This window comes from Megascapheus bottae, chromosome X (genome assembly GCF_031878675.1).
Source record: "Megascapheus bottae isolate mThoBot1 chromosome X, mThoBot2.hap1, whole genome shotgun sequence".
Taxonomy (NCBI): domain Eukaryota; kingdom Metazoa; phylum Chordata; class Mammalia; order Rodentia; family Geomyidae; genus Megascapheus; species Megascapheus bottae.
The window spans coordinates 79,781,803-79,837,649 of NC_143547.1; the positions used below are offsets into that span (position 1 = coordinate 79,781,803).

The following is a 55,847-nucleotide window of genomic DNA, read 5'->3' on the forward strand; positions in this document are numbered from 1 at the left end:
ATGCCTGTAATCCTAGCTACTCAGGAGGATGAGATCTGAGGATCGATGTTCAAAGCCAGCCCGGGCACTAACGTCCATGAGACTCTTCAATTAACCTCTAGAAAACCGGAAGTGGCTCTGTGGCTCAAGGGTAGGGTGGTAGCCTTGAGCTGAAGATAGCGCCCAAGCTGAGTTCAAGCCCCATGACTCACCAAAAAAAAATAAAAAGAGTCTCACAGACTTTCTTGCCTGGGCTGGCTTCAAACCATAGTCCTCATATCTCAGCCTCCTGAGTAGCTAGGATTACAGGCATGAACCACCAACACCTGGCCTAATTTATAATCTTAAATTGAAACAAAATGCATTCTAATCTGTTCAGGTTCTGAGGCAACTTAATAGTAGAAATGTTAAGAGCAAAGGAAGGGGTAAAACTGTCCAAGAAGAAATATACTCATCTGACCTTAGTAACTATAGCCCCTCTGTACATCACCTTTACAATAACCACAAAAATGATAGAAAGGTTAGTTATCCCAGGTTAGGCAAATTCATTTTTTCGTATGTGCCAGTTTTGAGGCTTAAACTCAGGGCCTGAGCACTGGCCTTGAACTTTTTTGCTCAAGGCTAACGCTCTACCACTTGAGCCACAGCTCTACTTCTGGCCTTTTGTGGTTAATTGGAAATAGAATTCTCATAGTTTTCCTGCCATGGCTGGCTTTGAACTGTGATCCTCAGCTCTTACCCTCATTAGTAACTAGGATTACAGGTATGAGCCACCAGTACCCAGCAAGATTTGTTTGTTTGTTTTGTGGTATTAGAAATTAAACCCCAAGCTTGTACCTTTGAGTCAAGCACTTTACTGCTTAAAGCCATACTCCAGCCCTTTTGAATTTTATTTCATTTTCGACACAAGGTCTCACTACCTTTGTCCAGGCTGCCCCTGAACTTGTGATCCTTCTGCCTTTGCCTCCCAAGTAGCTGGTATTACAGGAATGCAATAGATACCTAGCTTCAAAGTAAATGTCTTTTACTGGAAAATCCCTGAAAGGTTCAGATTAATCCTCTACTTTTGACTAGCAAATGGTTATTGATCCCCTATGTGTAATGCCTTTTTTGAGGGGTGGGATCATTACTGGGGAGAGAGAACCATGTTCTCTCTGTTACCATCTGTTGTGGGGGGAACACTAGTCAATGAATCTTGTATTGAGTCCTAGAACTCAGGCATGTTTACTGTGATTTCATGACTCACTGGGCAGGTCAGCCAAGGGAGTTAGGACAGATCGTACTGTGAGGGATTTTTACCAGGAAAGTCTTGCTACAAGAGGCAGCACTGGGGTTTTAGAAGGTAGGCACCATCCCCTAACTGGGCAGGCAGTAAAGGCAGGACACCATCTCCTGTGTTAATGGGAATTCAAATCCTCAGAGGGTCCTTGGCTGTAGGGGAAGGAGAAGGGTGTCTTGCCTGGGAGAGAGTGAGTGGCAATTCGGTACCTTCTTCACCTGCTATAAAATCACATCTTCCTAGGTTTACAGTTTCTATAGAACAAGTGTTCTTCCCAGGTCATGAAAAGCCACACTTATCTACTTGAAAGTGCAGGATTAAACAATTCAGATGGGATCAAGAATGTGGCCTAGTTGTAGAGTGCTTGCCTAGCATGCATGAAGCCCTGGGCTCCATTCTGTGGTAATGCATACACAGAAAAAAGCCAGAAGTGTTGCTGTGGCTCAGGTGACAGAATGCTAATTTTTGGCAAAAGAAGTTGAAGGACAGTTCAAAGGCCCTGCGTTCAAGCCCCAGAACTGGCAAAAAAAATTCAGACAAATAATTTGGTGAGTATGTATTCAACACTTACTATATTCTTGGAGTTGTGCTAGGTACCTAAGACCATCAGCTTGTGATAGTTTTCAATCACTGAAAAGACACGCCCTTGGATGAGAAGAAAGATTTCAGCACTTTTTCCCATCTTTCTCCCTTTGTGAGACACTGGAGTTGTCATTTTCTTTCACAGACTCATTAGAGCCAGACTGGGACAGAGGAGGGACCCAAGGTCACACAAGCTGAAGGAGTTTCCATTGGATATCAGATGACACAAAACACTCTATCTCTTCCTTTGCACATCATTCTTTTATACCCTGGTTCAAAACTCACCATTCTGGTCAATACTGATGGCTCACGCCTGCAATCCTACCTACTTAGGAGGCTGAGATCTGAGGATAGCAATTCAAAGCCAGCCTAGGCAGGAAAGACTGTGAGAGTCTTAGCGCCAACAAACTACCCAGAAAAATCCATAAGTGATGCTGTGGCTCAAGTGGTAGAACACTAAACAAAAAAATCTTTGGGACAATGCTCAGGCCCTGGGTTCAAGTCCTTGGACCAGCACACACACACACACACACACACACACACACACACACACACACTCACACACACACAACTCTCACCATTCTGTGCAGCCTTCTGCATAACTTCATTCTGAGTGATGCTGAGTCAATGAAACTTGTGACCTCTAAAAGAACTCAGTTCCTTTACAGGGATTATCCAGGCTGTCCTCAGGTTTGTAAATCCCCCCCTCCCTGCACACACCTGTCACAGAATTCTAGTGTTTAAAAAATGGTTTTTGAATGAATGTGGAACTTTGGAACTCATGTCCACCTTAAGTGATAAACACGTTATGGTTTCTCACTGGAGAGAGCCACACAGCCGTGCCAGCTCCCTGCAGGCAGAGAAGCCCAGTATCCTGAGTTCAAACCTTCCTGCTGCTAATATGACTCAACGGAGGGGCAATGGACTATCATTAGAAATTCTACAATGTTTCTCCCAAGGTGGTTCACTCAAGACTCATATTCCCAAGGTGGTTTTCTCAACAGATTCTGTGACTATAACCCAGTCCCTGAGAATTGAGTACTGGATCAAGGCTGACAAAGATCTGTAGCCCCAGGTACCCCTGACTTGGATAAGTTTGAATTACCCAAGAGCCCTTCTCAACCTCTGTACATACAAGGGCTTGATTTTCACAATGACAATTCACTTTGATTTCATTGGTACCTCTGGATAGGTACATCTGGTGAGTATTTTATGAACTGTACCCTTATCTCCTTGTTCATTTTTCTCTTCTCTGCTGCTTTTATGACTCAGTAAATTTTCCCTCTTTGGCAAAAATATTTTATTAATATGTGTCGCAGATAAAAATGTACCCATGTATCTTGGTTGACAGCTTGACTTTAATAGCATCATGCCCAGTAGACTTTTGGGTAGAATCACTTTCAACTACAAGAGTCTTAAGATCACAAATGTCATTAACTTAATTATTTGGTTAATTGGAAATAGAGTCTCCTGAACTTGGCTGCCTGCAGTGGCTTTTAACCACCATCCTCCAGATTTTAGCCTCCGGAGTAGCTAAAATTACAGGCATGAGCCACCAGCAACTCACTTAAAGTCGTAAGTTAATGAATTTGAGTATGTATTTGTTCCATTTACTCTTCTGAGTTTTCAGATAGGAATATGTATTTTAAAAAAGATATTAATTGTATCCTACAGCTAAGTCATAGCCAAGCCTAGGACTTAGGCAAGCATGTGTGTGTGTGTGTGTGTGATCCTGGGGCACTGAACTCAGGGCTTGGGTACTATTGTCTCTGAACCTGTTGGTTAGTTTTTGCTCAAGGATCGAGCTCTACCACAGCTCCACTTCTGGCTTTTTTTGATAGTTAATTGGAGATAAAAGTCTCAAGGACTTGAGCACAAGGGCTGATTTTGAACAGCAACTCTTAGATCTCAGCCTCCTGAACAGCTAGGATCACAGGTGTGAGCCACTGGTACCTGGCTTGGGCCCATTTTTTTCTTTTTTTAGTTTTATTCTGCTTCTTTGAACCTCCTTGGTATGGAAGGGTTTGCTTACATCATACTCATTAAGCATTTGAGTCAAATGTGTGCAGACTGACTTGAAGCTCAGGGTTTGAAGCTATAGTACACTAGTGACCAATTAAAAACGCAGCATTTGTGAAATTATCTGCTTCATAGCAGCCACTCAGGAAACAGGATGTAAGTTATTAAAAGATCTACAAATACAGATGTAGAAACTTGTCTAATATTTTCTCAGGAAGGTATCAGCATCTTTTGGCACACCCTTTCCTTCCCTTAAACGTGGAATCCTGTACAATTCTTTCCTTATGATCTGCTTGTGGAGGGCATAGGCGATGTAAAGCAGAAAGCCTGTCTTTTGATCAGATCCTTTCCAGCTAGGATCTTCGTGTAGAACCCTTGCTTTCTACAAGCCCTATACTCAGCTTGAGTGAAATAACAATAATATCCAGGTCACTTACTCCTAAGATTAAACTGAGGTCATTCACTCTATCCCCACATTTACTCTTTTTTTTTTGGCCAATTCTGGAGCTTAAACTCAGGGCCTGGGAACTGTCCTTAAGGTTTTTTTTACTCTACCACTTGAGCCATAGCACCACTTGCAGCTTTTTGTTTTTAAGTGTATGTGGCACTGAGGAATTGAACCCAGGGCTTCGTCCATGCTAAGAAAGCACTCCATCACTAGGCCACACTCACAGCCCTACTCTATTTTCTTCTAAATATCTCTTGAACTCGGTGCTTCTTTCCTTCCTCTATTTCCTGAATTGTATCTTATTCATTGCTTCCACATTATAGCCAAAGACATGTTCCTAAGAGACAAAATGAACCGCATTGCTCATCCGCCCCAAACCCTTCAATAGGAACCTATTATTCCCACAATAAAGATTCTAAATCCTTAACCTGATCTACAAAGCCCTTCAAGGCCTCATACCTGCAGGCCTTTTATCACTTGTCCCGTCCCACATGAGTGTTTCTTAAAATTTAGCCTCCAGACATAATTATCTAATAGCTGTTCACCAAGACAGCCTCTCCTGCAGCCTCTTCATCAGTTTCTTGTATTGCCTACAACATTTAGCCCTTTTCAGCTCATTCTTTCCTTCCTGAAAGCAAGGAATCCTGAAGAATTCCATGTCCCACAGGAGCCTCTCTCCAACTCTGAGCGGGTCTCTCTTTTTTTTTTTTTTTTTTTTTGTCAATCCTGGGGCTTGAACTCAGGGCCTGGGCACTGTCCTTGGGCGTTTTTTTCCTCAAGGCTAGCACTCTACCATTTGAGCCACAGCACCACTTCCGGCTTTTTCTGTGTATGTGGAATCAAGGCATTAAACTAGGGCTTCGTGTATGTTAGGCAAGCACTCTACCACTAGGTCATGCTCCTGGCCCTCTGAGCTACTCTTGCATGCTCTTGCTCGCCCCCTGGAGCAGCATTCTGTGCTTCTGTCTTCATAGCACTCATCAGCCTGATGATTTCTCTCACTTAGCGTAACAATAGTGTATGGTACTCCAGATCATGTTTCCCATAGAGCTTGTTGAATAGTAGGAGATGATATGCTTTGTAAATTACAAGTTTGTATGAAAGTATTAAGTGTGATTCTTGTGTTCAGATGGGTTAATTAGTATAAAAATAGCTAAAACAGGTACTGGGAGTTTGGCCTAGTGGTAGAGTGCTGCCTAGCATGCACAAAGAGTGGGGTTCGAATCCTCGGTACCACATACATAGAAAAAGCTAGAAAGGGTGCTCCTGTGGCTCAAGTGGTAGAGTTCTAACCTTGAGAAAGCCCAAGGACAATGCTCAGGCCCCGAGTTCAAGCTTCAGGATTGGCAAAAAATGGCTACAATAATCCATGAAAATATTGTAACATCACTCATCCTTGGTCAAATATAAATCAAAATCACAATGTGCTATTAAGTCATATACATGAGGATTGTTATTATTTAAGGAAAAGAGAGAAAATAACAAGTTTGGCAAGGATGTGGAGAATTTGAAACTCTTGTGCATTGCTAGTGGGAATGTTAAATGATGCAACTGTTGTGGAAAACAGAATGGAGGTTCCTTAAAAAACATACAAATAACAAATGATGCAGTAAACCCATTTCTGAATATATATATATATATATATATATATATATATTCCAAAGCATTGAAATCACGACATCAGGGAGATATTTATACATGTATTTTTATAAGTGCAACCTACTTATCAAACAGAGGATGGATAGATAAACAAACATGTGGTCATACAATGGAATATCATTCAACTTTAAAAAGGAAGAAAAGGGCCTGGAGTTTGGCCTAGTGGTAGAGTGCTTGCCTAGCATGCATGAGGACCTGGGTTCAATTCCTTAGTATCATATACATAGAAAAAAACCCAGAAGTGGTGCTGAAGCTCAAGTGGTAGAGCTCTAGCCCTGAGAAAGTCCAAGGACAGTGCTCAGGCCCTGAGCTCAAGCACAGGACTGGCAAAAAAAGAGTGGTGGTTGCAGCAGATTTCAGGGAGCTTGTGGTAATGTATCTGTAGTATTCTGATTTTCCAAGGTGAGAAAAGTTCTGAAGATGAAAGAATGACATTGTTCAAAAAGAAATGGGCTCATTACCTAACTTATGTAACTGTAACACCTCTGTACCTCACCTTTATAATATTTATAAAAGTTCTGGAGATGGGTGATGGTGATGGGTATATGTATTTAATGACCCTGAGCCATACATTTAAAAATGGTTCAAAGGGAAAGGAAATTATATGTCTATTTTAACACAATTGAAAAAAAATCCATGTCTTAATGCTCAGTCTTGCCCCAGTCTATATAGAAAATTGACTCCTAATTCATGTTTGAACCTGGATTTTCTTTCTCAACCTAAGACCAAAAATCTCTCTACCCGAGTCTCTAGAATTTCCTCATTGGTCTATATGTCTCTGCAGAGAGCAGGGCGCAGCTTCAGGCCTGTAGCTTATTCTTCTGGGAACAAACTGCTTATTCTGAGGGCAGTGGGCACATGTTTTACTCGTAACCATTAGCAGATGGTTGTGGATCCCTTCTGTTCCCATCATCACATCGGGACTGGCTGCACTGAGCATTCTGCATCACTGGTAGCTAATCTGAACAATGACGTTAGGCATCATTATTAATAGGCAAAGAACAGACATAAAGGGGAAATGGCTTGGGCTGAGTCATACAGTAAAGATAAAACTCCAAGCTTACAGCAGCTAACCTCATCCTGGGCTCCTGTCTCACATATCTGGCAGCTCCACAGACTTGCTTCTGCGTGTGTGTGTGTGTGTGTGTGTGTGTGTGTGTGTGTGTGTGTGTGTGTGTGTGTGCTGGTCCTAGAGCTTGAACTCAAAGCCTGGATGCTGTTTTGATGCTTTTGTTCAAGGATAGCATTCTATCTACTTGAGCCACAGATCTACTTTTGGCTTTTTGTGTTTCATTGGAGATAAGAGCCTCTGGGACTTTTTCCACCTGGACTGGTTTTGAACTGCAATCTACAGATCTCAGCCTCTTGAATAGTTATGACTACAGGTATGAACCTCCACATCTGGCTAGACTTGATCCTTTTTTGTACTTTGGGCAAGACTCCCTGGCTAACCAAGCAGGTCTGACTTGTCTTGCAGAGAAATAAAGTAAACCTTCCTTAGGATAATATTTTGTTATCTTTCTGTTTTTACTGGCCAGCTGCAAGCTAGAGCTCATCTTATTTGTTGGATGACTTTGAATGCATTAGTGAAAGTCTCTGGACCCTCAGTTTATCCCCCAGTCCAATGTAGTGAAGAAGTATTGGTGCCTTATCTCCAGGAAAACAGGATGATGCAGTGGGAAGAACAGGATTGGGATGCGGTACTCCAGTCTGTTCTTCCTCAGTCTTTAAACAGATGAACATTGAGCCTAACTGAGCCTCACTGTAACCTGGATAGCTAACCTCCCTGGTCCCCTCCCCACCATATGTTAAAGCTTTATTCATTCAATGGGGCTGGGCAAAGGCACGTCCCTGGCACCTCTCACTTTCATGTGCTATTGTTCTGGGCTTCAGGGAGCTCTCAATCTTCTTCAGCTCATTCTTCCTGGTGCTTCTCCCCCTCCTCTTTGCCACCTTCCTCATCCTCTTTGCTGGAGGTTTTAGGTAACTGTAGTGGTTGGCTCTGTAGGCCATACTGAGAACCAAGGCTTGATGAGCAGAGAGATTTGCATGAGTGGCACCATGATCTTGGCATGTATCTATCTACCATCTCGCTATCTATCTATCCACTATTACATGGGTGTTGGGGCTTGAACTCGGGGTGTGGGCACTAAGCTTTTGTACTCAAGGTTGGTGTTCTACTACTTAAACCACACCTCCACTTGGTGGGTAGTTGTACATAAGAGTATCACAGAGTTCCTGCTCAAACTGGCTTTGAACCATGATCCTCAAATCGCAGCCTCTTGAGTAGCTGGGGTTATAGGCATAAACCACTGGTGCCTGGCTTATTTATTGACAAGGTTTTGATATGTAGCCTAGGCTGGCCTAGAACTCACAATTTTGCCTTTCAAGTTCTGGGAATACAGAAGTCAATATTACAGTCATATATGACAAAAGCAAGTGAAGACTTGCTTTTCTTTTCCTTTGTTTCTTTTTCTTTCTTTTTTTTGTGCCAGTGCTGGGGTTTGAACTCAGGGTCTGGTCAATGTCCCTGAGGGTAGAGCTCTACCACTTGAGCCACAACTCCACTTCTAGCTTTTAGGGGTTAAGTAGAGATAAGAATTTCATGTACTTCCCTGTCCAGGTTGACTTTGAACCCTGATCCTCAGATCTCAGCCTTCAGAGTAGTTAGGATTACAGGCGTGAGTTATCAGTTCCTGGCTTTTCCCTGTTTTCAACTACAAACTCCAGGGCTTGAAAATATAGCTCAGTGGTACAGCAGTTACTTGGCATGTGCAAGGCCCTCCCTAGTCTGACCTCCCCCCACATCTTTCTCAGGTCTGTATAGTGAGAATTCTCCTTACCCCAGGCCACCTATGCAATACAAAGGGACCTTCCTTGAGTTGAGCAGCAGCCATTTAAGTGTCCAAGCACCTGGCTTAAAGGCTCCTTCTCTGAGATGGAAGCACTGTAGTGTGGCTTATTTGTATATTCCTTAGAACACACTGTTCCAAGTGTTGGCACTTCTGACATACTGCCTGGTGGTTTTTTTTTTTCAGTGTTTTTTTTTGCCAGTCCTGGGCTTGAGCTCAGGGCCTGAGCACTGTCCTTGGACTTTCTCAAGGTTAGAGCTCTACCACTTGAGCCTCAGCACCACTTCCGGCTTTTTTCTATGTATGTGGTACCAAGGAATCAAACTCGGGTCTTCGTGCATGCTAGACAAGCGCTTGAACCACTAGGGCAAACTCCTGGCCCTGCCTGGTGTTTTTTATTTAACTGTTTCAGACTTTGTTTCTCATTTCCTCGGTGATTGAATTCAGGATGATAACTTTGTCATAGCCTTCTATCTATGATTCCTCCATAAATGCCAGCTCCATTAGCACACAGTATATGTTCAATTAACATTTGCTGAATGGATGGAAATCTGACAGATAAAAAACGTGAAATAATTTCTTACTCATTTGAGAGATGTTATGTGTCCTCTCAACAAAGTACAGGAGTTATAGCTGGGCGCCAGTGGCTCATAACTGTAATCCTAGCTATGAAAGAGGCTGAGATCTGAGGATCACAGTTCAAAGCTCACCCTGCCATGAAAGACTATGATACTCTTATCTCCAGTTAACTACCAGAAATGGCGTTGTGGCTCAAGTAGTAGAAGCACTAGCCTTGAGTTGAAGAGCTCAGGGACACTGCGTAGGCCCAGAGTTCAAGCCACATGACCAACAACAATAACCAAAAAATAGGAGTTCTAGCTTCCAAGCCTGGGTGTGACTCAACCTCCCATTATAACCTGCAGCAAGTCGCTAGTCTTGTCTGGTACAGTCTCTTTTAGTGCTGCGTTTGAGTTTCTCTCAATACAAGGGGGAGTCATTTTATTCTTGCTATGAAGGCCTTTAGAGTCGATGCTGTTTTGTTTTGCCTGTAAGGATAATAAATTGATCCTGGGTTATGAAATGAGAAACTCAAGTAGAGAGCAAGCTTCCATGTATTATGTGTCTGTGTCTGTTTACTCCTTGACTCGTGTTCCTGGCTTTGTCTGGACCCTCTCATCCCACTGCTGCTTAATGTCCTGTTTTAAGAACAGGATTGTCAGCCATTCTTGATGCATTCTATGAATTAGTCCTAAGTTTTTTTCTTGTCCCTCTGCACACTTGCAAACAGGGTCAGAATGTCTATTGCCATGTTCAGTAAGATCTATTCACTGTCCTGTCAGGAAAACAAAAAAAGGTATAAAAACATTCCTTGCATTCAGAGAGCATTTAGCAGTCTACAACTTGGGCCACAGCTCCACTTGCAGCTTTATCTTTTTTTATTTTATTTTTGCCAGTCCTAGAGCTTGAACTCAAGGTCTGGGCACTGTCCTTGAGATTTCTCAAGGTTAGCACTCTACTCCTTGAGCTACAGCACCACTTCCGGCCTTTCCTGTTTATGTGGCACTGGAGAATGAAATCCAGGGCTGTGTGCATGTTAGGCAAGCACTCTACCATTAGGCCACACTCCTGGCCCCCTGAGCTTCTTTTGCTAGAGGCTAGCCTTCTACCACTTGAGCCACAGCACTACGTGTAGCTTTTTCTATTTATGTGGTACTAAGGAATTGAACCCAGAGATTCATGCATGCTAGGCAAACACTCTACCACTAAGCCACATTCCCAGCCCTACTTGGGACTTAGTAGTTTATTAGAGGTAAGAGTAACACACTTTGCTGCCAAGGCTGGTTTCGAAAGGTGATCCTCAGATTTCAACCTCTTAAGTTAGGATTACAGGTAAGAGCCACCAGTATCCAACTTCTTTTTAGCTTTAATAGATTTTGTTATGGTGTTTCATATGAGCATCCAAAATATCTTGATCATTTTCACCCTCTCATTTTCCCTCCCTTTCTTTTGTCTTTGCCCATTTCTCCCTGTTCTTGCTAGTGCTAGAAGCTCTAAGGGTCACTGCACAGAAGTTGTTCTATAGGACCTTAGTGTTGGTGGGAGTAACAAGCAAAAGAGGTTCAGAGCCCATCTTACCTCCTCGGCTCTGAAATACTATTTAATTCCAATGAAATTATCTCCGTCATTCGTTCAGAGTTAAAATGACAACTTTCAAGAGTTTTGGTGCTATAGCTTGATCATCTAGCTAAGAAGTGGCCACAACTGGAGCTAACTCTATGTTTTCAGGTCCCTGGGACAGCGTTGTGAGCTAACTTTTGCTCCTAGCATGACCCCTGACCTTTAGGCTTCAGAGGGGCCACAGACTGCCTCCTCCAAATTATGCCTCTTAGTTTTAATTATCATGACTGGCCTTCATGAAGTGCATTATTCCTTTGCATTTGCAGTCTATCTGCTTATTTGTACTCCTGGCTCTCTTCGGGAAGGAGAGGTAGAGCAGCATGTGAGTGGGTGGCCGCAGTGGTTTGTTTGAGGTTTGTGGTGCACTTTCTACGAGACTCCCAAGAGTGGCATGGTGCTGTTCAAACAGCCACGTACATGACGACCGGGATCCTAGAAGTTTGGTCATTGGGCTGTATTTGGATGCATGAACTTGGTTGGTCTAGAGTAGGAAGCTCTCGGCTTTCACCTGTCATTCTTGTCCTCGCTCTTAGAATAACTGCGGAACTCCAGGCCACGCCCCTACAGTAGCGCCCACCGGTCCTAGCAAACCGCAGCGCTCCAGGCCACGCCCCCAAGTGCCCACCGAACCTAGCAAACCGCACCACTCCAGGCCACGCCCCTAAGTGCCCACCGAACCCATCAAACGCTGCGCTCGAGGCCACGCCCATTGTCTCCCGCCCGTTCCCATTCGGTCGTGGGTCTCTAGCGACCTCCCTTAAAGCCCACCCCAGAGCGGGTTCCCGCGTTGGGGAGGAGCAGGGAAGGCGCGCTAGGAGGATAGGCGGGCGTCCCCTAACTCCACACCCGCAAGCTCTTCACTGCGCGTCTCCGCTCGAGCGCCGCTCAACTTCTGCGCTCGCTGGACGCGCCGCTTCCAGGCGCACACGGAGCCGCAGCGCCTAAGAGCCTTCGGGGACATAGCGCTCATCGTCTTTAGAGAGTCTGCAAGCCAAGTGTGGAGGTATGGCGGAGTTTCTAGGCTTCTGGGGCAGGGATTAGAGGAGAGGGCTTCTCTCCTGCACCCCTTCCCAAACAAGTCTTGTCTGAGGAACCGTGCAGGGATTGCCCCCTGGAGGGAAAGCATTTGAAGGACAGCGCTTCCAGGTACCAGCTTCTTCAGGGCCGGGCGGGACAGCAGGGCAGCGAGCAGCGGGCCTAGGGGACTCGTTTGGCGGCCAGTTTGGAAGTGGGATGAGGTGGCGTGTAGGGAAAAGCGTGAGAGAAGAGTTTTGAGTTCCCCTCCCCCTTTGAAGAGATACTCCAGTTTTGAGCGGGAAAGAGGCAGCGTGTAGACACAAACAAACTCCCCAAGGAGCCAAGAAAAGGAGCCAAAAAGAAGCAAGCACAACACTGTTACAAAACTGTCTGGTTTTGTAACAATTTCCCCGTCGCTGGCCAATGAGCAGCGCGGTGGCACGTCACGTGGTGACGTTTTATATAACACTTTGCTGAGACAAGACAGTTATTAGGCGGCTCGGGCCAGTCGGCATGGAGCTCGCGGGGGCGCGGCAGAGCCGGGTGTGTGGCAGTGCAGTGGCCGAAACTGTCCCGATTCCTTCCAGCCGCCACTCCTCGCTCTTGGTCCGTGGCCCCTAGACGTCTCTTTCCCTGTGCGGGTCCCTGTGTCTTATCGATCCACTTCAGACTGAACAGATGTTTTCCTTGTCCGCACAGCTTGGCAGCAACAACTTAGAACTGGCGGAGCCGATGGAGAAGGCGGCCTTAGCGGCTGAGGTAGACTCGAACTCAGAGCCTCTCCAGAGACAAGAGCTAGAGCAGTCCCCGTCGCCAGAATGTAAAGTCCTACTTACACAAGCCCATGCCTTGGCATCTCAGGGCTGCCTTCAGGAAGCCCTCGAGGTGTATACCCAACTGTCCGAGAGGCAGCAGCTGGTAGCCGAGCAGTTGAAGCATTTGGTGCTTTGCCTGGCAGAAAAGATCCGGCAGGAAGAGGCACCCTCGGACCAGATCAGCGCTTCAAACTTCATGGGGGCGACCGCCGAGGTATGGGAAGGCTTTAAGTGCAGAAAGTGTTATGGATTTTTATCTGACCCAGTGTCCTTGTGGTGCGGCCACACCTTTTGTAAATTGTGCCTGGAACAGGAGCGCGCAGCTGATCGGAGTTGTGCGCTGTGTGGGGTCAAGCTGTCCGCCTTGATGGTGACTCCTGGGAGGGTGTGGGGACGCCGGCGAGCTCTGAAGGTGACGCCCCCGCCACTGCGGGTTAACGTGGTGCTTCGAGGTCTTCTGGTGAAGTTGTTCCCGGGACCAGTGAGGGCGTCCCAACTCCGACAGGAGGGCAATCAGCTTTACCAGGAACAGCAATTGGAAGCAGCGCTACTCAAGTACAACGAAGCCGTGAGACTGGGTGAGTTCACTGCGCGCGGGCTTGGTCACCCAGAGTCAGTCAGTGGGATCTGGTCACGACGTGAGGGTGAGGGGCGGGAAAATGAACCCCCACTGGGAGATCAAGCCTAAACCACAGGAACAAGAAAGTGCAGGAGCGCAGGTGCAAACCATAGGGGGCGGGAACCGAACCTTGCAAGCGGGAACGGACACTAGCAGGCGGGAAAGGGTGTGGAGGAGGGAGTGCGGGGGAGGGGGAAGGCATATTTCTACGAGTCCGGCTGCTACACTTTAGCTTTTCTCTAGTTGTGCTATAGTCTCTCTACTTCTGTTGCTTTGGGTCTTTTTCTTCATCTCTTGTTAAAAATGTACTTTTTGGTGTCACTGTCGCTGTTGCTGTCCCTCTCTCATTGTTTATCAGCCCCCTTTCCAATTTTTTTTTGGTATCCTTATAACTGCCTTGTGCGGTGTCACCAGCTAAAATTTGCCGCCACAGCCTCCTCCCCCCTCTCTTCCCCCTCCCCCCTCTCTTCTTCGCCCTCCTCCTCGCTCCGGGCTCCCTCATACACCTGCTGACAGCTTTCCTGCAGGGACAACAACTTCTAGCACTTGCATGCTGGGTGCTCCCAGGCTCCTGCCAGCTGGAGATGTCCGAGGGGTGCCCTTCGTCTGTTGCTCCCGCCTCTGGGAGTTGTCCCTTCCGGGCCTTGGCTCCCATAGGGGTGGGTCCGGCTCGGAATTAGGTCAGGAGAGCACTGGTTGCATAAGGACCTAGAGTGGCCCGGGCCGGGCGGCCCCTCCTCCGCGCAGGCGGGCGGGCGGGCGGGCGGCAGGATTGTGTAACTGCTGAGGTAACCGAAGTGGGCCAAGCTCGTCCCGAGAGCCAGTGCAGGGTGTGTGTGGGGGGAGAGAGAGCCCTCGCACCCGCTGCCCTGTGACTCATTGTCACCGCTTCCTATCACACGATCCTTGGTTGAAATAGATGCCACCCCGCCGCCTATGCGGCCGCTGCTGCCAGCCAGCAACCAATGCCCTGCTCTCGAACCCTTGAACTCCACTAGTCTAGCAGATGACCCGACCAAGGATTCCCAAAGAAGCATGAAGTGGCCGCAAAAGGAGCACAACTCTGTCTCCCACTTCCTGGTACCATTTGCAGCTTTAAAAGCCAGTGTGGACAGACCTACATCTAACTAGACCCACATCTAACAAAACTGGGATCTGCCCCCCCCCTACTTTTCTGGGGGATCTGTTTGCTCTGCTTCTGCCGCCACATCTGCACATCTGGTCTCAGGAAGTGGCTGCAAGCAGCAGGTATCCCAGGCTTTGGAAGATTATCAGTAGTTCTGCAGGCTGGCATGCAAAGTATCCAGGAAAACGTGCCAGGAATGAGACTGACTGACGGGACTTGAGGATGTGAAAGTGCCCTGGGCATAGGTCTGCCTGGTGGAGAAAGGGGGTGCATTGCAGGTTCTATTTGTCCAATCTCCACTTCAACCTTCAACCGGTCTTTTAGGACTGAGCACACTGACCAGACAAGACTGGCATACCCTTGTCTGTGCCCAGGCAAAGAAGACTGTGGAAGTTGCCACAGGACTTGCCTGTGTTACAGGAGAAAAAGGATACAAAACACTGTCAACTCATTAGAAAACTCTTAGAAGCAAGTAGTAGGCAATCCTTGAAGCCGTCAGCACACTCCTGTGGGGTGAGGGTTAAGGAGTTGAGGGGGTGTCATAAAAGTCTATTTCAGGCAACAGGAACTGGAGTCCAATGCTGAGGGAAAAGAATGAGGTAGTGAAATAAGTTCAGGCCACTTAATTACAGATCTCTAAAAGGAGACACCATTTCTTTCAGCCATTCCTTTCAGCTGTGAATGTCCTTTCCGGTTCCCTTCTACTGTTGCAGTTCTCACTTGCCCTTGGGGGGGGAGCCTTTCTGTACTTTCATTAGCCTCAGAGCATTCAAGGTAAAATGTCAAGACCAGTGTTCCCCTTCATGGAGGAAAAGGAGCCTCCTCAGTATAGGTTTTTTTATCCTGGAAGATGAGCAGTGTCTTCTTAATTCTAAATACCTAACCACTCTCAGAAAAAGAACTTTGTTCCCCACTTAAGCTTTAACGTGTAACCAGTTGGCAATGACTGATCAGATGTGTGTGACCTTAAACAGATGTTTTCCCTGCTCTGGTTTTGACTTTTCCCAGTTGGAGATTGGGTCAGTTGAACTGGTTCGCCTCTAAAGGGCTATCCAGCCATAACATCCAGTGATTCAGATAGTTGATGAGAGTTGGCCTCATGTTGTTCCCACAGGCTTTGTCCAGTGTATTCAATGCCTTGAAAGAATGGGAACGTGGTATCCTGTGTGTGTGTGTGTGTGTGAGTGTGACAGAGAGAGAGAGAGTGAGAGAGAGAGAGAGAGAGAGAGAGAGAGAGAGAGAGAGAGAGAGAGAGAGAGAGAATGAGAATGAAAGAGCCACCAAGCACAGGCATACTGGTCCTCGGGCTTGAACTCAAGGCTTGGGTGTTATCCTTGAGCTTCTTTTTGCTCACTTGACCACTTGAGTTACAGTTCTACTTCCTGCCTTTTTTTTCTAGTGTAGTGGAGATAAAAGTCTCCAGACTTTCCTGTATAGTCTGGCTTTGAACCTCAGTCCCCAGATCTCAGCCTCCGGAGTAGCTAGGATTACAGTTGTGGACCACCAGTGCCTGGCTGGAACATGGTATCTTATAAATCTTATACTGCCATTTCCTTCAAGGCAGCTTTGGGTGTACTGGGCTTTGTCAGGCAAGATATTTCTAGGTCCAGGAGCGTAGCCTACTGGTAGAATGCTACCTAGCATGCACAAAGCAATAGGTTCAATTCCTCGGTACCATAGACTCAGAAAAAGCCAAAAGTGGTGCTGTGGCTCAATTGGCAGAGTGCTAGCCTTGAGCCAAAAGTGTCCAAGGACAGTGCCCAGGCCCTGACTTCAAGCCCCAAGACTGGCAAAAAGAAAGATGTCTAACATGACTAACATGAACTTGTCTTGCTCCACACCAAGATAGGGCTCACATCTCTCCACCTCTTCTCTTTCTTGGTTGGCCTGTTGTTGCTGAGCTACCGGGATTTCCTTTAGATCAAAATCTCTGATACAACTTGGATAGCACAAAGCCTCTAAGGGACTAATTGCCAGGGGCAGGCAAACGTACTTCTCTGCATTGGGGGAAGCTCCAAGTTCGAGCAGCTGGGCTGTGGAAGAAAGGATGCTGTTAGGACTAGGAATGGAGCTGAGTCCCTTAGATCCCCACTTTAAAAACTTGTAGGTGACTGGTTGTTGCTCAAGATCCATTGGAATAGGATTGATCACATGCTTATGCTTGGGTGCCATTAATGAGGACTTTCCTGTGGTTTTTTTTTTCACAGCTCCCAATGATCACTTGCTCTACAGCAACCGCTCTCAGATCAACTTTACATTGAAATCACACGAAGACGCTCTTCACGATGCCGAAATAGCTTGTAAACTCCGTCCAAGGGGTTTTAAGGTAAGTGTGGGACAGGAAGGGTGGGAAGGGGGTTGTACTATAGGCAATGCTTGGTAGGAAGAACTCAATCCCTGTGTTTAGGGATACTAGAGCTCAAATTGAGCAAGGAGATCACTTTCAAACGGAGCCAAGGGATAGAAGGTCTGTGCCTATGTCAAGAAGTGATTCAAGTGTACAAGGGAACTGGATTCTTCTCTAGTTCTGTATTTCATTGGGGACAAGCAGAACAACTTGGACTTTGTTCAGAATCCAGGTTTGGGAGAGCCATAGATAAGGCCTGAGTTTATGTTCCATCTGTGCTACTTTTACCAGTTGTGTGGCCTTGGGTAAAATAATTTAACTTCTCATCTTCTTCACTCCTAATCTGTAAACTACAGATGTTCAAAGCACCTACTAAATGGGGGCTGTTGTGGGGATTATCTGAGTTTGAATAGAGAATAGGCTTAGCACAGTACCTGGAATGTACTCCTTTGTTCCTGCCTGCATTTCTTTCTCTTTTCTCCCTTTCTCTTTCTCCCTTTCTCCCTTCCTTCCTTCCTTCCTTCCTTTCTTTCTTTCTTTCTTTCTTTCTTTCTTCCTTCCTTCCTTCCTTCCTTCCTTCCTTTCTTTCTTTCTTTCTTTCTTTCTTTCTTTCTTTCTTTCTTTCTTTCTTTCTCTCTCTCTTTCTCTCTCTCTCTCTCTCTTTCTTTCTTTCTTTCCTTCTTTCTTTCTTTTTGTGTCAGTCATGGGACTTAAACTCTGAGCCTGGGTGCTGTCCCTGAGCTCTTGAGCTCGAGGCTACCGCCCTAACACTGGGCCCAGGTGCTGTCTCTGAGCTCTTCAATTCAAAGCTACTCCCTTGAGCCACAGCACCACTTCCAGTTTTCTAGTGGTTAATTGGGAATAAGTGTCTCACAGTCTTTAGTGCCCAGGCTGGCTTTGGACCTCTGTCATCAGATCTCAGCCTCCTGAGTAGTTAGGATTACAGGCATGAGCCACTGCGCCCAGCCTCTCCTTTTCTTTCCTTCCTTTCTTCTTTCCTTCCTGCCTTCCTACCTTCCTGCTTTCCTGCCTCCCTGCCTTTCTGCCTTTCCTTCCTTCCTTCCTTCCTTCCTTCCTTCCTTCCTTCCTTCCTTCTCTTTCTCTATTTCCCCCTTTCTATTTCTCTCCCACCCTCTCTCTTTCTTCCTTCCATCCTTTCTGTCTCCTCTGTCTTCCTTCCCTTCTTTCTCTCCCTCCCTCCCTTCTCTCTTTTTCTTCTTTTCTTTTCTATCCTTTTCTTTCTTTCTTCATGCCAGTCCTAGGGCTTGAAATCAGGGCCTGGATGATGCCCTGATATATTGTGCTTAGGATTAATACTCTAGCACATAAGCCACAGCTCCACTTACAGGTTTTAGTTTCAATAGTTAATTGGAGATAAGATTCTCATGGACTTCCATGCCTGGACTAGCTTTGAACCTCAGATTTCAGCCTGCTGAGTAGTTGAAATTATAGATGTGAGCCACTAGCACCCAGTCATATCCAGCTTTTCTTGAAAACATCTTCACTCTTACACAATGGTGGTGCCATTTTGCTTCCTTAATATAAATACCTAACTTGCCTATATCTTCCAAAATTTAGTCACACAGTAGAACTGGGGAGAAACCCAAGCAGGGAGGTTGATGGAGCTGCTCAAGTGGTAAAGCATCTGCTTTAGTTCAAACTGAAGTACTACCACCAAAGAAAAAAACCCTATTATTTTAAAGTATACATTTAACAAGGTGCCTATGGCTCACACCAGAAATTCTAACTACTCAGGAAGCAAAAATCCTAAGGATCAGGGTCAATGCCAGCCTAAGCAGAAAAGTCCCCATGACTCCATTTCTAAAAATAATCGGCAAAAGTCAGGCTAGAGGGTTGACTCAAGTGGCAGAGCACTAAACAAACAAGCAAAGGAAGAAGTTTGAGGCCCTGAAAAGGCAAGCATCAGGACACTTGGATAGCAAGTATTATTTTCTGCATCTTTGTACCTAGCTCAACTATGTATAAATATTTTATTTAGAAGATTAGATTTAAGCCTAGGATCTGCTGCTTGCAAGCAAAGTGCCCTGGAGAAGTGGCTTCTCTCTGTGATTCCTAAGTGTTCTCATTTGTAAAATGAAGCTATTACCATCCATATAGATTGCTTTATGGGAATGTGTAAGGGTCAAAAGCGAACATGGCCAAGAGAACATTTTGCAAGCTAGAAAGCTTCCTGGGTCAACTTATCTAAGGCTAGGGTCATGATGCCTTGTCTGAGTTTCGTGGGATAAACATGTTCAGAATCCAGTGTTTCTAATTGAAGGCAGACCATACTGTCTAGTCAGAAATACCCTTAGCGAACATTGGTATTACCCTAAGGGAGCTCGGGGCAGTAGCTCAATCACAGTTGTTATACACATTACCTGTGCAGAGAAGCACACAAAAACTCAGTCCATTTGACAAATACTTTCCAATACTTTACATCCATTTAGGTCAGGTGTTGCTACCTAATGAATTATAATGTCAAGCTGATTCCTTTTGGATCTAGGAACTTCAGATAAAGCATTGTGGACCTGCCTACTCTGCCATTCAGGTTAGGATGAAATTCATAGGCTCTTTCAGTACACAATATTCATAGATGATGAGGAGTCAGCATATTCAGTTGCCTAAAGAACACATTTACAGCCTAATACAAACCACCATTGTCTTAACTAAAAGGAACTTTAGTGGGGGCAGTTCCAGCATCCTTGTGGCCCAAGTCAGGAAGTTGCCTGGAAGGTAAGTGGACCTCTCTTGTACCTTTAAAATATTTCCTATCATAAAACTAGGACCTGGGGCCAAGGGCCTGTGATACCATACAGGGCACCAAACTGAGGTAAAGTGGAAAAAGTGGCTTCCTCCATGAAGGAAAAGTTGCTCCCAGTATGAAACAAGAATTACCCTTCCCGATGGTTGGGAGGAGAGAGGAGGACAATGCTGATAGAACACTTTTGGGATGTAGAAAGAAAAGCTGATAAATCCAATTGCAAACCACTTCACATTCCCATTTGTGCATTTCCCACCATTTCAATGGGAATTGCACTAGGGAAGATGTTTCTCTGGCAGCCCTCTTCTGACCCTCAGGCAGTTCACAGTGATCATCATGACTGGTAGATTTTATAGTTGTCAGTGGGGAGGGGAAGGGGACAACCGTGAGCAGATGCAATATATGAATTGATCGTTGGGACTCCAGAAGCCTCTCTAGTCTCTAACATGTGTCTCCTCTAGCTTCCCAGCAATGTCACACAAGTCTTGCTCTAGAAAGCCCATAGTTAACACTGTTGGGAGAAGTAACTAGGAAGACACCAAATGAGATTGGGTTCCAAAGGAGATGGCGACATGGACAGAAATCCATCAGAGGTTTGCATCAGGCCTAAGGCTCAGCTCAAGAGGGCAGGCTCCTGGCCAGCCTCCGTAGGCGGGCAGAAGCATATGAGAATCTAGATCATTCCATTCACTATCTAAAAACACAAAGGGAAGGTTTCCCTCTCCCATATTCTTCCTTTCTCTTCCTTGGTGTGTTCTGCATTCTCTAGAGTCTCACCTAGCACACCCGGACTTGAACCCCAAGGAACCCTAAAACCCTAAAACCTCTCTCTCTCTCTCCATATATATATATATATATATATATATATATATATATACATACATACACACACACACTAACACACACATACACACATATATTGGATATGGTGAGAGAGTAGAAATGAGCTGGGTCACCAGAAGCAAAATTCTTGAAGTGTGTCAGCCTTCAGAATGATAGACTACTGGGGCCAGGAGTTTGGCCTAGTGGTTAAAGTGCTTGCCTAGCATGCATGAAGACCCGGGTTCAATTCCTCGGTACCACATACATAGAAAAAAGCCTGAAGTGGTGCTGAGGCTCAAGTGGTAGAGCTCTGGCCTTGAAAAAGTCCAAGGACAGTGCTCAGGCCCTGAGCTCAAGCCCAGGACTGGCAAAAAAAAACAAAAAACAGAACGATAGACTACTTTGTGGGGAAGCATGTTCCAGGAGTCTATATGCCACAGCTGCAGTTTCAAGGTTGTCATTAGTGATGATTGGGGTCTGGGAAGGAGTCAAGCTCTGTCTTTTGGGCCTTCTTTGGAAAATAATAAGCAAATCTACATGCTTACTCAAGCCACTACTGTTGACCAGGTGTCTGCTTACATACCAGTTCAAAGGAAGGTATATCAGAATAGGCTCTGAAAGCTGGCATATTGTGTGGTCCAATGTGGCTTTTTGGCTATGTGTACCATACCTCATTTAATGGTTGTCAGAGCAATGATAGTGCAGTATACTAGTGAAGAATATGGGTTTTGGGATAGTTCCAGATTCCAATCCTGGTTCCATATTTTATCAGCTGTGTTATTGTAGCCAAGTTATATTTTGAGTCTCAATTTTGCCTTCTTTCTGATGGGATTCAAAATGTGTTAGGGATGAAGATAAAAAAGTTCTTTGAAGATGCTTCATGGAATAGTTACTTCTCAGGAAATATGGTTAATAAGAATGACAGCATTAAGGAGGTGAATAAGATAACACTGACAGCTAATGTTTTGTTCTTGTTGGTTGTGGGGCTTAAACTCAGGGTCTGGATGCTATCCTTGAGCTTTATTGCTCAAAACTAGTGCTCTTGCCACTTTGAGCCACAGCACCACTTCCAGTTTTCTGGTGGTTAATTGGAGATAAGAGACTCACAGACTTTCTTTCCTAGGCTGGCTTCAAACCTTGATCCTCCTGAGTAACTAAGATTGCAGGTGTGAGCCACTGGTGCCTAGCTAAGGCTAATGTTTTCTTGCAGGCACATTTTAGAAAGGCACAAGCCTTAGTCAACCTAGGGAAGGTGGAGGAGGCACTACGGGAGTTCCTCTACTGTGTGGCCCTTGATGGAAGGAACACAAACGCAGTGGATGAAGCTCAAAAGGTAAGTTAGGATAATACCAGGTCCATTTGGCTACTGGATCCCACGTATCTCTCTTCCCTAGGGAGGGGAATGAAGCTAATAGCCTTGCTGGCATTTGGGATCCTGAGTGGGTGGTCCTGTGGATTTAGGGGACATTAAAGAGACAAGAGTGCCAGCTGCTCACCCAGTACATCTTCCTAGCGTGTATAATCCAGTTGATCAGTTTTTCTGAATTTTGTTAAGACTCTGAGGAATGCTTTGACTCAGGGTCTGAATTAATAATAGGATATAAAACCAAACACTGGAAATGGCAATGTGGCTGGAAATGGCACTATGGTTCAAAGTAGTAGAATACTAGCCCTGAACATAAAAGCTCAGGAACAAAGCCCAGGATCTGAGTTCAAACTCCAGGATCCACATAAAAAACAAACCCCAAACACTCACCAAGTAAGCTAACCTGAGGGTAGAGACTTGCTGAGTACATTCTGATTGGTAATGACAGATCTGGAATATAGGGGTATGGGCACTTGTATACGTTTTCTTTGGCTGAATTACACTTTCGCCAGCCAGCTGGAATGGCCAGCTCTTGGGAACGGATGGTGATGGTCCCCATCTCACTTGCCATACATGGGACTCCAAGTCCAATTTTATTTCCTTTGCTCACAATTAAACATGCTGTGTCACAAACCATTAGAACCATTAGAACATCATCCATGTAGTTCTTCCAACATTTGGGTCCCAGAAGAATGTGGATGTTAACAAAAAATTGTATGAAATACTAACAACATGATGGATGTTTATTGTTTTACAGTTTACTCTCCTGGTATCTGGATAATTAACCCAAAAGTTGGATGCTAATAATTATCTTTGCTCTCCTATGTCCCAACTTCTACTCATGGCCAGGCCACAAGGCCTTCTGCCCCTAATATGGTTTGGTAGGATAGTTGAAGAAGAATATGAATAAAAGACAAGACTGGATTTTAACCGTTTCAGAAAGGAGTATTTAGAAAAATTGCTAAACTTGGTGAAAGCTGGTCTGGATTTTCTTCCTCCAACAGAGAATTTCCTGTTGGGAAGTTGCTTTGACCTGCTTTGGGTGTTTGGATGGAGTTTTGCGGTATTGTTTTTTTTTTTTACAGGAGAACATGTATGGATTCAGGGAAAATTGTTCCAACTGGGGACCTTTCCTCACATGTTAAATGTAGTAACCTTTCCTGAGCATTTCCTATATACCAGGCACTGTGCTAGGTGCTTTATGTGGAAGATAGAACTTAATCTCCACAGCTTCCCCATGAGACAAATAAGAAGGCTGATGCTTAGTGACTTTCTACAACTTAATCATACATGTATGGGTAGGTAAGAAGACATTCAAACTCAACTTGATCTGCTCCCAGTATCTACCCTCTCTTCACTCCAACGTCCTGCTGGCTCAGAGGGATGTGTCCTGAACCTGAGCACTTACTGAGAGGAATGGTACAGGACTAGTAATGGAATTTTCCAATTCTGGAGGGACAGCTAGGAGAACCTTGACTTTGGGGACTGGGTATACAAATGGTGTAAAAGACAGGTCTTGAGCACAAAAGGAATGTGTTTTTCTTCTTTTTTCAAAACCTCTTTCCATTCTCTAGCCTCAGAGATCCTGGTTATCATTGACTTAATGAACTTTTTTTTTGCAAGTCCTAGAGCTTGAACTCAGGGCTTGAGCACTGTCCTTGGGCTTTTTCCTCAAGGCTAGCACTCTGCTACTTGAGCCACAGCACCACCTTCGGCTTTTTGTATGTATGTGGTACCGAGGAATCAAACCTGGGTCTTAGGTGCGTGTTAGGCAAGCAGTCTACCACTAGGACACATTCCTGGTACCATCTCCAGTTTGTTTTTATACATGGGCTGTTATTTTCACCCTTGTCTGTTGGTATGAAAGGCAAGGCATATTAAGTTTGACCCAAAGATGTATAAAGTCCTCAAGGAACTTATAAGCCCCAGTCCTGGGGCTTGAACTCAGGGCCTGAGTACTGTTCCTGAGCTTCCTTTTGCTCAAGGTTGACACTCTACCACTTGATGCACAGCACCATTTCTGGCTTTTTCTATGTGGTGGTAAGGTCGAACCCAGGGCTTTGTGCATGCTAGGCAAGCACTGTACCACTAAGTCACATTCCCAGGCCCAAGGGACTTGTAAGCTTATGTTCGTTAATGGTCATGCCACACAATACAAGTGAATTTACACCAGTGATGAGTGTGAGAGTTCTAAAGCTAGTGTGAGGTTTTAGAGGCAAATTTCTGAGTGCAGTGAGAGCAGAGCAGCCATTTAAGATCACAGAGAGGACTCAGCTTTACTTACTCACTAGATTGCTTCAATTGTAGGGCTAAAGAGTTGACAAAAATGGTGTGGATTCACTTAGCATTAATAAGCCACCTTGGAACTCACAGCCCTGTGTTTGTTTCTGGTATTTTTTAACCTCATATTCTTTTTTTCTTCCCTTCTTGACCCATTTGTGCCTCTCTAAGGCTAAAGCTGCCTTGGAATTGACTTTCATTCATGTGGAATGATTTTGCTTATTGAGAGCTGACCCAAACTCTTGTTTTCCAAATCCATAGAGAAGGCCTAGAGTGAAAGAGATCTTAGGTAGTAAAAAGGAGGGTACCGAAGCTATTATTTCTACCTTGTTTCCCTTGATTTTTTCCCTTCTCACTGTCCTTTTCCCTCCTGCCATCCTCTGCCCTTTCATCCTGGTACCCTGAAAGGCTGTGTAGCTACCACTGAAAACCATCATACTCTTTTGTGGAGAATTTCATGGAGACTGCTTTAGAAGTGGGCTGCTTGAGTTGCGCTCCATTGTAGGACTTCTGAGGGCCAACTTTGGCACTTGGAGAGGAAGGACTTGGACATCATGTCTCCCCCAGTTCATTCTTCTACCAACTTATACCTGGGGAATGAGAGTTTTTCAGAACTAGAATGAAACAGTGAGAACCACTGAGGTCTTTGAGCAAACTGTTGGCCTTTCTTTGGGCCCTGGAATGGATAAATGTCTTCATTCAATTCCATCCAATGTGCTGAGAATTTCAGACATCTGTGCTGTCCAGAGCTGGCCATCTGGCTGAAAGAACTTATTGCTGTGACACAATTCCAAGATCACTGAGGATGGTTTTGTTGGAGACACCGTGTCATCATCTGTAGAAAACATGAAAGGGCAGGTGAGATCAGAAAGATGGGAATAGTAAAGGAAGGCAGCACTTGAGCTGAGCTTTGGAAGCAGAACAGGGTGTGATTGGATGGTAAGTGCACTTATGAAGGAACAGTGTAAAGACACTGGTAGGAGCTTGGTGTTCTGTCAAATTGCCTTAACCAGTTAATACCCTGATGGTATAGCCTGCATAACATATGGAAGATCCTCTGATATGTCTTCCAAGTCTGCTAAGTGCAGACACTTGATATTTCAGAAGCACCGTGACATGCTCTTCTAGAATTACGTACTAAAGTCACACACACACACACACACACACACACTTATAATCCCTGGTGCCTGGCAGAGGGGGGAATTGGAGCAAGAATATGGACAGCTAATAGTATGGCCTACATTTGAATGAACATCTTTTGATTACAAATGTGTTCTGCTTTTTTTTTTCACTTTATTCTTCCAGCCTAACCAGTTGCAAACAGACCAGCAATAGACAAGAATCTGCCTGCCTTGAGTACTTGAACCTAACCTAACATTTTTTTTAGAAAGAGAAGGCCCAAATAAGAGAGAGGCTGGAAGAAGAGGGAGGAAGTTTAAGTTGAGATTTCCTAACACTTCATGGCTCATGTCCCTGGATCTGAAGGAATTCGAGATATAGGGGTGATGGTGATGAGAGGAGAAAGCAAAATGTGTAAGCCCACAAAAGAAAGAGTGAGAAACGTGAGAGAGATTTCTAGATTTTTGTCCTCTCTGGTCTTGTAAACATGACTCTAGGTTCTTCAACTGGGATTTTGCTCCTGATTCACCATTTTCTTTCCCTCCAGATGTGTAGATGTTTCTGTGGAATAGTGGAACCAAAGTGGTGATGTTTAATGTTTCCTAGCTAACAGGCATCTGTAGTGCCTTCTCAAAACCCAGCTTCAGACCTAGAGTGGGAATGAGAAACTTGGCTTTTTTTTTCATATGCTCTGATATTTGCTGAAGCAAGGGCACCTACCTTGGTGTGTCCTGGGACACTAGTCCAAGGATTGCTCCTTGGAGTTTTGCCCTTCAAGGTCTGTCCCCATCCCTGATCCCTCCCCCCACCCTACCTGAGTACCTGTAGAAACTTAAGTAGTGAAGTCTTCTGTTTTATGTCACAGCTTCTCCTTAGTTTCTTTTCACCATCAGTCCCGGGGAATTCTCCCGATATCCTGAAGCAGTTGGCACCTCACCCTAGATTAAAGGAACACGTAGGAACAATGTCTACTGAAGGCACCAGTCATAATCTACCAAAGTTATCACAGGTAAAACTCAACTCACGAGGCTCACTCGTGACGCTTCGTTTGGCTGTTTTGTGGGTAAACACAGGGAGTAAACACTAATTTTCCTACTATGGCTCCTAACAGAGTCACTAAAATGACTGGGTTATTTGTTAAGAAGGTTACTTCTTTTTTTTTGGTGGGGGGGCCTTGAACTCGGCTGGGCACTGTCCCTGAGCTCTTCAACTCAAGGCTACCACCCAACCCTTGAGCCAAGCCCCACTTCCTGTTTTGAAGAGATTAATTGGAGATAAGAGTCTCAGGTCCTTTTGTGCCAGGGCTGGCTTTGAACCCTGATCCTCAGATCTCAACCTCCTGAGTAGCTAGGATTACAGGTGTGAGCCACCACACCTGGCAAGAAGGTTCCTTCTTAAAGATACAGCAGTGAATTGCAGGCCTGACCCCAAAGTTTGTTTATTTATTACATTTATTTTTTAATTTTTGTCAGATCCAGCCAAGAGAAAGAGTTGGTATAATGACAAGGAATTGATCCACTTCCCTTGGAGTCATATAATTGGGATGGAGTTTTTTGTTTCAGACTTGGGGCAGAGTCTGGGAAGAAAATTTGACTACCCTTATGTTCCTGAGTTTTGTTTGTTTATACTTCTGGTCTTGGAGCACCAGCTGAGATCTTGTTGAAAGGCATCTCCATTGGATCTCCAAATGAACATATCCCTGCACTATACCTTACAAATAAGTAGGCTTCTCATATATATATGTGTGCATGTATATATATGTCTATGCACGATATTTCTGGCAGAGAAAAAGAAAGTTTGGAGCGAGGGTTAGGTTGAAGTTCTTGGAAGACTAGTATTTGTGTCTCTCTTTAAGAAGAAGACAACAGAATATAGAGCCTGGATTACAGTTGCTGGCTTTCCTAATATAGAGGCTAAGGGGAAGAAGCTGGGCAAGCATCCTCTCCTTCCTTTGTGCTAGTATTCTTTGCCTTTATATAAGACCTTGGCACTCATATTTCTTTATTTTGTGTCCCTGCTCTGGAGAAGGAATGAAATGAAAACATGCCTGCTTTTTTTTTAGGGAATAATGTGGAATATTTCTGAAATCAGAGAGCCCCCAGTGGTCATTATTCTAAGTGAGAATGCTAATACCAAATCCACGTGCCTGGACTTTTACTTGCAGCTCCATCTGAAGTGAATAAAAATAGTGCTGTTGGCTTTCTAAATGTGAGCCAGATGGGGAAAAGGGCATAAGTTTTCACCCAAACTGCTCTGCAAGGCAATGTATACTTGTATCTGGACAATGCTTTGTACCCATGGAAGGTAAAGGCTGTCATGTTGCTATAATACTGGAAGAAACCCACTGAGGAAACCCACGTGGCTTTCTCTTCATTTCATCATTTTTCTCCTAACTCCCTTTCATGTTAAACAACATGATAAACCTTTTAACTTATAAACTATGAAGTTTAGTTTCTATAAAAGATTATACAGATTAATCTACATAAACATGTCATTGGATTTATGCCCAGATATGTTTTCAAATACCTTTCTTCTGGACAAAAAGCTAGAGAGCATCCTGATAGTTTTCCCCATTGATTTTGTGTCTTTTTTATTTTGCCAGTCCTGGGGCTTGAACTCAGGGCCTTAGCACTGTCCTTGGGCTTTCTCAAGGCTAGCACTCTGCCACTTGAGCCACAGCACCACTTCTGGCTTTTTCTATGTATGTGGTCCCGAGGAATCGAACTTGGGTCTTGGTGCATGCTAGGCAAGCACTCTTAACACTAGGCCAAACTCCCAGCCCCATATTTTTTGTCTTTTTTAGACGCAAAGTTTTATAAAAGGAGTAGACCGCCCTTGATCAGTATAGCAGATAGCTATGAGGTAACTTGGCAAGCTTGTGAACAGACCTGGGCCAAAGCCTTATTATGAAAGTCCTTTTGGAGCTGGGTTTAGGGGATTTTACATAGCTGTGAATGGCAGTGAGGGTGACAGGAAGTAATGCGTGGCAATCTTCCCTCACTGTCTTAAAGTTACTGCTAGAGAATGATGCAGACAGGAGGCAGAGGAGGAGATTTCCTTATGCTCCTCCTTCCCCACTGCCCAAGAGCATTTCCTCCATACCTATTGTCCTTGCCTAACCCCACCAGATCTGGGCATGCCTTTGCTATGTGGACTGGAATGGAAATACAATCTCAATGACTTCCCTACACTTGAGCTGTGTGGCCACTAAGTGATCAAGAGTGAGGATCAGAGCGCTGTTATTCTCTTTATCCCCTCTGGGTAACTATCAGAGGATAATAGTGCCTAAGTAGATTCTCATATTTGGCTCTTTCTTCCTCTAGGAAAATTCAGAGCTTTCACATTGCTCTGATCAGAGTGAACCAACAGCTGGGACATTTAGCAACCATCTGATGAATGTCATTCATGGAATACTGAATGGTCAACAACACCATGTGAAAGACCAGGAGGACAAGGAGAAGCAGGATATTGCCTCTGTCAACTCTGAGAAATGCAGAAAAAAGAAAAGGAAACATAGTCAAACTGAATCTGAAGAAGACACAGATATACTTCATAAAGTCTTCAAGGAAGGTACTGATTTTACCCAGGGAGAATGTGCCTTGGAGCTGCTGCCTGAACTCACTGATATATGCCAATTACCCCCTGCATAGGAGTTTCTCTGAATCTGGCGGTAGGGTCCAGCTGTGGCATGTGCCAGCTGTGATCTCAGGGGGTGCTGGAAGTTGCATAGATGCCTAGGACTATGCAATATTTCAGTGGTGGTTATTAAGGAAAGCTAAAACAGCGCAGCACTAAATAGTGACATCTGAAGTCTTCTAGGCCAAATTTTCCCTGCCATCATTCCTGTTCCGGGAATGTAGGATGGGAGAAGCTTGGTCAGATCTTATTCAATTGTATCCTGAGAAGCAGTAGCTAGCTGCAGCTTCATAATTTTCTGAGAGAGGTTGACAATGCCAAGCAAGATTCAGTCCTAGATTTAAAGGCCTGGCTCAATCAGTGGAGCTGCTGCTGTTGAATGAGATGACTGTTAAATTTGAATGAAATCTCCGTAATTCCTGGAATTTTACTTCTTTCTATGAGGGCTTTTGGAAACCTCTGAGAGCCTCCTATGTGGAATCTTACTCCTTTTGGCTTAGGCAGTCACAGTGGGGGTGCAGAGACAGGTGATGAACTGAAAGACATTTTAATCTCAGAAGCACTATCTCTGAAATCAAAGTTTGTGCACATCTAACTTCTTGCTTTCTACATCACAGATCCTTCCACTGATGAGGGGTCCAAGCCTGCTCTTACTATTCCACTTACTTTCGATGCATCTGATCTTGAATGCTCCCTGTGTATGAGGTATGTGACATGTGTTATCATTTACTACCTGATATTTTCTCCTTTCTGGTATCTGAACCTTCCTGTTAGTGACATACCTACTCAGTTAGCATGTAAAAGCACGGTTCCAATGAAAAGTAAATCACAGCATTGTCACATGGGCCACCTTGTATATATTGTTTAGAGATCACATTCCTCATTCTTGACTTCTGACTTAAAAAGACCTGGACAGGGATGGGAGTTTGGCCTAGTGGCCAAACTTTCCTAGCAATTAATTAAAAAAAAAAACAATGGCCAAACAAAAAACATATTCATTAAGGGCCATCAGTTTGCAATCTGGCCACTGTCCAGGTCTTTTTTTTTTTGCCAGTCATGAGGCTTGAACTCAGGGCCTAAGCACTGTCCTTGGTCTTTCTCAAGGCTAGGGCTCTACCATTTGAGCCACAGCACTACTTCTAGCTTTTTTCTATGTATGTGGTACCGAGGAATTGAACCCAGGTCTTCGTGCATGTTAACCAAGCACTCTACCACTAGGCCAAACTCCCGGCCTATCTTAAAGACATAATATAACACTTTCTAGTTGGTTATAGTCCTTATTTTATAACCTTCCCTCTTCTCATCCCATGTCTTATATTTACATTGTTTTCCTAGACCTGGAAGATATTTAGCTTGTAACTCTAGTTCCAGTTTTAAGTATTGGACCTAGAAGTCAAATTTTAAGAATTTATACCAATGCCACAAAGACTATCCACTGGAGGCAAAGAAGTCGTCCTAACTAGCTTGCGTGTGTGTGTGTGTGTGTGTGTGTGTGTGTGTGTGTGTGTGTATGTGTGTGTGTGTGTGTATTTCCAGAACTAAGGTCCACAGCTTTCAGTAGGAAAAGGAAGCTAAAGCCGGATCCCGGTAGCTCATACTAGTAATCTTAGCTACTTTGGAGGCTGAGATCTGAAGATTGTGCTTCAAAGCCAGTTTGACAAACAAATCCATGAGACTTTTATCTCCATCTAACCAGAAAAAAAGCTGGAAATGGAAGTGTGACTCAAACAGTAGAGCACTAGCCTTGAACAAAACAGTTAAGAGACAACACCTAGGCCATGTACTAGCAGAGAAAAAAAGCCCCAGTACTAGCACAGAAATAAAGGAAACATATAATTGCTCCAGAAGTTTGTTCAGGTGGTTCATCCAAGACAAACGCTATAAAGAAGAATCTTTTTGTCTATCACACAGTGTATCCAATCAGCAGAGACTCCTCAGATATTCAATTGCCCTTTGTAACAACCACATGCTTTTTTTGTATTCTCTGACTTTCTTGCCATATAAATAAGAGTAAGGCCTCCATTGTCTGAAATATGGACGTTTTTGTGTATGTGCTGGTCCTGGGGCATGAACTCGGGGCCTGGATATTGTCCCAGAGGTGTTTTTTTTTTTTTACTCAAGGCTGGCACTCTATCACTTTGAGCCACAGTGCTACTCTTTTTAAATGTCTAATTGCAGATAAGAGTTTCATAGACTTTCCAGCCCAGGCTAGCTTTGAACCATCATGATCCTCAGATCTCAGCTTCCTGAGTAGCTAGGATTACAGGTGTGAGCCAGTAGTGCCCAGCTGAAATATGGACTTTTAAACTTAGAAAAATTCTATTTGGGCCTAGGAGTATAGCTCAGTGGTAGAACATTTGCCTAGCATGTGTGATGGCCTGGATTCAACCCCAACATCACATAACAACAATAGTAATAGGAATTTTATAGTGGACAGATTTACTCATATGTGTAGGAAGACCTGGTAACACAGCAGATGGACTGTAGAAGCGGTCAAAACAAGCCCTGTGTATATTGTCAGGAGTTGATTTAGAGAGAGTGGGTTAGGATGGGCTGGGCCATGCCTCACTATCATAGCAGAGTAGCAGATCAACCAGGTTCCCAGTTGAGAAGTGGTCCCTGTGGCTACTACCAGCAGTGCTATGGCTCTAAGCCCCATGATTTATATGACCCGTGGAATAGGCTTAATGTAGCTTGCTCAGAAAGAACATGTCTTTGTCGTATTTATGTAACCTCTTTAGCACTCCCTCCAACCTCCAGGCCATACAAAATCAAACATACAGATTGTTCCTGTTTGTATTTTTCTCTCTAGACTAAGAATCCTGGGGAGGTTGAAGTTCTTTTGTTCCTCTTCCTCTGTGTTTTCCCTTTCATCTTGTTTGTCTCTGATCTCAACAGGGGACTTGGAGAAGGATTAGAAATTTAGTGCAAGAAATAAACACTGAGAGGATAAGACCCCCCCCCCACCTTCTAGTTTGCACACTGAGTTAAAAAGCCATTATAATGTAATGTTCCTTTATCCTGTCTCCTTATTTGTTCTAAATGAAACTACAACCCCCAAATCTTCCAAATGCATCTTTGCTTGGGGTAGCTGTTGTATAGGATGCTGAGTTATAAGCCAGACCACCGCTTTCTGATCATAAAAACCCTGCCAAACAATGGAGCATTTTTTTCATCTGAGTATTAGGAAAAACTATAACCCTTAGGTACTGACAATGATATTTCATATACATACATTAGCTTCAGTTTTTCCAATCTAGAGAAAGTCTCTATTTTTTTGCCTTTAAGGCTTTTCTTCTCATTATTGCTTTTATTTTATTTGTCAGTCCTATAGCCTGAACTCAAGGCCTATGCTGAGCTCTTTCACTCAAGGCTCACACTCTGTCACTTTAAGCCACTGTGCCTCTTCTGGTTTTCTGGTGGTTCACTGGAATCACATGGACTTTCCTGGCCAGGCTGGTTTTGAACTGTGACCCTCAGGTCCCAGCCTCCTGAGTAGCTAGGATGATAGGTGTGAGCCACTGCACCCAGATGTTATTGCTGTTAGTAGGTTCTGTTGTTAACATTTGAATGTCTTTGAGGGAGAGGGTCAAAGAACAGAGATCATCTCAAACAATCTGCTGGGCCAGGAAATTACACGTTTCTATCATCTATGTAAGTTTCTAGAATGAAATCTAGTCTTGTGGTTTTGCACTGGTTTTCCAATTTCCCAGTCTCCTTTGCTGAGCTGGGATATCTACTGGGGAAAGTTGCCCCTGGCTTTAATACCTCAAAACTCTGCCTGCAGACTTTAGTGGCTGAAAATCCCTGTCTGTGACTTACATATTACGTATATTTCAACCTCTTGAGGGCCACCTCTGGGGCTGCTGTGAAATAGAGTCTATAGGGTAATAAGGATATTTTGTGATATGAAAGGAGAATGTCTGGGCTGGGAGTGTAGCCTAGTGGTAGAGTGCTTGCCTACGCACAAAGCCCTGAGATTGATTTCTTGGTGCCATATACACAAAAAAAGGCAGAAGTGATGCTGTGGCTCAAGTGGTAGAGTGCTAGCATTGAGAAAGCCCAAGGACAGTGCCAAGGCCCTGAGTTCAAACCCAGGACTGGCAAAAATAAAAAGGCGACTGTCTGATATTTGAATTACTTAACCCAGTGACCCCACTGTCAATTGAAAGAAACTGTCTTTTTCACCTAGTTTTACCTACTTAAGTCACTAAGGATCCTTTAACATTAACTGAGTGTTAAAATATTGGGGCTCCTACTCTTCTCTCTCCCTCATTCCTTTGCTCTCATCTGAGCAACAGAACACAATACAAGGATGTAACTGGTAAGAGAAGATAATTCTTCCCAGAAAAAGCAAACGTTTTATCTGGCTTGATATCTAACTGGAAGCAATTATTATTACCATTGTTTATCCCATCGCTGTGACAATGGAAAATACTTTCTTATAAGAAAACCTACTACTGCCCTGATTCACAAATGCCTCCTTGAAATGTTTTCCTGAAACTGTTACCTGAAGTTTAAAAAAATAAACGGTGAGTATTGGGGGAAATGCTAGTATATATCTCTTTCTATATAGGTACAAATCATAGCTGGGTACTGATGGCTCATGCCTATAATACTAGACACTCAGGAGGCTAAGACCTGAGGATCATGGTTCAAAGCCAGCCAGGGCAGGAAAGTACATGACACCCATCTCCAATGAACCACTAGAAAACCAGAAATGGAACTATGGCTCAAAGTGATAGAGCACTAGCCTTTAATGAAAAAGCTCAGGGACAGAGCCCAGGCCCTAAGTTCAAGCCCCGCAACCATCAACAACAAAAATCTTTGAAATCAAGTCTGGTGTAGGTGGGTGATATCTATGTGAGACAGAGAGATTCATACAGTTATCTCTGTGTCATGCAGCAACAAAGATTGGCTGGGGAATTGGATTTGATTTCCCATCAAAGCTTTCTGCTTACTGTTATTTAACTTGTTTTCAGTTTTAATTTTCTCACTAGTACAATGAAGCTAGCCATAATTACCACATATTAATAATATATAGAGTGATGCAGTACTATACATACCTGGAAGTATAACAAAGAAAATATATTGTGGTTATTTCTATAGAAGTCTCATATAATTTTTAAAACAGTTGTAAATCTCATCCTTACAAGAAACAGCAGTGTTTATTGCTACCACATAGAAGGACACCTCTGTGTATGTATATTTACCTAACAACTTCATTAATCCTGTTTTTTTTTTTTTTTTGGCCAGTCCTGGGCTTGCGCTCAGGGCCTGAGCACTGTCTTTGGACTTTCTCAAGGCTAGAGCTCTACCACTTGAGCCTCAGAACCACTTCCAGCTTTTTTTCTGTGTATGTGGTACCAAGGAATTGAACCCAGGTCTTTGTGCATGCTAGGCAAGCACTCTACCACTAGGCCAAACTCTTGGCCCCAATCCTGTTCTTTTTTGTTTATGTGCTGGTACTGGGGTTTGAACTCAGGGCCTGGGCACTCTCCCTAGCCTTTTTGCTCAAGGGTGGTGCTTTACCACATGAGCAACAGCTCTACTTCCTGCTTTCTCCTGGTTAATTGGATTCTCAGACTTTCCTGCCAAGGCTGGCTTTTGAATGACAATCCTTAGATCTCAGCCTTCTGAATAGCAAGGATTACAGGCATGAGCTACCAGCTCCGGCTAGTTTTGATTTTTATCTTTTTCAATTCTCAAACTTTTGTCTTTTTGCTTTAGTTTTCTTGCCTTAGGACTTTCATCATTAAAAAAGTTTCTGTTAAAAATTAACTTTTTTGGCCACATTTAATAGCTAAAATTTACTAATGATACTAGACAAATTTACTATTTTGAAAACAAAATTTAACAATTTAAAAAGTACAAAACAGAAGAAGCCATGAAAGGTGTCTCTCTTATTCCAGATCTCTTATGGACTTGTCATAAATATCCCTGCCCCCCACCCTTCCCTCTTAAATCCATTCCTGCAGCCAGTGAAGTATCACTGAGTGTTTTTTTTTTAAATTCCACAGGTGGCTTTGATAATTATGTGTGAAGATTTCTAAGAGGCTGGTGTATACAGAGATAATTGAATCATGTAGTTCAGTGATTCTCAACTTTCGTTGTGTATTAAAACCACCTGGGGGCTTTTAAACTTGTAATACTCTGCCTGGCCACTGAGCCTCCAGACCTGGATCTCGGTTCATGTAGTCCAGGGCGGTTGGAGTTTTTTAAATCTCCCAGGCGATTGGGGCAGTATTTCCAGATAGGAGTGGGAGGAACCGTTTACATGAGGAGTGTGGTGTGTTCACTATCTGAATTGTGATGATGGTCTCCTAAGCGTGTGCATATATTAAAAGTTTGCTCTAAGTCTGTTCAGTTTACTGTATAGAAATTATACATCGATGCCACTGTTTTGAAGCACAGCTCCCCAGGTGATTCTTATGTGTAGCAATCTTTGAGAATCACTGTCTATAAAAATGGCAGATGACTGGAAGTGAAAGTTGGAGAGACTTTCACTTCCTGACTCTTGAATCTCTCCTCTGGACCACATTCCAGTTTGATGAATTCAGTTTCTTCAAGTGCTTTCCAACTCTGACATTGTTGTTGATGGTGTGTGTGTGTGTGTGTGTGTGTGTGTGTGTGTGTGTGTGTGTGTGTGTGAACTCAGGGCCTGGGCACTGTCTCTGAGTTTTTGTGCTCAAGGCTAGTGCTCTACCACTTGAGCCATAGCCCCACTTCTGGATTTTTGATGGTTCATTAGAGGTAAGAGTCTCAGAGACTTTCCTGCCTAGGCTAGCTCTGAGCCATGATCCCAGATCTCAGTCCCCTGAGTAGCTAGGATTACAACTGTGAGCCATTGGCACCAGACCCAACTCTGACAAGCTGCCAGTGCACTTCCTGCCATATGGGGAATTTATGCAGCTTGTGGCCTCTTCCTCTCATCTGAACACTCTTGGGAGGTCAAAATAGTTTGACCAGTCCATGCTCCCTTCTTTCTGAGCTCATAGACTGGTGCATGCACAACCCACTTCTTAATTGTCATCAGGAACCACTACCATTGGTCCCATTGCAGGCAAGTCTTTCTTTACACAAAGTAAATTCATGAATCTGATCATGCAGACCATTTTAATAAAGGGTCCTCTGGTTGCTTTGAAAATATCATGCTATCCTAGAGCAAGTAAAATAGGATCTAATTGAAGTCAAGTATGAGCATGTACACATATGCATATATGTTGAATAGATGACCATATCTTCATATTTCTCTCTCTCTTCATTGCTGTACATTAACAGTAGTCTTCTACTATGGATCCATACATAAAGCAGATAGAGGTGCAAGTTCAAGAGCCATTGAGCAGTTAATGTTGTTTACGTGAAATGAAATCAAAGCAAACAAATCAAACTTTTCCCATATAATGTGTATATGTATCTATGGCATGCCTTAAACAGAGACATTACCTTAAATCTGGCTCAGAAATGAAAACTATGGCATTTCTGAATGGCTTAAAAACAAAAAGATTTCTCTTCATGTCGGTGCTTTTAGTCCTCGGCCCCTCCGGACCTGCAGGAGGGATAGAGAGAACACACCTTGACCTGGACGAGTTGAGAAAGGAGAGGGCCGACTGACGGGCCGGCACCAAGCCCTCCCTCACCAGAGGACAATCAGACGCATCAGGGAGACCCATCAAGGCAGGAACTCATTTATTGAGGAAGTACATTTAGCTAATATAGGGTGCAGGAGGCTATCAGCACAAAGGTGGGCAGACAGGGGAGGTCCACGTGTTTACTCTCACTATAGGTCTCAGCAGAGAGTGATAAAGCAATAACACATTCATACCCAAAGGTAATCCATTCTCAGCAGAAAGTGATTCACAATACCGACGATATAGCTCAAAGTTAGGCATGGCGTTCATACATGACAGCTCATTTCTTTGTGTGGTTATCTTACTCAGTGATGCAGATTCATGGGCCAGCCTGACCCTGCACTCGGCTCCCAACATCCTCACAACAACATTTTTCTCCAAATAATTCTTTAAAACCATAATCACGAGTACTCCTGCTTTTATTTTTGGCCTTACCATTTTGTTCTATTTCAATCTCTAAATTTCAGATTGTTTTATGAGCCTGTCACAACACCTTGTGGACATACTTTTTGCTTAAAGTGTCTGGAACGCTGCTTGGACCATAACGCAAAGTGTCCACTGTGCAAAGATGGCCTTTTCCAGGTAAATCACTTTTCCCTTCGTTGGGTTAGCTTCTTTGGAATAATGTAAAATGTTTCATTGGATCCTAAGCCACTGCTCTGTGCCAGAGCAAAAAAAAAAATCTATCAGAATTTATTGGTCTTCTAGCCTTCCCTCACTTCTTCTCAGTCCTTTGGGAAAATGAAGTAGCATCTAACTTTTTAGGAATTATTAGTAATTAAATTAATTTGTATTGGAACAAAAACTATTCAGTGGGTGATAAAGGCACAGTCTGGTTCTAGTTCCATCACGACATCTAGTATATTGCAAATTGGGCAAATTGGGATGACTTTTTTCCCTCTTACCAGTCTTGCACTAGATGTTCTCTTTGCAAAACATTTTTTATGCTTTGTTAAGAGATCAACTTCCAGGGCCTCAAAGTGGGAAAAAAGAAACTTCATAGAACTTTACTGTGGTCTTCTTTAACCCTTTAGGAACCATGTTACTTACAAAGCTCCAGGGCTTTCAGATTGTCTGAAATTGATCACATGAATTCCTACCTTTGGTTCTGTAGGGGACCTTTATAGAGATTGTTAAAACAAAATAAGACAGAGGTCCCAGGAGTTTGGCCTAGTGGTAGAGTGCTTGCCTAGCATGCACAAAGACCCAGTTTTGATTCTTCAGTACCATATACATAGAAAAAGCTGGAAGTGATGCTGTGGCTCAAGTGGTAGATCTCTAGCCTTGAGAATGCCCAAGGACAGTGCTCACACCCTGAACTCAAGCCCCAGGACTGGAAAAAGAATGGCAGAAATCTGCCTTGGATTCCCTTCTTTGGGGAATTTTAGATTACAGTTCATAATCAGTAGTAATGTTCCTTGACTCCTGTCCATTCTGAGGAAAGGTTAGAAATACAAGGTGAGTGTGTTGGGGGCACGCCTATAATCCCCACACCTGAGAATCTGAGATAGGAGAATCTCAAGATTGAGGCTAAGCCAGGCAGTGACTCACACCTTTAATACTAGCTACTTAGGAGGCTGAGATCTGAGGATCATGGTTCAAAGCCAGCACAGGCAATACAAAGCCACGAGACTCCTATCTACAATAATCACTAGAAAACAGGAAGTGAGGCTGTGGCTCAAGGGTAGAGCGGTAGCCTTGAGCTGAAGAGCTCAGGAACAGCACCCAGGTCCAGAGGTAGGGCGATAGCCTTGAGCTGAAGAGCTCAGGGACAGTGCCGGGCCAGAGTTCAAGCCCTATGACTACCTCCCCCCAAAACAAAGATTGAGGCCAGCCTGGGATAAATGGGAGGACCCTGTCTCAAACAAAAACAAGGCTATCTCCAGGTCATCATCTGTCTAGACAAATTATATTTTGAGATCTTTCTGAAATTCCAACAGTTAGACTAAGGAAATGGCATGAAGTTATCACCCAAAGTATTGTGCTTGGAGAGGGGTCAGAGTCATATTTTTTCTTAGATAAAGGGTTGGGATCTGCTAGCCGGTTTTTAGATGAAAACTTTATGGATTTCCTATTAAATAATATCTCTGTGTTTCAATAACACTACAACATTTAGATAATTAGAAAAAAGTCTACTCAGATGTTTAGCCCTTAGAGAAAACTACTGTTAACTGAAATTGGCTCTTCCCTCATCCCGTTGCTTTGCCTGAAAAGACTAGGGACTTGGCAAGAACGTTTGCCCTTCTGTGGCCCAGCCATGACTATGGATACTTTAGCATCAAGAAGGTAGGGACTCAGGAGCTAGAGGTTATTTTCCTTTATTTCTGTGCAAAAACACAGAGCCACACTTACACTATTGTACACAGAGATAAATATTCCTATCAGGTTTATTGTAGAATAAAGACCCTATTGTTTGTAGACAGGAGTTTGGTACTAAGGCATTCCCTCCCTACTATACATTTTTTTGCCAGTTCAGGGGCTTGAACTCAGGGCCTGAGCACTGTCCTTGGACTTTCTCAAGGCTAGACCTCTACCTCTTAAGCCAAGCACCACTTCTGGCTTTTTCTATATACGTGATATGTAGGACTCAAACCTGGGTCTTCATTCATGCTAAACAAGCACTCTACAACTACACAATCCTGGCCCCTCGCTGCTGTACTTTTTTCATATATTTTTATTGTAATTAATAGAAGGGTTACATTATATTCACCAGATAGAAGGTGCATTAATTCACATACATTGATACCCTTTCTCATGCTGTACTTTTAAGGGTAGTTCCCATAATAAGCTATTGTCTATGTGCATTTTGACATCCTTTCATTCACACCATTAAATACCCATTACTATATTTGTAGGTCCTTAGATATACCTAAGGTACTGGGGTTTGGAAGAAGAATAACAGTGACTGTTGAGCTGAAGTCTGCTGCTGGAATTATAGCTTCTAATTTCAGTGATATTTAGATAGGATGTTAAAAGCTGTGTGTTTGTGATGTGCATTTCTAAAAAGTTAGAACAAAATGTACAGACTTGGAAATATCCAAAAGCCAGTTGTGGAGGAAGAGTAGCACACAACAGGGTAGGGTGGGAAAAGATAAAGGGATATGGGTTTTCAGTTTCCTGAACTTGGACTACTGACTGTCCACACATGCCAGATACAGACCATTTCTGTGAGCCTGCAAGCATAATAAATCAGAAAAAGGAAAGGAGAAGGTCTCCCTTTTACCTTGGACAAAAAAAAAAACCTATCTCAACCACAGTGTTTTAGAAAAGTGATGAGATTTTTTCAAAGGTCTGTGCAAATTTTTCCCCTCCTTGTTAAAATGTTTCTAATTATAGCGATAATCATTTGCATATATTTTAAACCGAATTTAAATTCTAATGTGCAGAGAAGTTGTTAGTTGAAATTATGCCAATATATGAATGGTTTGACTATTCTGACTACATCAGAAGGTCTTTTGAAAATTTTTTGAGGGCTGCATCTTATGTAATTGCCTTGTTTCCTCATTTAGTGTTTGGCCTCAAGAAAATACGGCAAAAACATAATCATGGAAGAGTTAATAGCGAAATTCCTACCAGAAGAACTTCAGGAACGAAAAAGACTTGACGAAGAAGAAATGGAAGAATTTTCTAGGTATGTCTATGTTTGTTTCTCTCCTCAGTTTCATTCATTATAACTGAATGTGCACATTTCTTCCCAGCTCATAGTCTAGTGATATCATCTTGGTAGTTTGCAATTGGCCATGATGAGAGTATTTGCATATCATCAAATACTACAAACTAGGGCTCCCCTACAACTAAGATCCTCTAAATCAGTTGTTAAGCATTTGCTGGCTTCTGAGGAAAGATAAGCCAAACCACTGAACAGGTTGTATGTGGGCACTAGAAACAGGTTGATGCTGGCAGAATAAATTGGAATAGCTTAATCAGGAGAACTCGTCAAGTACCCAGAAGATTGTCTTTAAAAAAAAAAAAACAGAATCCCCAGGGCTACTTACTAAAAGGCAAATCTTTGGGTCCCAGTCCTAGAAGGTGTGGACCAGCCATCTGGATTGAAGGCTCCCCAATTACTGTGCTGTAAAAGAGAATGGGAGCATCACTGAGATAAATTACTTTCCATTGTCTTTTGCTTGTACCTCCTTCCAGCTTGGCCTACTATGAACATTCTCTCAGAAGTTATGCAAAGTTGATATATGCACAAGAAACTTGCAGAGAATCGTCCACTGCCCTTTTAGGAAGCTAGATGCACTTATATCAACATCTGCCGAGCTGGGAATGTAACCTAGCATGCATGAGGCCCTGGGTTCGATTCCTCAATACCACATAAACAGAAAAAGCCAGAAGTGTCACTATGGTTCAAGTGGTAGAATGCTAACCTTGAGCAAAAGAATCTCAAGGACAGTGCCAAGGCCCTGAGTTCAAGCCCCAAGCCTGGCCAAAAAAAATAACAATCCCCTTCCTCATACTGAAGGGATTGTTTTGAATAGAGAAGGAAATAAATTCAGGAGAGTAAGGGAGAGAGAAAAGGAGAGAGGAAGCAAAGGAAGGAGAGAGGGAAAAAGGAGGGAAGGATTTACAGCTATCACCCACATGATAAAGTAGCAGAGAATTAGCCAGCTAAATTAGAATATGTACAATGCTAAATTTTAGTGTCTGAGACTTTAGGCTAACCTCTGCAGTAGTTAATGAGAATCAGCCCACAGCATCAGTTGTATTTCAGTTCTTTTCTATCAGCCATTGACATTTGGTGCTTCCTTGCCTTCCCAGGGAAACTACATGAGTACATCTGAGCAGCATTTCTTTGTCTTACCCCATTGCTTTGATATCCATTTCATTTGTTCTTCCTGACAGCTTAAATAAGAATGTGCCTATTTTTGTGTGCACCATGGCCTATCCCACTGTTCCATGTCCACTGCACGTTTTTGAGCCTTGTTATCGCCTGATGATTCGTAGATGTATGGAGACAGGCACAAGACAGTTTGGAATGTGTCTTAGCCACCCTGTTAAAGGGTAAGTGAAGAGTTGTGGGAGGAATTGTTTTAAGGGAGGGTGGGGGCTCCAATAGGTGGAGAGGCCTAGCTCATGAGCTTTAGCCAGCTCACCAGCCAGGGCATTTGTTGGGCCAGTGGCCCCTCTGATGCCTAGTTTACCATGTAAAAGGTTGCCTATTTACAAGAAGTCCAGAGAGAGTGGAAGTGTGACTCAAGAGCATTAGCCCTCTGAGAAAAAAAGCTAAGGGACAGATCCGAGGCCCTGAGTTCAAGCCCCAGTACCAGCACCAAAACTAAAGAGCCCCTGAACCAATCTTTTATTGAACAGATGATAAATGTTATAAAGACATACTGCTTAGGAGTATGGAGTCAAACTACCTAGGTTCATATTCTAGCTGTATTCATGGAACAAGTTAGATTTGGGGCAAGTTATTATCCTATCCAATGTCTTCGTATGTTAAATGGTTTGTACAATGATGGGGGTTTTTTTTGAAGGGATAATTTAGACATGTCTAATAGTCTCCCATTTTATAGCATAAGTGAATGATATTCATGATCAAATCTAATAATTTTTCATAAGGCTTATCAATCATAGATAGTACATTGAAAGGAATATCTACCAATTTGTTTTGATCCATCATGGGGCTTGAACTCAGGCCTTGGGTGCTTACTGTCCCTGATTGAGTTCATTTTGTATTCTGTAACAAAATACTATAAACTCAGTCATGTATAAGTAGTAATTGAAATTGGTTAAGTTTCTAGAAGCTAAGAAGTTTAATATTTAGGAATGTGTATTGAACAAGTCCCCCCCCCCTTTTTGTCGGTCCTGGGGCTTGAAGTCTTGGCTCAGGCGCTGTCCCTGAGCTCTTCAGATCAAGGTTACAACCCCTTTGAGCCACAGTGCCACTTCAGGTTTCCTGGTGGTTAATTGGAGATAAGAGTCTCACGGACTTTAGTGCCTTTAGTGCCCGGGCTGGCTTTGAACCGCAATCCTCAGATCTCAGCCTCCTAAGTAGCTAGGATTACAGGTGTGAGCCACCACTCCCAGCAAGTCCCTTTTTTGTACTAAGGATTGAACCCAAGGCGGCATGCATGCTAGACAAGCACTCTACGCCATTGAAGTATATCCCTATCCCTTTATTTGTATTTGATTTTGGGAAAGAATCTTATTAAGTAGTCCAGGCTGGCCCCAAACTTGTGATCTTTCTGCCTTAGTAGTTGAGATTATAGGGTGGGTGCTACCATGCCCATCTCTTAACAATGGTCTTCTTGCTGCATTATAACATGACAGAAAGGGAGAGAGTGAAGAGGGGAGAGGAGAGGAGAGGAGAGAAAGGGGCAATGGAGATCAACCTTACCATTTATAGCAAATCACCTCTAGAATAGCATCATTATTCCAATCATTAGACCCCTCATGGTCTAATCACCTCTAAACAGTGTTACAAAGGCACTTAAGCTTCAATAGTGAACTTGGAGGGAAACAAACTATAATAGTACTGGCACATAATCTATGCTTAAGTAATGAGAGCAGCTGTACTGCTACAGTCAGATAGTTCCTGTTAGGTAGACAGTTAGGGCCACATCCCTTGAGGCACAGCACAAGGTTACAGAAATAGCAGGGTCCAGGCCAGGGACTAGAACTCATCACACCTCTACTTTCTTGATTTCATTCTCAATAAACAGATTTGCAGACTATGGCTGTATCCTAGAGATCAGAGATGTTCAGTTCTTTGCCGATGGCCGTTCTGTGGTCGACAGCATAGGCAAGAGACGCTTCAAAGTCCTCCAACATGGCCAGCGCGATGGTTATAACACAGCTGACATCGAATACATTGAAGATCAAAAAGTGAGTGGTTAGTGCCAAGAATACCAAAGCAAGACTATCCCTGTAACATGGTATGCAAAAATGATTGCAAAGGATTTCTCTGAACTCATGGTGGTGGGGGGGAGTTGTCTTGTGATTTCTCATCCAATTGGGCAGAAAACGTGAAATGCAGCTGGAATGCTAACTGTACAACAGTGTAAACACCCACTATCCTCTTGTTCCTTGCTTACTTGCTGAGTTGCTGTCATGCATGAGAAATGCTACTGCAGACCAAACCTGGGGTCTATTCAGCATAACTTAGATCTCTGTTAGGGATAGATTTGGAGTGGGGTCTATACATGCATAATTTACCTACTGATGTATTTATTATTTAGTCAGTTGTGGGCTTTGAACTCAAGGACCTGAGCTCTGTCCCTGAGCTCTTTTGTTCAAGGTGGATGCTTTTCCACTTTGAGCCACAGCTCCACTTCTAACTTTTAGGTGGTTAGTTGAAAAGAGTCGCATGCATTTTCCTGCCCAGGCTGGCTTTTAACTGTGATTCTCAGATCTCAGCCACCTGAGTAGCTATGATTCAGGTATAAGCTACCAATACCTAGCTGCTATATTTATTTTGGTTTTATAACTTGTTTCCTTTGTGATCACTGTAGATTCACACATGCCTTTTTATTGTATGCAGTCTGACCATTGACCTCCTGCCCTTGAAAGCAGTCATCCATCATCCCCAGAAGTGGAAAGATGATAAATCCCAATTCTTGGTTTTCTGAGTTAATGGATAGATGGAGAAGTCACCAATCCCATTTGATTATACTTATATTTACTCTGTAGATGAATAGGTACTTCATCAAAGAATAAATATATTTGACTTTAGAGATAGCTACTCAGGGAGGCATGGGCATATTTATGTCTGGCCTTCCAAAGAGCAAAGAGAAACGCAATATGAAAATGAACATGGTAGATGCATGCAAGAACATAACCTGCTTTAAGCACATGCCTCCACTATGGGTAGTTTGAGTCTCTTGTCATCTCAGTCAGGCCCCCAACTGAACCATTCTCCTTCTTTTCCTCCTACCTCTAGTTGTATTTACATACAGCCCAGCATCTGGCTGAGAAAGCTGGATGGGCGAGCCTTCCCAGGGGAAGACAGGATGGATGCTCCAGTGTCAGGTGCCATACCTCTGGAAGGGATGGCGAAGGCACACAATGTTTTACTTCCACTTTGATTCTTTCAGGTTGAAGGAGAAGATTATATTGAGCTCATCGAAATACATAACAGTGTTTATGAGCTAGCATCAGCGTGGTTCCATTCACTGAAACCATCCATGAGGAATCGAATCCTCAGTCACTTTGGTCCAATGCCAGAAAAAGATGATGATCCTCAGGTACATCAAATGCCTGTTTCTAATATTTATCAAATATCTGTTTATTCCCCACTAAATGAGAGTCCCTAGGGTTTGTGATTAGATGGGCGAATCCAGTAGAGAAGATAGATCTAATTTAGGTATCGTATTTCTGGGCAGTGAATATCACAGGAAAGACAAAAGGGATCTCAAGTCAGAATTGGGGCACCTAAGGTAAAGAATAGTAACTAGCGTCCAGTACATGTGTTGACAGATTAGGGAAGTGAGAGAATAGGGACCTACATACTGCCAACAGAAAAACCTTCAGGCTTAGTGCCAGTGACTCACGCCTGTAATCCTAGCTACTCGGGAGACTGCGATCTGAGGATCACAGTTCAAAGCCAGGTGCAGAAAAGTCAGTGAAACCTTTATCTCCAATGAACCACCAAAAATCTGGAGATAGATCTGTGGCTCAAGTAGTATAGTGCCTAGCCTTGAGCAAAAGAAGCTCAGGGAAAGCACCCTAGCTCAAAGTTCAAACCCCAGAACCAGCATCAAAGAGAGAGACAGAGACAGACAGAGAAAGAGATTTGGAGGGAGGGAGAGAGAAAGAGGGAAAAAAAAGAAAAACTTTCCATGGGAGTCCAAATTTACACGAAGGTCCTATTAAGGTGATAAGATATGCTCAAATGCTAGGGCTTTACAGAGTTGAGACCAAAGCCAGGAATCTTCTGGAGTGAGGAGCTAGGAGCAGCCACTATCTAAGATTGTAGTTGTAAGGGCACAGAAAATAGACAACTAGGCCCATCCATGCTTAGCTCTGCAAGACTGGATACTATTGTCCACACTAGGGAGAACAAGTCCTGAAAACAATGATCCTGTTTTCTAAGTGTACCCTTGGCTTAGCTATGCCAGAAAATATAGTTCAGTAGGTTCTTGAGGATCCATTTTTTTTGGTGTGTGAGGGGTGGCATTCTTGAGTGCAAACTATAGATCCAAAGGTTTCCAGTAAAGACGAGAGAATCAAGTTTCAACAAACTTTGCTTACCTGGTTTAAATGAAGAGATATGTTCAGAGCATTCTATAAATATTAACATCAGAGTAAATATATGCTAATGATCTTAGGAAAGAAAGTTCAGAAAGTTAGTCTAGTATCTAGTATATAGGAGGGTGAGTAACTTCTTTGATTTTCTTTCAAGTTATGCTCATTCCTGACTCAGTGACAATAGAAAAATAGATTCATATATATAGATATATATGTGAATGTAATTATCTGTATATTTGATGTATGTGTATATATATATACATATGATCTCTCTGTATAGAATTATGTATAATATGCATTACTGGGGTTTGAACTCAGGATCTTACGCTTGTTAAACAAGGATTGATAGATACTTGAGCTACATCTCTAGCCCTTTTTGCTTCTTAGTTGTTTTTAAATAGACTCTAGTTAATTGGAAATAAGAATCTCAGGAACTTTACTGCCCAAGATGGCTTTGAACCACAATCCTCAGACCTCAGTCTTCTGAGTAGCTAGGGTTATATAGGCTCCTGGCAGATTCTTGCTTTTTGACTAGGTGAATCAGATAAAGTATGTTCTTCTCATCTAGACCCTCAGGGTGGTGGGGATTAGAATTATGAATTGTCATATCTGGCTTATTTGTTGAGATTAGATCTGGTTAACTTTTGCCTGCTGATTTTGAACGATTCTCCAGATTTCTACCTGAAGAGTAGCTGGAATTACATGGTGTGAGCCACCACATTCAGCCTAGCATATATATATATATATATGTATATGTATATGTATATGTATATGTATATGTATATATATATATATATCCTGACTGCTCTCGAAATACTGGTTCTTCTTTCTAGCATCATGATTTTAGATAAATCTCTACTTCTTTCTCAACTTTACTGAACTTTTTCTCAACTTTTTATTAAAAAATGAGAGCTATCTCCAACACTCCTTCTTTCTCTTGTACCACGAGGGACCCAAACACCTATTTGGTCCCTAATAGGCTGAAACATCTTGCTTCCTCTAAAGTACAAAGTCGCTTCTTTCCTTCCCCCCAAAAGTATGATGAGTCTTGAAGGGAGAAAGGCTAGTGGCTGCTTCCTAGTGAGCTGGTTCTTGGCTCTGAACCATGGTGACTCATAACTGAGCAAACTCCTCATCAAGCTTCATATTTCCCTTCACCTGCTTGGAAGCAATTCTCCTCAATCAGGCAAAAGGTAACAATCAGCCACGCTAACCACATCTTCCAAAGAACAAACCCAGATGCTGCAGTGTGATTCATAAGGACTTAATGACATAGCAAGCAGAGACTGTGGGTTTCATTTCCTTTTTTTTTAGTTTGGTTACCACATTATGTTGGCAGTGGCAGTCCCTGTGAAAAACAAGAATCCACCCAAGTTTGTTGTAACCAATGCTGAACTCCTGGCAGTCCTAGGAATAAGAATGTCCTAGGGCCTCAAGAAAAGGCCTCTTAGAAAGCACCATCAATATTTGTTAGGGGCTTAAATACTTACTGATGATCCTGAGAAGGAAGATTCAGTGTCAATCTGATATCCAGAAATGGTCAGAGGAGGGAAGACATGTTGCAGATTGAATGGAGGGACCAAAATAAGAATCCAGATGAAGCTCAAGGCATAGAAAAACAGGGCGATGGGACTAGGGGTGAATCAGATGAAATTATTCATGCCAAATAATCTCAAATCTAGGGGAAATAGACCTCGGCATGGTTCTTTATTTTTGCCAGTCCTGGGACTTGAACTCGGGGCCTGGGCACTGTCCTTGAGCTTTGTCAAAGCTAGTGCTCTACCACTTGAGCCACAGCACCACTTCCAGCTTTTTCTGTGTATGTGGTACCGAGGAATTGAATCCAGGGCTTCATGCCTGCTAGGTAAGCACTCTACCACTAGACCATACTCCTGGCCCCCAAAAAGGATTCTTTGTAGCCCTAAAAGCAGCTTTCTGCAAGTTGTGGGAAGAAAACTTATTGGGGTTTAGGCAAAAGTTATCTAAAGTATATACTCAAGAAAGTAAAAAAAATGAAATTGTAGTAAAGGACTGATAAGGAATAAGAAAACTCTTTATTAAAGGGGAAACTGGAGGTAAATATAAATGTTTTCATTCTCTATTGAAAGTTCAACTCTGCCTAAAACTTGTTGGGCAGCTTCTATACCACAATTATATACCAATTCTTTATGCTTTATTTGTTTTAGAGTAAGATCTCATGATTATGCTAAGGAGGGCTCCTATTTGTATTTCCTAGGTAGCTGGGGTGCTATGAGGCCCAGCTTTTATTGGTTGTGATGGGAGTCTTTCATGAACTCGTTAACCGAAGCTGGCTTCAAGCCTCAGCTCCTCCTGGATCTCTACCTCCCAAGTAGCTAGGATTACAGGTGTGAGCCACTGTATTTGGCTTCATGTAAATGTGTTTTCTAATAGGCATTTTTGCAAAATGGGGTTACTGTTCTTTGAGACTATAAGTCAGAGCCCTCGATTACAGGAGAGAAGATAACTGTGTCTAAGTGTAGTGGCACAGTATATTCAGACTACTATATTGAGCCAGAGCAAGAAAATGAAAGGAAATAAGGAGACATGTCCAAATAAAGGAATAGTGGGAATCAAAGGCCTGTGTGTTATATACATCTGTCCAAAAAACGTAAACCAAATCTTAGAAGTGGAAGAGACTAGCAAATATTCCAGCTTATAAAATCACACCAAGGGGCCGGGAGTTTGGCCTAAGTGGTTAAAGTGCTTACCTAGCATGCATGAAGACCTGGGTTCGATTCCTCGGTACCACATACATAGAAAAAAGCCGGAAGTGGTGCTGAGGCTCAAGTGGTAGAGCTCTAGCCTTGAGAAAGTCCAAGGACAGTGCTCAGGCCCTGAACTCAATCCCAGGACTGGCAAAAAATAAATAAATAAATAAAAATAAAATCACACCAATTAGGAGGTGTATTTATTAGGAGATTTATTGGTTTGGTTGTTTGAACACCTACCAAAGATGACCTAAAGTGAATTCCTTCAAATGAGATGGAGGACCTAGTTCTGGAAGGATAGTTCAGTTCTAAAATAAGAGAACATTCAGGGATCTAGGCTCTTTCATCAAAAAGCTCTACCAGAGTAAGAATATTACCTTTGGGGAAGGCTAATCACTGCCATATCTATAATCTAGCTAGGGGAAATGGGGAGAAAGAAGCAAGGCAGAGAGCACATACTTTTCCCAGAGTAGAAATTGGAAATTACACATGTCACTTCTTTCTACATCTTATTAGGCAGAATTGTCATATGGCCTTGACTAGCCCCAAGGGAGGCTGACATAGGGAGATTCTCTTCTCCTTCAACTAGGTGGCTATAAACCCACCTAAAAGAAACAGAAAATAAGTATGGAGGCAGCTAGCAGTCTCTGCCACATATAGAAGCAGTTCACCTTGGGATATCTGGACATCTGAAGATTGATATGGCTTGCATGGCATTAAGATGAACTCAATGTGTTTCTCTGTTGCAGACAAATCCAAATGGCCCAGCCTGGTGCTGGTGGATGTTAGCTGTTCTTCCTTTGGAAAATCGAGCACAGCTTCCATTTCTTGCAATGAGGTCCTTAAAGGATCGCCTCAATGGTATTCGCCGAGTCCTGGCCTTCATGTTTCGACAGAAAAACTAGTCATAGTGGATTGCGTGAATATGGGAGGTCTTCTTTTCAAAGTATCTAATTGCAATAACATCTTAACAAAAGAGACTACCAAATAGAAAGATCAAAAGAATGTGATCTGTTTAAAATGTTCAGTCTAAAGATAACTCCTTGACACGCTACCAACCATATAAACAGCAAAAGCATTTAAGAGCCCAGGGAAAAAAATTGGAAGTTTAACATAAAACTGTCTGAAAACCTAAAGTGATTTTGCTTAATTTTTTCTTTCTTTCATAGATGAGTAGACAGTGTGGTTGAAATGAAAAGATACTAATAATGTTGCTATAGTATTTCAGTGACTTGAAGATTCATTCCAATGGTTCAGGTTTTATAGAGCATTGTGTAAAATAATGTTCAGAATTCTCTCTTGTTTTAATAAGTTATTTTTTGCACTACTGTATCCTTTTTTTCTATGTGTGTGTTTATAACTATTGAAGAGAACATTACTGAAGCAGCCATTGTTTCATTTATTGATGCGGTTTATCATGTATCTAGGGGAAATAACTAAAGTAGAAAGGTGTATTTTTTACAACATTGATCCCAGTTCTTGAACCATCTTCATATTTAGCCTAATGGATATTTAAAAGAATTTCAGAATGATGCTAATATCATCCTTTTTCAGTTTGAATTAAACATCATAAAATACGTACATGATTTGGCAAAGATTATAGCAAAGGCCAGGTTTATGGCATAAAACCATCCATTTTCTGTGTGTAATGAAAACTAATGCTGAAAGAATTATTGCTCTAGTATGAAAAGATAAATCACATAAGTATGGAGTTTTTTGCAAACTATTGCAGAAAAATATTGTATACACAATGAAAAATAAGGCTGAAAGAATTATTACTCTAGAATGAAAAGGTGAATCAGATAAGTGTAGGGGAGGGCTGTTTTTTGTTTTTTTTTTTAATACTGGGATCAAAAAGCCTAGGCTGTTGCACTTGCTAGGTAAGCACTTTGCCACTGAGCTACATCCCAGCATTGTGCAATCTATTACAGGATTTTTTTGCCAGTCCTGGGGCTTGAACTCAGGGTCTAGGCATTGTCCTTGGGCTTCCTCAAGGCTAGTGCTCTACCACTTAAGCCACAGCACCACTTCTGGCCTTTTCTGTTTGTGTGGTACTGAGGAATTGAACTCAAGGCTTCATGCATGCTAGGCAAGCACTATACCACTAGGCCATGCTCCCAGCTATAGGCAAATATTATATACACAATCTGGTTAGAGGTATTTCTCCTTAGTGCAATTAGGGATTGCATTTTAGGTGGAATACTATTTAACTGTTTAGAGAGAATGGCTTTCAGTTTAATGGATCATGAGTATTCCCAACTAGCCTGCATATTCCAACTCTTCACAGGGTTCAAAGATCGACATTAGAATGTGCCAAAACACTTTAAAGACTATTTGTTTTTAAAAGTGTAAAGAGCCCCAGTGCCACTTCTACCTTTTTCTGTGTATGTGGTACCGAGGAATCAAACCTAGGGCTCATGCATGCTAGGTGAGCACTCTGCCATTAGGCCAGACTCTCAGCACCACGATTTTATCTAAATACTGTTTTTCCTCCTAGTTGCAATGGGCGAAAGATTTCAGTATAGAGGGAGAAGAGTGATGAGCAGTTAGGAGCAAGCACTAGCTTATTTAATACTGGTTTGATTCCTTCAGTGTCAGAACTTGAAAATTCCCAAAGTATGATGTAATGACAGAGCAAAAAGATTAGGACCATGCCAACTGAGTTGTAACCATTATCATTATACCTCTGTTCCCCGGGGCTTGATCTTGAAGCCTAGGTGCTGTCCCTGAGGTTTTTGGTTTTGTTTTGTTTTGCTCTCGGCTAGCCCTCTACCACATTGAGCCACAGCACCATTTCCAGTTTTCTGTCTGGTGGCTAATTGGAGATAAGAATCTCACAGACTTTCTGCTTGGGCTGGCTTCAAACCTCGGTTCTCAGATCTCAGCTTCTTCAGTCATTAGTATTACAGGCGTGAGCCTCTGGTACTTGGCAACATTATGCCTTTGTATGCATTCCATTGCATTGGTCACATGGACCCACTGTGATGGTGAGAAGGTCATATTATGACTGTCAAGTAATCTGTCTTATTTCATCTATCAGAAACAGGGAAAAAGACAGTTGAGATGATCCACATAATATAATATAGGCAGAAGCCCAATGATCATCCATACTTGCTTAATGGATGTCATTTATTCTGTTAGGACATCACATTACCAAGTTTTGCTTGTCTTGCCAGTCCTGGGGCTTGAACTCAGGGCCTGGGCACTGTCCTTGAGCTTTCTCAAGGCTAGTGTTTTACCACTTGAGCCACAGCACTACTCCTGTCTTTTGCTGTGTATGTGGTACCAAGGAATCGAACCCAGGGCTTCATGAATGCTAGGCAAGCACACTACCACTAAGCCACATTTCCAGCGTCCTAGTTTCCTTTTTGTTTTGTTTTTTTCTTGATTAATGCCTTGGCTGGGCCAGTAGGTGATATCATTACTCTTCAGCTCTGTGTGGAGCCCGCAGAAGGAAGCTGTGAATTCTGGTCCATTCAAGCTCTGAATGAAAGCTGCCTTAAAAGAGGACACTCCTGTCCCCATCTCAGCTCTCCTGGCCCTCATCCATGAAGACTACAAGATTATAGCCACAGTACATTATTTATGTGTATATTGTGATTCTCCATTCCTTGGAAACAGAAAAATGAGACTTGGGCACAGCAGCAGCTCCCGAATATATAGAAAGAATATAGATCTATCTGTCAATTAAGGGAATAAAGTCAGCAGAGCAAGGGTTTCTATAGCAAGCTGGCAGTGGCACCTCTCGTAACCTATGAAATCATTAAATTGAGAGGTGCAACTAGGTCACAGAAGAGCTTTGTGGGAATCGGCTGACCAATGGTTATATAACCAGGACAAATGAAGGCCAAAGCTCATTCATCCAGGAGTAGGCAAGCCAGACTGGCAAGGGCCTGAGGCTGTGTCATACTGCCCTACCTTCACCTGTAGGCGAGGGGTACAGAGCATGTGTCCTATTATCTGAGTTCTCAGGATGAGAGGTGGTGCAATAGAGAGTAAAAGGGGCAGGGAGGGGGGAAACTTGAGAAAACAGAAAGCCTAAAGTTTGAATTTGAAAATTCTGTTACTGGCTTGAAATGTGGCCTTGTGATAGAGTACTTGCCTAGCATGCATGAAGCCCTGGGTTTGATTCCACAGTGTCATATAAACAGAGAAAGCTGGAAGTGGTATTGTGGCTCAAGCAGGGCAGAGTGCTAACCTTGAGCACAGAGAGACTCAGGGACAGACCCCAGGCCTTGAGTTCAAGCCCCAGGACTGGAAAAACAGAAAGGAATTTTCAGTGTTCCTCCTCTAGATGATCCTTGTTGCTCTGTGATCCTAGCAAACATGCATAGCTTCTGCTGGGGTGAGTGGGTTTATCTATTTCCTCGATAGCCAGTTGTTGTTCAGAATAAAGTGCTGAGTGGCCTCACAACACAGATAGACCAGAATAAGCATGCTGGTAGGTATGCAAAACCTAAATTGAGGATGCTGGAGGTTTACCTCAGTTCAGATGTGAAAGAAAGCTCTGTGTTTGGGAGATATCTGCTTTCCCTTCCTCATTCTCTCCTTACACCCCATTTTCTCTCACACAACCCATTACAACAATTGGAAATTCCCATTCTGTTTACAACCAGCAGGTAGAAAATCAGTGATTTAATAGAGAGATTGCTGGAAGTGAACACCCACCGTTAGGTTCTTTTTTTTTTAATCTCTGCAACACCTCTCAACCCAGATGTAAATAGATTGATCATCCCAGTTTCACCCATTGTGGGAATCATAGTGTATTATATAATGCAGTGATTTTTATTTTGCACCTGCTCATGAGCACAGGGTTTGATGCATTCTATTTTCTCAGCCTTCTGTGGGAGGAAAGTGCATTGCCTGATTCACACTAGCCCATCACAAGGATGAGTACCTATCCTCACCAATCAGGCAAATGCTGAGAGATCAACCCAATTCCTGGACTGTAGAAATGACTAATTTGACAATCACTCTGGTGTCTCTGCGTTCTCCATTCTCTGAATGGCACACTCACGTGCTTTAGTTGTCACTTTTGAGTACATTTATTAGAGGAAAGACAGGAGTGGACGACTAAAGAATATAACTTGGGGGAAGTGGTGAGCAGAAAGGTCAGTTGGGGGCGAAAAGCAGAACCACAACAATCATGCATTGGCTCATTTCCAGCTTGCAGAATGACCTTCAGTCCTCTCTGAGTCACAGCTTCAGTTGAGTCATAGGCACTAGGACAGAGGCTGTTTTCTGCATGCAGAACCACTTCCTCATTCCTTCCTCATATTGTTTCTGTCTAGCTGACAAAGGAGATATGACAGTGACAATGATGATGACATTCTGTGGCTTTGGAATCATATTTGTCCGATACCATTTATTGATTATTTACTCATCTACAATTGGGATTAAAAAATACCCTGAGTTATATATGACAGGTGTATTGTGAAATTTAAATGAGATAAACCATGTCAAGAATTTTTTTTTGTGCGTCATGGGGCCTGAACTCAGCCTGGGAGCTGTCCCTGAGCTCTTCAGCTCTAGGCTACCACCCTACCCTTGAGCCAAGCTCCATTTCCCCATTTTCTAGAGGATAATTGGAGATAAGAGTCTCAGGTCCTTTTGTGACCAGGCTGGCTTTGTCCCTTGATCCTTAGATCTCAGCCTCCTGAGTAGCTAGGATTATAGGCGGGAGCCACTGCGCCCAGCTCATGTCAAGAATTTCTGAGGCATGGGCTGGGATGTAGCTCAGTGGCAAAGCACTTGCCTAGCAAGTGTCTAGCAAGGTGTTGATCCCTGGTACCAAAAAAGAAAAAAAAAAGCCAAGAATTTCTGAGGCGCCAGAAGTTTGGCCTAGTGGTTAAAGTGCTTGCCTAGCATGCACAAAGACCTGGGTTCGATTCCTTGGTACCACATACATAGAAAAAGGTGGAAGTGGTGCTGTGGCTCAAGTGGTAGAGCTCTAGCCTTGAGAAAACCCAAGGACAGAGCTCAGGCCCTGAGTTTAAACCCCAGGACTGGCAAAAAAAAATTCTGAGTGTCTATCAGATAGGCTTACCTAGTAGGACTTGTTATAAATTGACTCCAGAGGGCTGGGAGTTTGGCCTAGTGGTTAAAGTGCTTGCCTAGCATGCATGAAGACCCGGGTTCGATTCCTAGGTACCACATATAGAAAAAAGCCGGAAGTGGTGCTGAGGCTCAAGTGGTAGAGCTCTAGCCTTGAGAAAGTCCAAGGGCAGTGCTCAGGCTCTGAGCTCAAGCCCAGGACTGGCACAAAAAAAATTGACTCCAGAAATTTAATTGGTTGGTGAAATTTCAACATATGGGAATATACAGTGCTGTATAAAAGTCCATAGAATATTGTACTCCAGAGTATGGGGCTAAATTGTAATTTGGATCTTAAAAATCCATTTCTTATGAGTTTCATTAGTGAAGATTATTTCCTGAGAATCTCATCACTCTGGACGAGGAGACAATGACCCAATCCACTTTCTGCACACTCCTCAGCACATGCTAGCCCTTAGATGGATACATATCCCACCAAGCCATGCATGAAAGGGCACATGGACCTATCTCTGACCTTCTCTAGCACTCAATAAAGAGCTATGAATACACTAGCTTGACAGCTTTCTGATGAGAGTGGAAGAATCTTGGGGTTCTCTGTATAACTGCAAATTGGATGATTTGGGTAACCCCTGCAGACAGAGAATGCTGCTTCTGTCAGTAGAACCTGTTTCTTGGCCGTCTGAGCACGGCCTGCATTCCTACACACTTGACCCTGTTGCTCTCACATGGAAGACTGCTTACTTTGCTCATTCTTTCTCTTTTTAAAAAAATTTGTTTCTTTAATTTCCTTCTTTTTTCTTACAAAGAAAAGAAAGTCTGTAAATGGGGTTCTATGAAATGTGACAAAATCTTTCCCACAAAAGATTCAGAGAGCCAATTTCAAGGAACAGTATGCTTTAAATAGTTCCAGAAATTAAAAAGAAAGATTAATTTGCCACATAGCTTTCCAATCCTTCATGGTAGTCATAGGAAATCTACAAGCTTCCAGGCTCCTGAGGCAGCCTTTTTGTTTGGTTTTTGTTTTGTTTTTAGGAACAAAGTTTAGGTAATGGTTCATACTCACAAAGCCCAAAACAAGACCAGTGTGGATGTTTTAATTGCTCCAGCCACAGTCATCAAAGAACTATTGTGTGGATGCCTCTGAAGCACCCTGCTGGGCTCCAACTGCTAAGGGCAGACACATGAAAACACTGATGGTAAAATGTGCCAATGACATGTTCACGAGCTATGTTAACTTTCTCCCGCGACTTTCTCTTCCTCAACAACCAGGGTCATGGGAAAAAAGTTCACAGTGCTGGTGAGATTTCATTTCTTCTCATAGCCTCATGATG

At 43.1% G+C, this 55,847-nt stretch overlaps 1 protein-coding gene across 3 annotated transcripts; it reads left to right on the plus strand.

Annotated features, from left to right (window-relative positions):
* The first annotated feature begins 11,749 nt into the window (after positions 1-11,749).
* On the plus strand, positions 11,750-49,891 carry Lonrf3 (LON peptidase N-terminal domain and ring finger 3). 3 transcript variants are annotated; one of them, XM_090325771.1, is made up of 12 exons: positions 11,750-11,999; positions 12,713-13,406; positions 16,781-16,899; positions 21,717-21,839; positions 28,595-28,841; positions 29,525-29,612; positions 37,006-37,120; positions 40,048-40,169; positions 41,387-41,545; positions 43,210-43,372; positions 44,581-44,730; positions 49,212-49,889. In XM_090325771.1, the coding sequence occupies exons 2-12, from the start codon at positions 12,746-12,748 to the stop codon at positions 49,365-49,367; spliced, it is 2,103 nt and encodes a 700-aa protein (XP_090181897.1). In that variant the 5' UTR covers positions 11,750-11,999; positions 12,713-12,745; the 3' UTR covers positions 49,368-49,889. The 3 variants fall into 3 exon arrangements, with proteins under 3 accessions (XP_090181897.1, XP_090181896.1, XP_090181898.1); XM_090325772.1 differs by lacking the exon at positions 11,750-11,999 and adding an exon at positions 26,137-26,280 and having other exon boundaries at positions 12,642-13,406; positions 49,212-49,891; XM_090325770.1 differs by lacking the exon at positions 11,750-11,999 and having other exon boundaries at positions 12,493-13,406; positions 49,212-49,890.
* Positions 49,892-55,847: the final 5,956 nt, after the last annotated feature.

Bases quoted from the DNA above. Each gene is read 5' to 3' on its own strand.
- Lonrf3 (XM_090325772.1), top strand. From the start codon at position 12,692: ATGTTTTCCTTGTCCGCACAGCTTGGCAGCAACAACTTAGAACTGGCG. The intron at 26,281-28,594 runs GTAAAACTCAAC...TTCTTCCTCTAG, and splicing joins ATCTACCAAAGTTATCACAG to GAAAATTCAGAGCTTTCACA. The intron at 40,170-41,386 runs GTATGTCTATGT...TCTTCCTGACAG, and splicing joins GAAATGGAAGAATTTTCTAG to CTTAAATAAGAATGTGCCTA.